The 50526-nt window shown below is 33.6% G+C and overlaps 3 protein-coding genes across 3 annotated transcripts; 2 read left to right on the forward strand and 1 right to left on the reverse strand.

Annotated features, from left to right (window-relative positions):
• Positions 1 to 472: 472 nt before the first annotated feature.
• LOC120260474 (syntaxin-71-like) lies at positions 473 to 4342 on the reverse strand. The gene is made up of 9 exons (XM_039267956.1): positions 4098 to 4342; positions 3899 to 4024; positions 2987 to 3152; positions 2088 to 2173; positions 1485 to 1553; positions 1367 to 1411; positions 1210 to 1272; positions 1024 to 1100; positions 473 to 681 (listed from the first exon to the last, which is right to left on the reverse strand). Exons 1-9 carry the CDS (start codon positions 4257 to 4259, stop codon positions 666 to 668), a joined length of 810 nt encoding a protein of 269 aa, XP_039123890.1. The 5' UTR covers positions 4260 to 4342; the 3' UTR covers positions 473 to 665.
• Positions 4343 to 8828: 4486 nt separating this feature from the next.
• LOC120262152 (transcription factor MYB87-like) lies at positions 8829 to 10667 on the forward strand. The gene is made up of 3 exons (XM_039270222.1): positions 8829 to 9190; positions 9821 to 9950; positions 10066 to 10667. The coding sequence occupies exons 1-3, from the start codon at positions 9055 to 9057 to the stop codon at positions 10505 to 10507; spliced, it is 708 nt and encodes a 235-aa protein (XP_039126156.1). The 5' UTR covers positions 8829 to 9054; the 3' UTR covers positions 10508 to 10667.
• A 20064-nt stretch (positions 10668 to 30731) lies between these two features.
• On the forward strand, positions 30732 to 31292 carry LOC120260097 (glucan endo-1,3-beta-glucosidase 8-like). Its single transcript, XM_039267539.1, has one exon. It carries the CDS (start codon positions 30732 to 30734, stop codon positions 31290 to 31292), a length of 561 nt encoding a protein of 186 aa, XP_039123473.1.
• The last annotated feature ends 19234 nt before the right edge of the window (positions 31293 to 50526 follow it).

Here is a 50526-nt window from a genome sequence, read left to right on the forward strand (position 1 = left end):
TCTTTTTGTACCTTATTGCAATTTACAATGTTCCTACATCTTGCCATCCTAACTTTCTCTAACTTATTAAAGTCTATATTTCCTTTTATCTTATCATGCCTCTCTTCCATATCACTATAGTTCAAGCTCATCTTTCTCCATACACTTCACTATCTATCCTCTATCAACCATCCCATCACAATATTTCTTTGCCTCAAACGTAATTGACCTTTTCATCTCCATTACCACAGAAGTTTTTCAAGCCATTTTTTTTTAATTAATTTCCACATTTAATTAAAATCAAATTTATCTAAGATAATTTTGTGTTAGTATTCATAAGAATCATAACATTACCTATCCTTCCCTTTCATTTGTGCTATGGTTTATTTTGTCCTTAACCTTAACCATCATCCAGAATGTAAACACTCATGTATCATCAATACAAATAGCAAGCAGTCCAGATCACATAATTATAAATTAGCAAAAGTCATCAGAAGCAGCAAACATGAATTTCAAAATATATTTCTAAAAGATCTTAGCAAAGTAAATTGGTGCACATCGGTTTAAAGGAAAATGAGTTACAAATCAAAACCATAAGGTAACAGGAATGTCGAGTGTTGATGTACAAGGAGGCAGAACAGCATCCAGATGCAAAGTTCACACAAATGAGCAAAAACTCAAGCTGCTTACTTCTTCAATACACTGTTCAAGGGGAAAGAATTCAGAATAATCCAGATGTAAAATAAAAACCAATTATATTTAAAAAACTGGTCAAGAAAAATAAAATTTGATGGCAGTGCTGCAAATTCAATCATATACATCAGCATTAGTAGACTGTATAAAAAGGTTGCGAAGAATAGTTTAGGTATCATCAGACAGAATACATAAGTGGTTACAGGATAAGAAAGTGCAAGAAAAGGCTTGAGGAGAAGACATAAAATTAGACATCCATCATTCATTACGAACAAAGAAAAAATTTGGTCAAAGACAGGCTCAACACATTAAGATTAAAGAAATATAAGAAAATCTAAGGCAAGAACTTACTTATACAGATAAGCGGCAATTCCCAGAATAATGCATAGCAAGATAATATCAATACAGAAGTTCCGACTGGATCTCAACTGAAATGTGAAAAAGAAGTATACATCATTACTCAACATGGTTGCAAGGATGGCTTATGTACAGTCAGTTTGATCTATTAAATTAAAAAGAAAATACAAAATCAAGTACCTGATTGACAGTTTCCTTGAGCCTCACATTAGTATTCTTCAGATCCGATGTGGCCTTGTCAACCTGCAATTAAAAAAATGGATTGATAACATTACATGACCTAGTTTCACATCTTTCATATATTTAAGATTCTAAGACAAAAGTAGTAGGACTTCACCTTGGTGTCAATTTCATCCATCAAAGGGACTTGCCTGTCCAACTCCTGCACAGTTATGGTGAAGGATATGTGTTCTTCAATTGCAATCTTGAAGAAGAAGTGAAAGTAAATGGCTAACCTCATTCATGTCATGAGCCATGTTCTTCAATGTATCCAGTCCTTCAGCAATAACATCCAAACCTTGATCCTGCAAATCCACCACGCAATTTTATGAAATTGAGACAATAGATTTTTATATTTTTTATTTCACAGAAATGGAGAAAAGTAGAATTACGCCATTATTTGATTTGTCACTAGAATATCTGACTGTTCACAAAATACAGTTCAAAGTTTGACATGTAAACATATAGTTATGTTTACAAAATTTATCAATTGGGAAACTTCCAATTCAAGCTAGAAAGATTTCCTGTTTGAAGGCTGAAAAATATGATTGGCTTGTAAATAAATTCCATAGTCAGTGCCAATTGATAAATATTTGTGACCACTCTAATGAACGCCAGCATGAAGCTCTAACTAAAATGATATAGTGGGTACTAGTAGCACTGTCATAGTTAATTGTTGCTAATCAGAATCCTGCAGGCTTTATTAATATGCGTGCTAAAAATTTATCTTTTACAAAGCAAACTTCAAGATGATGAGATATTTAATTGAAACAAACCAAACAAGATAGTTTCATATCACCACACAACAAATACTCGCAGGCCAGGTTATCAGAACTTGCCTGTTTCAATCTCCTCATCTCATATTCCTGCCTAAATTGACTGGATTCTTCAGTTTGATGAAAGTATTCACTCTCAAAATTTCCATCTGCAATTTGTTGAAGGAAGAAAAAGCTAAATATACCCAGGCATATTACATATACAAGTCTGAAGCAATGCTCAATGAAAATGTCGATTTACACAAGAGGAGTGGGTATGTAAGAAATGTAAGAAACTGTCTTAGCAGCAAAATAACATCAGAGCCAAAAGCAAAAGTCCCACAACCTAAAAAGTAAGTATTAAATCTGCAGATAGATAAAAATCAACTCTTTATGGGCCAAATATAGAACTGGAGTCAGGTCCAAACAGGGAATTCCTCAGAAATTTGAACCTTTGCTTTCTAAGTTTATAGAATGACTTGAACTCTCCACTATTTTACAAGATGTCTACATGGAATCCTCAGTAACTATTTGTCTCAAACTACAAATTTAAACAAGTGAAGAGCATTTGTCTACGAGTACTCTGTCAATAATTCCAAAAAGAAACTGAGCTATGAAAAGTATGCCTCCTTCTCTTTCACTTGATTTAGGACATTATAAATTTGGAGAAAGTAACTACAGATGATTGAATTATCAAGGATTTAGAAAGAAGAGGGCATTACAAATTTGGAGAGATCAACTACAGATGACTGAATTATCGAGCTGATTATCCAGCCAAAGGTGAAGAGATGTGAAGAACACATTATCCATGAGTGAGGACTGGAAAAATAGAACAGTAAATGAAGAGCAGAAGTTCTTCAGATGAGATGAGCAAATAAGCTATACTAGTAATGATAAATCTAGTTTCATAGCAAGCATACAGTTGATGAAAACATCACCCAGATTGCAAAAATGGAGCAAAACCAAGTTAAATAGGTCATCACCTGAAGTAGAATCAAATCTGATCTCCGTGCGAGATGCTGAAGCTGTCCAACCTCCTGCCTGTTTTGCTCCAGTAGCACTCCCATCAGGAATAGACTGAATTCTATCTGGTAAGGCAAGAACCAAGTCATTACGAGCTCCAAGTTCTTCCCCAGAAAGTCCTTTGACCTGCAACAATTTGCATCAACATTTAATAACATGAGAATGAAAAGCACAAGATGAATTACTCATTTCCCTTCACAGTTGCTCCAAAAACTACAACCAAAGAAATGATTGCATATACTAGTCATGAAGTCAAGCAAAACTTAGTCAAATAACTCACTATAAGAACCTAATGAAGTATTTTTAACTAATCTAGCAAATTTTGAAACAATGTGACCAAAAACTGAAGCAATTTTCAGTTGCATAATTTTCCGAGTACACATGCTGAAATTTGTCATTCCTTGAGGGGTGCATCTGTGTAAAATATGAAAGAAGAACTTCCACAATTGCATCCAATAAATGAAGTAACAAATGCAAGGTATAAGTCTACGATTTTTCACCCAATAATCAAATTTACAAAAGAAAAAAAAAACCTGCAATTCCAATTTATTTGCATCAAAGTTCAAAATAATCATCCAGAAAAACCCTTAGAGCACTGAATTAACAAGAACATTCTGCACATAAACCTATTGACACAGAAAAATTCCAAAAATTCACAATAAAAGCAGAGGAATCAGCAGGGATATTTCTCAAATAATTATAAACCCAAATCATAATGTCACATTATCTGAATCTAATTTCTTAAAAATCATCCAGAGAAACACTTAGATCTCTCAATAGCCACCTTAACATACATTGAAATCCAACCTCCTCGCAAGGGAAAAAATTCACAAAGTTCAAAACTTGATCGAGAAAAAGAAGACAAATCGAACCTTTTTAACAGCCAATCTCTGCAATTTGGGCACCTCCTCCATCAACCTAGCCTTAGTACGCCGGATCTCCGCATTCATCGCCACCGCCGCCGCCCGATTCTTCTCCAGCTTCGCCTTCTCCGATTTCTACACCAAAATCCCCCAAATCAAACCAATCGCCACATAATCAAGAGATCCAGATGAACATTCACAGTAATACCTCGAGGGCGGCTTCGATGTCAGCCTCGACGGAGGAATATAGCCGGGCAAAAGCATCGTCGCCGGCGACGTTGGCGGCATCCCCGCGTTGCTTATCGACGTCGTACTTGTCGTATTTCTTGCAGATCGCGTCAACGCGCGTGAGAATATCGATCACACTCATCTTCGATTCCTCTTCTTCTTCTTCTTCTTCTCGCTCTCTCTCTCGCCCTCTCTTCCTGTTAGCGAAGGATTCCGCAAAAGAGAAAAAAAAAAGAAGAGTTATTTATTTATTTATTTCATAATTGAGAATTTTATCTTAATAATTTAAAGCGGTGAAATTAGTGTAGAAATAGAATTTTATTTATTGATTTATTTATTTATTTATTTATTATGGTGGTTTGCAGGTATGTATTTTCTATTATTTTAACCCTTTACAGTGCAACGGTTGCTATAAAAAATCAAGGAACCTTTTTTTGTCTCAGTATATTGTTCCTGTATGCATTGATAAATTATGAAAAATATGTTTAAATTTATACACTTTATTTTATCAAAAGAAAATAAGATTTTTATATAAGTTATCATAATTATTTTTATAATATGGAGACAGGAGGGCACCACTTGCGCATCCATTAAATACTTAATTATATTTTTTATAAAGAAATTATGTATAATAAATATAAAGCTAAATAAAAATAATGAGAAATTGTTTTATTTTATGGGCTGTTTTATTTCTTGATCATTTTAGTCTTTAAAATAAAAAAACCCTTCCACAAAGTATGAGTAATGTTATATAGAGCGAAGAAATCCACACGAACCAGCTACATATATGATGTGGCTGGTGACGTGGATTTTTTTTTAATTAATAAAAAAATTGATAAAGTAAAACTAGGGCACAGGTCGGCCCTAGTTTGTGTCTCTCTCTCTTGTGGCCACCGCTTCCCTCCCCCGCGATCAGCCGCCGTCTCTCTCGTTTGGCTTTGAAGAGAAACTAGGGCATAGGTCGGTAGTGGACAAGAGAGAGAGTGGTGGTCGGATCGGTGGTGCACGAAAAGCTAGGGCACGAGATTGGTAGTGTACGAGAAGCGGGGGCCGGGAGCGGGGGCCGGGAAGCAAATGCCGGGAGCGAGGGCCGGGAGTGGGGAAGGGAAGTGACAAGAGAGAGAGAGCCACATAAGAGAGAGACAGACTCACGTGTTTACTTTATAAAAAAAAATTAATTAAATAAAAAAAAATTTCCACCAGCCACATCAGTTGTGTGGCTGTTCGTGTGGTTTCTTCGCTTTATATAGCATTACTCACAAATAATACCTTCAGAAAAGAAATAACACCTCTTTAATATTAGCTATTCATTAATTATGATTTTTAAAATTTTTCATGTGCATCTAAGGGCCTGTTTGGTAAGAGGGAAAGTAACAACTTTCCCTGGAAAGTTAAGGTTGTGAAACGTTTTCACCTGTTTGGTTGAAAAATAAACTATGTAAAGTAACGGTCAACTTGTAATTACTTTCCTTTGACCAGGGAAAAGGATTCACAGGGTGTGAAACGGATTACATCATGGCAAATTATGAGACATAAAATTCCAATGTTACCCCTTTATAAAATAAAAATTCTTCCCTTTGTCATGTCTTCCTTTTAAGAACCCTAGCTATAGTGGAGAACTCCTCTACCACTTTTTCTTTTTCAAAACCCTAGGACAAGATCTCTATCGTTAAGTCCTATAATTTTTTGTATTTTTTTTTAAGAATTCATATGGGAAGCTTATTTCGTGAATTATCAAGTTCCGGTAATAAAATTTCTCATAATAGAATAGTATAAGTTAAATACCTACTTTTTACCTGGTATATAAGCAACTTTCTTAATTTATTTATATATAAACCATTGATTAATGTGAAAATTAAACATGTATTTAAAGTATGGTTTTATTTTATTTTATTATTATTAAAGGGTAAAATTGAGAATAATCATAACTTTGCATGAAAAACTTATTCATACCATACAAATGAATTCATTTTGCATATATTTCAATTACAATATTTCAAGTGCATACCAAACACTATAATGTTACTTTACAGGGAAAGTAAATGCAGGGAAAAATTTTGCAAGGAAATACTTTACAAGGGAAGTGTTTCCCTGCAAAGTACCAAATGGGCTATAAGTCTAAAAACTTATGCAAGTTTTTAAATTAAGTATTTATTTTTTTATTTAATATATGCACTAGATAGAAAGTTTTTTTTTTATTTTTTTATTTTTTTTTTTTTGTATTTTTTTATGAATATGAACAAGCCATGTCAAGTGACATGCATAGTGCAACCTAGTGCAAGTAAATCAACGTAGAGTTACTATCTTTTAACATACTTGTGACATCTTCCTATCTGAACTGAGGTTCAAACTTATACTAAACCTAGTGCAAGTAAATCAAAAAATTATTTGGGTTTAAATGAAAGTTGAAGTATATGATTGGTAATGAATAAAATTATTATCTTATTTGTAAATATATACCTAAAATTAAAGATTTTATGGAGACAAAAACTAATCATAGAATATACTTGCTATTTTAATTTTTTTTTTTTCCAAAACATCCTCTAAATATATACCTTGTTGTCATAATGTATTTCAAGTCCAACCTTTTCACATTAAATAAAGGTTTAGTACACATTTTTCATGGATGTTTTTAATTCAAAAATTTCTCTCTTTAAATAATTTTTTTCTTTGTTTCTTTTGCTCTTGGAAAACCTCTTTACTTTTACTTTTTTTCAAATCATGAGTCTATTTTTTTTTAAAAATAGATAAACCACTAATTCATTGCAAAACGGAAAATAAAAGTACAAAAAAAAATTAAAAAAAAAAAAAAACAAAAGGACAACAGAAACCAATCACCAGAGATGAGCACGAAAAAAGATAACAACCAAAACAAAATAGTGGAAACGTAAGGAGATCACCAACAACCTGAAAAATAAAGCTGAAGGATTATAACAATTACGGAGGCACCAATAGAAGGAATACATTTGGCTTGCTTGATCAAAGGATCGACTCCTCAAAATGAGGTCTGGCCGAGTTTAGGACTGCATTGATCCAAGCAATGAGAAAAAGATCAATCTTACAGATAATGGCATACACATCTATAGCTACAGAAATAAAAATGCGATTATTGTGTTCAACCTAAATAGCCTAACAAATGGCCTTGATAAGAAGAGGTCACCTTGATCCTTAAACTTGCACTCTTGTGCCCACGCCACTAATCGGCATTTGGGTTTTGAAAGATCCGCACCACTCTAGAGGAAGTCACGCTAGACCCTATCTATGTTCCGACGCACCTAGAAAAGTAACTCAAATACTGACATCCAGGGCAAAGCAGAAAGCACAATGTTGATCAAAATGATACGGCCCCCAGGTGAGAGATAATGATTTTTCCAAGCCTCAAGGCGATTGCTAATAGAGATAGTAAACTTATGTCAATCTTGCTTGCAGGGTCGTTTCCCAGAGATTAATGGGATACCCAGATAGGTGACGGGGAGCCGATTCATGGAATAGTTCAGTGTAAGAGCATCACTCTCTGGAGGGAACATACCTGGAGTTGTCGAGTATAAGCAGGTTTTCTGGAAGTTGACCGCCAACCCCGAAATCCCTTCGAAGAAGGATTAATTTGAAGATTCTAAGATCTTCGGGTCCCCCAATCATGAGTAGCAAAAGAGTAAGGGAGAGAGTGGCACATATGGTCGTGCATGCCAAGTGGGACCCCTACAAGCACACCAAAGGACAAGGTGTGAAAGCACATACGCTAAGAGCATTGGTGACTAGGATAAAAGAGTAAGGGAGAGAGTGGGTCGCCTTGTCGGAATCCACATATCGGATGTAACTAGATGGCAAACCATTGATGAGGAAGTTAGCCTTGGAAGTTTCCAGAATAGATTAATGGATCAAGGAAATCCATTTGGAACCGAAAACGTCTGGCGACGAGAATATTAAAGAAAAAACCCCAGTCCACCATGTCAAAAGTTTTCGAAAAATCTACCTTAAGGATATGGCCATTCAATTTTCCCTTTTGGATGCTGAAGATCAACTCTTCCGTCGTGACAATGTTATATGCAATACTATGACCTTTAATGAAAGCGGACTGGACGTTGTCGACCAAAGGAGTTGATCACCAGACTTAGCTGCGGATAGCCAGAATCTCACTAATGATTTTCAGGGGGGACGACATTGATCTGATAGTGCAAAAGTCCCCGATTTCAGCAGCCCCACTTTTTTTGGGGATGAAAACGATGTTCGCCCAATTAACGTGTTTTAAATTCAATTCTTGTATGTCTAGTACTACACTGAGATATGAAAACAATTAATTATAAACACTATAAATTGAATATAAAAAAAATTGATGTGAAGTGCAAACTGATTACTTCATTAGAGGCACACAAGAAGTTATCTTCATTCTTTGTCGGCAAGAGAAAGTTAAAGCGAATTAAATCTACTAAATGTCTTCCCAAAATAGACGCTTCCATTAAAAAACATTCCAATGAATACAACTAATACAAATGGAGAACAGCTTGTCAATTATGTAACTCTTTGACTGGTAAATTGTACAAAGCCAGCCATTAACCAAATTTGTCTTCAAGGCAATGAGAGACCAAGTCATCAAACTGTGGAAATTGAAGACAACTATAAGGCATCCATGAAGCCAAGACCATTTCTTTTTTCCATATATTATTTTGGTTATGCGAAAGAGATAGGTATACAAAGATGGTGGGGAAAAGAGGCAAATAGAAAGAAAGGATTCAAAGGAATGAAAAAACTATCTCTTGGCTTCACTTTCATGGCTTTTATAAACTCTAGCCATCTTCTTCATGTCCTCTTTCTAATTAAGTATCAAACACCGGAAAGCTCCTTGACAGTACCTTCCCGTATGCTTTCTTATATATATATATATTGCATAATCTATATATATGCCTAGTTCTCTAGTTCTTTTTGTGCACTTGTGAAGGATGGGGAAAGCTCCATGCTGTGATAAAACAAAAGTTAGGAGAGGGCCTTGGTCTCCAGAGGAAGACATACTTCTTATAAACTTTGCTCAGAAGCATGGCACTGGTGGTAATTGGATGACTTTGCCACAGAAAGCAGGTGTGTTTGCTTTTTCTTTTGTTTTTCTTAGTTTAGAACTTGTTTACCCTGTGGCCATTGTTCAGAAGAATGGTTTAATTTCGATATATATATATATATATATTGATTCATTTTTCTCATTTTTAGTGTGTTTCATTTTGTTTGTGTATGCCTTGCTTTTTGTTCTACTTCTTTTAAGCATTAATTTCATGATATAATTAAATCTAGAAAGAAATTAAGGTAAAACAAAGCAACTTGCACATATATAGATTGAATGTCTAAGTTCTTCAGTATCAAAACTTTATTTTCCATGATGGTATATATCTTGTTCCATTCCCATATCATGCTTTAATTTTGTTTATGAACTTCTTCTTCTTCTTAAATCTTCTTCTTTTTCTTCTGATCTTCTTCATGATGGGAATCTAGCTAGCAAGCAATAGAAACAAGGCAATTCTCACATGGATTGGATATATATATGCCTAAGTTCTTCAGTATCAAAAACTTCAACTTCTTTATGATATCATGCTCCATTAGTGGCCTTATCTCTAGTTATTTTGCTTATGAATAACACCTTCTTCTTAATTCTTCCTTTCTTGAAAGCATTGTATGCTATAATTCTAACATCTTGACAAATATATCTTGCTTATTCAGGGCTTCGACGATGTGGCAAGAGCTGTCGATTACGGTGGATGAACTACCTCAGACCTGACATCAAGCACGGAGGTTACACTGAAGAGGAAGGCTACATCATTTCCACTCTCTACAAGACCATTGGAAGCAAGTAATACATCTACATACATGTTTTTCACTCTTATATATATATATATATATATACATACATATAATTAATTCCTCAATCTCTAAATCAAGTTTTTGTTTACATATATGTATCATAGGTGGTCTATCATTGCTTCTCATCTTCCAGGAAGAACAGACAATGATGTAAAGAACTACTGGAACACAAAACTAAAGAAGAAGGTGACAACAATTGCAGAAGATACAGAAGCCTCTCAAACTCCAACTCCAGCCATTGATCATAGTATTGATCAATCCAAGACCTTTATCTCAGAACTCCTCAATGATCTCAATGAAGTCTCCTCTAAATCCTCTCCTGGCCAAGAGAGTAGCAACATTAACATTCCTGACTGGTTTGCATATGAAAATGGAGAGATGAATACATTGTTGTGGGAGTTGGGGTTTGCAAGTTCTAGTGATACTTCCATGCAAGAGATTGGAGATCATATTGGTGGTGATTCAAGCATGGCAAGCATTGGTAGTTTGTGGTCTTTTTCTGAGACCATGCCACAAAGTAGTGCTACTAATGAGTTATATATATGACTTATAGCTAGCATGAGACGTTGATTATAATTATCAAGGAAAGAAATGAAGGAATGGAAACTTCTTTTATTACTTGATTTTGTGTTGGAGCTTGTCAATTAATGGGTAGAGATATAGATAGAATTTAAGGAAAGATAGTAATGAATTGTTCTAGCCTTTTAAGTATGTACGTTTATATATATAATAACCAGTATGGTAAAAATGTATAGATCAAATTAAAATATATATGTTTCCCTCATCTTTGGTGAGATTTCTGTATTCCAGTCTGTGACTGTTTATCTTCACTACTAGTTATCTCTATTTGTTATACCCTTTCTACTCTCTATTAATAAATCAGTGGTTACTTTATTTAAATATATATATATATGGTAGAATAAGGAGTGTTGAACAAAAATATTTTCATTTATTAATTTATTTAAAATTCGATGATTATCTCGTAAATATTATGCAGTTTACCAATGTTATATAGGAAAGTTTTTCATTATGTATTCTAAAAAACTCATATTATAATTCTTAAAACAAACTATATATTATAAGTAAACAGTAAAATCAATATCAATGATAAACAGAGACATTATATAAATTTAAAAAAATAGAAGAGAAACCATTATACAAGACAAGAGTACTAGAGATGCATGGGAGGGCACTTATCATTGACTCAAGGTTTTGACAGAATTTATTAATTGCTACTCTTACCCAACCTGTAAAAATTCACATTTGGTATGCCAACAAATGTTTGTTTGTTTATTCTCTAATTCAACTGACTTGATAGTACCCGTTTTTGGAACGTTTAGTGATTGATTATTTATAATTATTTTTTAATTATTAGTTTTTGATGAAGCACTAAACTAGCAAAGTTGATGCATTAAACTCATTGTGCATGAAAAAATCTATGCATATTTCATTTGAATATTTACTGTAATCACTTGATGTGCCTAAATGACTAATTAAGTTTGTCCTTTAAATAAATAACTCAGTATCTTCTAAGGATTGATGAACATCTAACATATTTCTTAGGAATTTTTTCTATGATTTGATTTTTTTAACAAGTTCAATTTTATTTTAGTGAATGATGATCTCATCTCATACTTGCTTTTCTTTTCCAATAATCATATTGTGATTTAATCATAGTCGTATTATTGATTAATTTCATTCTATATATCCATTATGCATATATATTGTAAATGATAATAATCACACATATAACCCTACATATACTAAAATTAATTGCTTCTTTACTATTATCATATTTGTCTTATAATTATTTTGCATACGTGCCAAATGGATAAATAACTTTATTTTGAGTGTCGTGCTTGCCTGTCAATATGAGAGACTTTGAGTGTAAGCTAATTATAAAGGAAATTAAAAAAAAGGAAATTAAAAAAGATATATATTTTTCAAAAAATATTATAGATCGGAGAAAATTTTCTATATATTAGTAATTATTAATTTTAACATATTTAAAATATATTTAAATAATTAATTTATATAAATAACATTAATCGGATAAATTGGTTTAATTGAAGGAAATTTTTAAATGAAAGGAGTATCCATCCATATTGACTTCTATTATAATTCAGCTCCTAATCAATTTGAAGATTGTTTATTTTTTCTAAGCTGAGCACAACCAAAACCAAACTTGGTGCAAATTCAACCCCTTCCTTAATAAAACAGAGAGAACTCAAGAGACCATCTACCATGGCCAGCTAGCCTATTAGTTGCAGTGTTTTAATATCTAGGGATCAACTCCAATTTAGGCAAACCATTAATAATAAAATGAAGAAGGATTTTGAATTTTTGACTTGTATCTCATTGATCATTTGCCATCAATATATATACAACAGATTTACATTGAAAGGCTGAAAGTTAGGAAGAAAAATTACAGGATGTAATCTAGGAAAGTTGATAACGTTGTCTAAAATAAAAGAAACAAAATAGGAAAATTAATTTATGTTACAAAACCCATATGAATCGTTTAACACCCCCCCTCAAGTTGGAGTGGGATTGGAAATGTCGATCACGCCCAACTTGGGAAGGAAACGACTGATGTTATCACCGCCGAGTGGTTTGGTGAAGATGTCTACAAGTTGATCGAAGGAGCGTATGTAAGAGGGAGAGATGAGGCCGGAGAGTATTTTTTCACGAACGAAGTGGCAATCTATTTCAATGTGTTTGGTACATTCATGAAAAACTGGATTATGAGCGATGTGAAGAGCTGCCTGATTGTCACAATATACTGGAATCGACGTGCGGGGTGGAAAACCGAGATCAAGTAGGAGTGCATGGAGCCACTGGAGTTCAGATGTAAGAGCGGCAAGCGAACGATATTCAGCTTCCGCAGAGGATCGAGAGACGGTTGGTTGCTTTTTTGTTTTCCATGAGATTGGACAAGAGCCAAGCATAGTTAGATAACCAGTGGTAGAACGTCGCGTAATAGGACATCCTGCCCAATCTGAGTTGGAGAAACCCACGAGTTGTAAGCAACTCGTGGCAGGGAGGAAAAGACCCTTCCCAACTGAACCTTTTAGATAACGTAGGACTTTGTGAGCCGCGTCCAGATGTGATGAGTGGGGATTTTGCATGAATTGACTAAGTGTGTTCACTGCAAATTGGATATCCGGACGAGTGACCGTTAAATACAGGAGACGACCAATTAAGCGGCGATAAATGGCCGGATTAGGTAAGGGAGTGCCACTATTATTATGGAGGTTGAGGTTTTGATCGATTGGGAAAGAGGAAGGACGACAACCTAGCATACCAGAGTCAGTAAGGATGTCGAGGATATATTTCCGTTGACAGAGGAATAGGCCAGTTTTAGAGCGAGAAACCTCAATGCCGAGAAAATAATGAAGGCTACCAAGGTCTTTGATTGAGAAAGAACGAGCGAGAAAAAGTTTAGTTTTGGTAATTAGAGAGTCGTCGTTTCCAGTAACGATGATATCATCAACATAAACGAGAACGAAAACAGAGGAATGGCCAGAGGTATAGATAAAGAGACTATGGTCTGAGGCAGATTGACGAAAACCGTGAGAAATGAGAGTAGAGGATAGTTTATAGAACCATTGACGTGAGGCTTGTTTAAGACCATAAAGTGATTTTTGTAATTTACAAACCCGATTATCATGGGAATGAGAAAGACCAGGTGGTAATTGCATGTAAATTTCTTTGGTGAGATCACCTTGTAGAAAAGCATTATTGACGTCGAGTTGATGAATTGACCAATGTTGAACAGAAGCGATGGATAGGAGAACACGAACGGTGACAAGTTTTGCGACAGGGGCAAATGTTTCGTGGTAATCAATACCATCCTGTTGTGTGTATCCTTTCGCACATAAGCATGCTTTGTAACGCTCAATGGAGCCATCTGGAAGAAATTTGATTTTATATACCCATTTACAATCGATAGCTGTTTTACCAGGCGGTAAAGGACACAATGTCCAAGTGTTATTGGAAGAAAGAGCATGTAGTTCAGCAGCCATGGCATCACGCCACTCAGTAATTTTGGCTGCCTGAGAATATGTCCGAGGCTCACTATGGTCAAAAACTTTAGATAGAAAAATATGATGATGAGGACTGAGTGTGCGGAAGGATAAATAATCATGTAAGGGAAAGGATGAAGAAGAAGCAACGCCACATACATAGTCGCTTAGATGAGATGGTGGGCGACGATTACGTTGGGGGCGTTCATGTGAAATTTGAGTGACGGAGTCGGTAGGTGATGATACGGTGTCACCAAAAGGAGAGGCTCTACCCGATTGGGTAGTGGTGATGTCAGAAGAAACGATCATAGGTTCTTCATCGATTGGCATGATTGAGAGATCAACCGGACTAGTGGACTTGTGTTTGTCACGATATGAAAAAATATTTTCGTGAAATACGACATCTCGTGAGACATGAGTTTGTTGAGTGGAAGGATCGTAAATGCGATATCCCTTTTGACCATAAGGATATCCCACAAAAATGTGAGGTTTGGAGCGGGCGTCAAACTTATGATGGATGTGCATGTTTTTGGCAAAGCATAAACAACCAAAAACACGGAGGGAAGAATAAGATGGAATTTTTTTGAAAAGGATCTCATGAGGGGATTTGAAATTGAGAATTGGTGTTGGCATCTTATTGATGAGATAGGCTGCGGTGAGGATGCACTCGCCCCAGAATGACAGCGGAAGATTTGCTTGGAAGCGAAGGGCTCGTGCAACGTCAAGTAAATGACGATGTTTACGTTCCACAACTCCATTTTGTTGTGGTGTGAATATACAAGAGCGTTGGTGGATAATTCCACTGTTGTGAAACCATTGTTTGAATTTATTTGAGAGGAATTCCGTTCCATTGTCAGAACGTACAAATTGTATTTGGGGAATGAAAATACCACCATTACCGGTGTGAATATTTGATATTGGATATTTGAATTGACATTGGATTTGATTAACGAAGTGCATTGTCATATCAAAGGTTTGTGATTTATTATTCATTAAATAAACCCAAGTACATCTAGAGTAATCATCGATAATGGTAAGGAAGAAACGTGATCCATTCATAGACGGGATTGAAAATGGTCCCCAAATATCGAGATGAATTAATTCAAAACATCTGGTAGACCAAGAATTACTTAGAGGAAATGAATTACGAGATTGTTTTGCTTGAGGACAAACATCACAGATGAAACTTTTATTTGCAACAATATCGGGAAATTTTGCAGCTAGAAAATTTAATCTAGAGTTACAAGGATGTCCAAGGCGTGAATGCCATAGGTTGAAATTATTCACGGGTTGACAATAAAATGCTGAAATTGACGCGGGAGCAGCGTCCAAGTAGAAAAGGCCATGTAGCAGTTTACCCCGACCAATCTCCTTCTTCGTTAAACGGTCCTGAAACATACACCGTGTAGGAGAGAATATGATTTCACAAGTTAGTTGTTGCGTAAGTTGTGAGATTGATAGAAGATTGAATTTGAATGAAGGAATAAAGTAACAATCTTTGAGAATGAGTGTGGGAGAGCACTCAACAGTACCAATATGAGTGACGGTTACGAGTGAACCATCAGAAAGTTGTACAGATAGAGTTTTTGTTAATGGAATATATGAGGAAAATAAAGACAATGAATTGCAAATATGATTTGATGCACCGGAATCTATTATCCAACAAGGTGAGGATGAGAAAGAGAGAATAGTACCTACGAGGTTGGCTGAGTCGTTGCTGGACCCATCCTTGGCAAGCAATGCCATGAGTTTGTTGTATTGTCCTGGCGTAAGTTGATTGAATGAAGGAGAAGCAGAGTTTGACTTACCCCTGTTATCGGGTTTTCGCTGTTGCTTGTCAGGAAAACCATGGATTTGATAACAAGTCGCTTGGGTGTGGCCATGACGATTACAATGTTCGCAAAAAGGTCCTGGTCGCTTCCCGGGGGGACGATTGAATGGTGCTTGTGCCTTGGAGGTTTGGAGAGCAGCAGCTTCAACGGATGGGACGTTCTGGAGATTAAGCTCCTGCTGTTTTTCTTCTTGTCGGACGAGATTGTAGATGCGTTGGATGGACGGGAACGGTTCCATGAGTAGAATCTGGCTGCGCACCACCGAGTAATTGTCGTGGAGTCCTTGAAGGAATTCCATGGCTCGATCTTGATGTTGTTGATCGAGAACAGACTTAGCATTACCACAAATGCATGGTGTCACAGGAAGGATACTGCTCAACTCATCCCAAAGTGATTTAAGTTGGGTAAAATAAAATGAAACCGTCATTCCCTCTTGTTTGAGGGCAGAGATAGAGTGCTTGAGTTGGTAAATTTTTGGTGCGTTTGACTGAGAAAAGCGCTCGTTGAGATCGTTCCATATTTGACTTGCGGTGTCAGCATACAAGATGCTAGGACGAATCTCGAGAGACGGAGTTAAGGATCCAACTCGCTAACAAGATCGCTAGAAGCGTCCCCCAATTGTCAATCAAGATCGCATCGGTCGGTTTTCGAGAGGGATCCATCGACTAATCCGAATTTACTCTTGGCTCGCACGCCAAAAGTCATAGCACGCACTCCGGGAGGCATGGTTATCTCTGGTGAGAAGGGGCTGGACAAGGATAGCTGTGGGATTGTCGGAGTGGTGGATCGATCACGGATCGAAAATGAAGCGAAAGAATGAGGAAGGCTCGAGTTGGAAATTCCGCGACCATGGTCGAAATCAATGATACCATAATAAAATGAAGAAGGATTTTGAATTTTTGACTTGTATCTCATTGATCATTTGCCATCAATATATATACAACAGATTTACATTGAAAGGCTGAAAGTTAGGAAGAAAGAAAGGCTGAAAGTTAGGAAGAAAAATTACAGGATGTAATCTAGGAAAGTTGATAACGTTGGCTAAAATAAAGGAAACAAAATAGGAAAATTAATTTATGTTACAAAACCCATATGAATCGTTTAACAATTAATGGTTATCTCTGGTGAGAAGGGGCTGGACAAGGATAGCTGTGGGATTGTCGGAGTGGTGGATCGCATACGGATCGAAATGAAGCAGCGATGAGGAAGGCTCGGAGTTGGAAATTCCGCCAGTCATGGCTGAAATCACTGATACCATAATAAAATGAAGAAGGATTTTGAATTTTTGACTTGTATCTCATTGATCATTTGCCATCAATATATATACAACAGATTTACATTGAAAGGCTGAAAGTTAGGAAGAAAGAAAGGCTGAAAGTTAGGAAGAAAAATTACAGGATGTAATCTAGGAAAGTTGATAACGTTGGCTAAAAATAAAAGGAAACAAAATAGGAAAAATTAATTTATGTTACAAAACCCATATGAATCGTTTAACAATTAATGGTTATCTCTGGTGAGAAGGGGCTGGACAAGGATAGCTGTGGGATTGTCGGAGTGGTGGATCGCATACGGATCGAAATGAAGCAGCAATGAGGAAGGCTCGGAGTTGGAAATTCCAGCCAATCATGGTCGAAAATCAATGATACCATAATAAAAATGAAGAAGGATTTTTGAATTTTTTGACTTGTATCTCATTTATCATTTGCCATCAATATATATACAAATGATTTACATTGAAAGGCTGAAAGTTAGGAAGAAAGAAAGGCTGAAAGTTAGGAAGAAAAATTACAGGATGTAATCTAGGAAAGTTGATAACGTTGGCTAAAATAAAGGAAACAAAATAGGAAAATTAATTTATGTTACAAAACCCATATGAATCGTTTAACAATTAATGGTTATCTCTCGTGAGAAGGGGCTGGACAAGGATAGTCGGGGATTGTCGGAGTGGTGGATCGCATACGGATCGAAATGAAGCAGCGATGAGGAAGGCTCGGAGTTGGAAATTCCGCCAGTCATGGCTGAAATCACTGATACCATAATAAAATGAAGAAGGATTTTGAATTTTTGACTTGTATCTCATTGATCATTTGCCATCAATATATATACAACAGATTTACATTGAAAGGCTGAAAGTTAGGAAGAAAGAAAGGCTGAAAGTTAGGAAGAAAAATTACAGGATGTAATCTAGGAAAGTTGATAACGTTGGCTAAAATAAAGGAAACAAAATAGGAAAATTAATTTATGTTACAAAACCCATATGAATCGTTTGACCTGGTCAGAGTTAACACTAACAAGCAGAATATGAAACAGTAATACAATACTACAAATAGAACAACGGTGACAAAGTTGATACGGATATGGGCTTTAGCAGCCCTATAAAAATTAGTACCATACATATAGTCTACAAACCAAAAATACAAACATGATATAAGTCTTACTCACATAGGAAATTTCTCTATAAGATAAACAACCCAAGACAGGAAAACGACTCCAAGATAAACCCCCAATCCTAGGCTAAATCTTCTCATTCGAAAGAAGAAAATCACAGAGTGCATGAGCCACAAGAGCCCACTAAGATCGCAGAGATAACATATAATACAGATATTGCAAAATAATCAAACCAGACAGAAATGCAGAAAATGCTTAGAGTACAGAAATAATCAGAAGCACAGAAAATACGAGAAAACAGACGTGTACATCTTCCTAACTAATAACAAAAATCAACAACATGAAGCTGGATCTTCGATTGTGAAGTCGGAACAGAACAGAACTAAATATCAATAGCCGAAGCAGGATTTTCAACCCCAGTCGGAGGGTAGCGCTACTACAGAAAATATGTGCACATGGCTAGGACTTCTCCTAGCTGGGCGAGCCAGGAATGGAGATGTACTAAAACCCGCAGAAATACAGAGTACAGACAGAGAAAATACCAAATATATAATGCAAAAACAAAATAAATAAATAAATAAAATTACAAAATAATTCAATAATTAATCACACACCAATAAATGCAGAATTAAACAGGTGCGATAGCCTACCTGGCTTCGAACTACAAGGTTGGGTTCCTTAGATACTTCCGAATCTAACCCTCAACTAAAAAAATTCAAGGTCTGAAGCTAGGATCACTCGGATGAAAAAATCCTATAGCAAGAATAAAAAATTAATTCTTAAGCCAAAGACTAAACCCTAACTAAGCGCAACTCAAAGCTTGAGGATTAGGGGTGGCAAAACGGGTTAGCGGGTCGTGTTCGTGTCGGGTTGACCTGTGAATCTGACACGTTTAACCCTGACACGAACACGACACGATTATTAAACGGGTAATTTTTTAGAACATGAACACGACACGTCTAAAATCCGTGGGGACACGACACGACACGTTTAACACGTTTAAGTCTTAAATAGGTCAATACGACCTGTTTATCTGTTTAAAACATGACACGTTTAACACGCCACACGACACGACACGCGACACGAATTTTTAATCAAAACATTTTTTAAAAAATCCAAACTAACATTAAACATAAAATACTTAAACATCATATTTGCCGTGAGAATAATTCAATTAATTTATCAAGTTTACTATCAGACACATTTACCTATTCATATTAATCGGGTTAACCGTGTCATATACGTGTCAACCCGTTTATGACACGAACCCGCTTAATTTAGGCGTGTCATAAACGGGTCGACCCGTTTATGACACTAACCCGTTTAACCCAAACCCAAACCCTCCTAAGACGGTGTCGTGTCGTGTCGTGTAAACGTGTCGTGTCAAAAATTGCCACCCCTATTGAGGATCGGGGTAGCTCAAACAACAGGCAAATCCTAGAACACAATTTTAAGTAAACCATACTTATAAGTACACCCAAACATTAAGTATAGTATAACAAAATATAATATAAATTAAATCAGTACGGGTTGCATATAAAAGAAATGTACTTTTGCATACATATATAAAATTTACAAAAGATAAACATGAAGATAATGCCACTCATCTAAATACAAATACAAATGTATTCAGGAAGCTTAGTGATATAACCCACTAACCAAAAGAGGAAACAAAATAGAAATAATAATAATAATAATAATAATAATAATAATAATAATAATAATAATAATAATAATAATAATAATAATACAAAAATACACGAATTTCACACCACTCAGAATTATAAAAATTCCACAAAAGCAACATGTTTAAAAGATTTCAACATGGGTTTAGTTACACTAAGCACGATTAAACAAGGATTAACTTTAATTAGTTAAAGTCAAATTACAGTGTAAGTCATTTTACTGTATTTTAACTTACATCATGGTTGTTTGGTTACCTGTAAATTAAAATGTTGCATTTTCTTTTCAAGTGTTTGGTTTGATGTTAGTTGTAGGTTAAAATCAACATGTAAAGTAAGTGGTGAGATTACCCATTTTGCCAAAATTTTTATATTTTTATATTTTTTTTAATATTTCAATTAAAATCTATTTTATTTATTTAAATCTAATGTATTTATTTATTTAAATAGATTTATGTTAATGGATTTTATCCATTTTATTTATTTAAATTAGTTATTCAATATACTTGAATTTAACTTACTAATACAACCATCATTTAGTGCTTATCACTTTAACATACTCACTTCAAATTATGTTCATAAAACAAGATATAAACTCAATAAAAAATATTCAAGAACTCAACATGTTCATCAAACAAATTGGAAACTCAACAAACTAATTTCAACAACCAACACCATTAAATTCACAACATGTTTATAAAATATGACATAGTTCAACAACACCATCAAATTCTCAACATGTTCCTAAAACAAGATATAAACTCAATAAATCATATTCTAGAAGTCAACATGTTCATCAAACAACAAACTAATTTCAACAACCAACACCATTAAATTCTCAACATGTTCATAAAACATGGCATAGTTTAACAACACCAAATAATAGCAAAATACAAAATAAGACATGTCCACAAAATCAAAAACACGCAAAATAAGAAAATCATAAGAGTAGACGATCTCAAACCCCACCATCAAGCCCCAACTGCCTAAGGAAACCATCCATCCAAAAGCATCGAAGGTCATGATCTTTGTTTATAAAAGCAGTTGCCAGATTATTTTGGGCATTCAAATGGTCATATGCTAAACCAAGGTCAGACTTATTGTAGTAGCCAATCAAAGTCATGATCTCATCGTACAATCTCTTACTCAATTGTACACCTTTGTCCGTCTCTGCAGCACTTGCAAGCCTATTCAATCTAGTGGAGATTTTTTGCATGACTTCCAATTCTTGTTGCCTTAGACGCTTTGTTCCCTTGTTAACTTCTTTGGTCTTCGAAGTGGATGTTGTTGGTGTTTCCACCAGAGGAGGTTATGATTGTGCGAAGTCCCAATCATTCAACCCTTGTGGAATATCATCGGAATCCAATGTCGGCGGTGTTGATGGCATTTCCATGCGGACACCCAGACTCCTAGAGCTTTGAGAGTCTGTTCTTGCAAATGACCCTGTTGCTTGATCGTTCCCACAAATGATAGTCATCTCTACATAATCTTCAATAGGCTTATTGATGTAAATAGCTTTAGTAGGATGGGACTACATGAAAACAAACAAAGACAAGTAAATAGAGATAATGCACACAAATATCGATTGCAAAAATAAAAAACAAACTTTAGTTTACATGTATGTACGTTTGGAATTCTTCAATACCCATAATGATTTTCTTCTCTGAATCATCCAACGAAACTCCACTTAAACTCTTACGTTTTTTTATTATTAACCATATTTCTCTTACATGTCAGAGACGATTGATAACATGTGAATCACTCACATGCATGTTAAACCTCGTACTAACAGCCCTCGCAACTGCATTGATAGCAATACTCTTGAAACCTTTGTCAGTTTTAAGACCAAGGTTTGCCTACTCAACTAAGCATCTGAGCAAAAATGAGGTCATGATCGTTGTCCACCTAAAATTAGTTGGGCATCTCCTTCCAACACCTTCGCTTTCTCGGGTCATCTCTACTGAGTCCATCTATTACATATAAAAAAAAACAGTAAGACAGTCTTGCAACAAATAAAAAAAATGATGCATGCAAGTAATGCACATAAATAATTACTACTAATAAATAACTATAATGATAATGTTGAGGATAATACCATTCAACAAAATAAAAAAATACGAAGTTTCTATATAACAAAAACAAATCAAATCTCCAAGTTAACATTTTAAATACAAAAACAATTCCCTTGTTGCGCATGGTCTACATGATTAAATACAAAAACAATTCTACAACATACAAAGGAAAACACTATCTATTATTCCACATGGGCTCCATGATTGCATCATGTATTGATAACCATTCTCTTGCTTCCTCACGTGCTTGGGATGGAGTTCTAACTTCTTGCACGTTAGGTTCCCATTCTTCAACATCGGGTATATAAATATCATTGACTCCTTGTAAAATATAATTGTGTAAAATACAACACGCAACCACAATATCCACTTGTGTTCGATATGGAAAGAATGGTCAAGATGTGAGAATTTTGAAGCGATTCTTCAAAGCTCCGAACGCTCGTTCCACGATAGTGCGCAATGAAGAATGTCTATAATTAAATAGTTCCTTGTTATTTGATAGTGTGCGAGCACTAAATTCCTTAAGATGATAGCGGACACCACGAAATGGTGATATGAAACCCGCTCTTGTGGAATATCCCGCATCTACAAGGTAATACTTGCCTACATGGATAATTGTATTAGTTATTCCGTCAATATAATAATTTTAATTTTTGTCAAATAATAATATACCTTCGGGCACTATAAGTCCATCCTTTCTTTCTAAAGCATCACGTAGGACAAGTGCATCATGTGATGAGCCCTCCCACCCAGCTAGAACATATGTAAACCTTAATTCAAAGTCAACTGCGGCCAACATATTTTGAGTGGGATATGGTTTTCTCCCACGAAAAAGAGCTACAATTTCTTTTTGAACGGATGCGTGGATATGTGTACCATCAAGCGCTCCTATGCAATCCTATTTATTAATTGACAAAAATATTACATATTGCATATAAGGTTGTTCCCACAAAGTAGAGTAATTCAATATTTTCTTACCTTAAAATATGGCATAAACCTTGGATCATGCGTAATGACTGAACTAGTAGTTGTGCGGGGTGGTTGGATAAATTCACCCCGAAGCTCTCCTATGGCATACAATACAAGTTTAAAATATCGGCTAATAGTTTCACTGGAACGTAAAAAATTTACTCCAATCACCCTATTCCTCACATTATGATCAAGAATATGAAGAAACATTGCCACTTGCTCTTTAATGCTTACATGTAGGGTATTGCACAACAATCCTTTTGGCTTCAATAAATCACATAACCCAAAAAATACAACACTTTTCATCCTTAGCATTGCTATACTAGCCTCCTCGGATCCATGTATTATTCTTGAAATATAGTTTGTACGTTGTTAATCTCTATTGTAATATGGCTCTTGTGGCAAATTCAATCCTCTTCTCCTACTGTACCACTGTAATGCTATAATTGCAACAACGGTAGCAGCGGTAAGTACAACACTTTCGTCATCAATTTGATTGTCCATTTACAATCTGAGTTTAGATACAAAAAAATCACTATAAACCAATGACCAATTTACATTGTGGATACATGCGTTATATATATGCTTTTAAGTTGATCCCAATTGTTATCATTAAAACAACATCGAGATTGAGAAAGAATTGAGTAATTAATTATTGAGTAATTACTATAAATAATTACTATACATTTATGTATTTATGAAATTACTATTCATTTCCGATTAGAGCACTCATTTATTTTTTATATTAATGATAATCAATGACAGATTTGGTGCCTCTTGTCCACATGTAGCTACCATGTGCCATGTTTTAGTACCAAGCTTGATTAGCATCAGTCCTAAAGGCTGATGATTAGTTGTGTATGCTTAGTTGTGTTAGCATCAGTCATTATAGAAATTATGGTCAGGTTATAACAAATATAACAAGCATAGTATGAGTATTACTAATGTTCTAGATTAATATGATATAAATCTCAAAGCAGAGACAATGTATAATACAAAAATAAAAAAAACATCAGGGCATTCAAATGGTCATTGGACAAACTAAGCAGTGAGAAAAGCATTACCAGGTAAAGCATGAACACTCCTTATATAACTTGAAGAAATCTCTTTCAGGTATGGATCCCTAAAATAAAATGATGCACAATTGAAGGATATGTTTCAGGGATCAAACAGTTATTATAGATGATACTATATAAAGAACAATCAACATTACAAATATCTGAATTACAATGATTCATCATTAGAGGATTGAGCATAAAAGCATTATCATTGAGAGTGCATGAATTAATTCATGTCACACAGTGGATTAACAACATTAAAAAAATTTAGGAAACTTTTTGAAGTGTCAAAAAGAAGATCTAATTAAAAAAAGCAAGAAATGCAATCCAATTCAGTAAACAATCAACGAAACCACACACATGCACACACACAAATATAAACAATTATGTCTTGATTTCTTAAAGCATTCCTCAACCCTTTGACTAAATTTTTAAAATTTCAAAAACCAATCCATCAAAATCATAAATCAAGCTAAAAACAAAAAAAAAAAAATGAGATTTTTGTTTAGACTATGAAGCAGTGAATCTGACAAAATCAAACAGAGAGTACAAAAATATTGAAAATATTCAGCAAAAAAAAGAAAAAAAGGAAAACCTTGAGCCTGTGATCACCGCCAACGATCTTGATACTGAGAATATGCTTGTCATCATCAAGAATCTCAAGCCTTCCAGTGCGCTATGAATCCCCGAGGCGTCGACCTTGTTCTGAAGAAGAGGTGCGCGATGAATCCCCGAGAGCCATTGACCTTGATCTGAAGAAGAGGTGCGCGATGAATCCCTGGGAGGCGTCGACCTTGATCTGAAGAAGAGGTGCGCGATGAAACCCTGAGAGGCGTCGACCTTGATCTGAAGAAGAGGTGTGCGATGAATCCCTAGATCTGGACTGCCGTTTGTGAAGGAGAAAGATCAACGCCCGAGTGGAGAGTGGTGTTAATAAAAAGTAATTGAAAACATTTTGCTGCATTTGGACTTACGGCCAATTTGGCCGTAAGTCCAAATGCAACAAAACAGCCCTTTTGCTGCACTTAGACTCACTGCATACATGTTTTCTTAGTAAACCAAACAACCCAACATAGCATTTTACCTGTAAAATAAATTACATCACATCTACTTACGGGTAACCAAACAACCCCTAAGGGAAAGGACCCACTAATTCTTACTTTTTTTGAAATAAATAATAGAGGAATTTTGTGAGGGAAAAAATAATAGATAAATAAAAGTAGTATAATAGAAAGACTACCCGGGTGATTATACTAACCCTTACATAAAATCCTACGGCAGAATACATTTCATCAAATAACAACCAAGTTAGTTTGCTATTCCTTTACCTGTTAAGTTAATTTGCTATCCCTTTTAACTGTTAGGTTATTATGTCTGTTGATTTGACATCCTTTACGATATTGAATAACTTGGTTTCAGTCCACTAAATAACCTTTATTAAATATATATATATATATAAAAAAAATAATATGTAGTAATTATTTTAAAAAAAATTCTTCAAGTTTAAAATTATGTTAGTAATTAACGAGCGTTACTTTCAATTTTCTTCAATATCTTATAGATTTTCATCATTTTTTGATTTTATTATCATGTTCAAATAAGCAAATACCTAGAACCCTCATATTATAGACATATATATGAAGTTTTATTGGTTAGATTAAGTGAGCTTTTTTGAGATTGTGTACATTATGAATGATTCAATGTATTTTTTCTTTTGACTACCTAGCTCAATTATGTTATGATCTAGTCTAAAAAGAAAAAAAAAAATGAAATTTAATAAACTAACATTATGAAGGCTACCTATCATTTTTTATACTTTTATATTTTTAAAAAAATTTAAGTTAATGTCAATCACCTTCAATATCTGTAGCTTTTAATTAATAATATTTTATTAAAATATTTTAACAAGTGATACACATTAGCAAGTTTATCATTATAAATGTTGAAATGATACCATGTTTGCAGGGAATATATTGGCAAACATGGGAAAAAATAGGATTCTATAAGTCATTTGGAATTTTTTTAGGGATTTTTTGGTCACTTTCAAACTTACTAGGGTCTGCATGGTCACTTTCTTTATATTTAATAGTTTATGTATGGAAATCATGTTTATTATTGTATAAATGATTATTAAATATAAATTATTTTTTATCTTACTCTTAATAATGAGGGAGTGTTAATGATTTTCAATACAATATAATTATAATTTAAGATCAATGGATGTTGGATTGGTTAGCTTAAGCGGTTTTGAATTCAAATTCGTATGTATGTATTAAAAAAAGGGTTGGAAAATGTTTACTCACTTATAAAGCTTTTAGTATCTTGTTCAGATTAATTTAGAACGTGTGACTCTTAAAAACTAATGATGAAAGATATATATATATATATATGGCAAAGAAGAAAAGCCTCACAGTTAACCTCTCACATGCCCTCACTTTGGATTATTGGGATGACAAAGAAAGTCCAAACTCCCACGAAGTTATTTCCTCTATATGAGTTTTAAACCCGCTACTTCCTTCTCCCTCTCCCATGGTACTTGGTGCTGCTAATCACTCGAGTAGGTTGGTGTTACTAAATCAATAGATCTTAGATATTTTTTCATGTAAAAATAAATAAATAAATAACGTTTGATGCTTATTTTTTGTATATATATATATATATATAACATGTCACACTTATTTCAATATCATAACAATAAGTAATTTATTTCATTTTTTTATTGGATGTAAGTAAAGTTCTTTTTTTTTTTTATTACATTGTCCCTTTTTTGTGAGAAAAAGACCAAATGGAAGGGAAGAATTTCTTCGAGCAACAAGAGCTGAGCCAAGTATTCAATCAAATGATATTGAGCATGTTTTCCATTTAGAAAGTTTCTTTTCTTTTCTTTTTTTCTTTTCTTTTATTTATTTTCTTTCTACTTTTTTTTTTGACAAATATGACAAGCGCTGCTCTACAAAGGAGTTGTTAAGGGATAAGCAGGCATGATGGTGCATCAGTTACGGTGGCTTATCAAATCCTATGGATTTATTAATTTGACTAGACATCAAATAAGGAGATTAGAGTCTTGCCAAATGTATGCCCAGAAGATTTCAAGAACTAAACCAAACTAATAAATTCCATTGCCATGCAACCCTAGAAGGGAAGAAACCAACATTCTGCCATAGGGGATCCAATGAATATATTCATTGGGTAAACAATAGTATTACATATTTTTACAATATTGTACAGCACTGCAACAGCATTTCTGATCCATGGATTTGATATTTGGTCTATTGATACATCCCTTGAGTATCCGCAAGTGTACGGGTCGTATGAAGTAGTAAAGTGTACCTAATGGGATCTGGTAATCGAATCCACAGGGATAGGAATAGCTCTCGATACTTGTTTATTTTCTAATATCTAACCAATTCAATGATTAGAGATGATGTAATTAACACTACTAAAGAATAAAAGAAGAAAAGAGAAGAGAAGAGGCAGGGTTTAGATTGAGAAGACAACGATGAAAAGGACAATGCCCAGATTAATCCCCTTGACAAATGTAATAACTAGGCAATAATTCAAGAGCTTCCTCTTGGACAACGGTAAATACCTAGGGAGGGTTTGCAAATGTACGTCCCCACTCAATGGCGTGAAGCAGACTCAACCCCTTCCTTAATGTGTGCTCTAGCCAGACCTATAAAGATTACTCTTTAGACAGTAAGCCAATCTAGTGTTGAATAGCAACTTAAAATGCAATGACAACCTAATGTGAAAACTAGCAATGAAAAATCAACACTTATGCGCCTATCGGCGATCCTCACATTAAGCTAGCATCATACAAGCATCAAAGCAATCAACACAAAGAAGGATAACAATAAAACAAAAGGGAGATCACAAGGAAATTCAAGAATCAATATCACTAAAATCAAAGCATTAAAGTCAAGATTCATAATCCGGGGCACCAAAAGATGTTAGCCCCTCATAGTTTTACAATCAAGCATAGCAAACAAATAGAGAAATAAAGATTGTCCATTAAACTCTCTTCTTGCTTCACAATCGCGTCGGAGAAAGCTTGACAATCATTGTTGTCGTCGATCATCCATTTTAACGCTTATCTTCCCTTCAGATCTCACCCTAGATGGTGCTCTCTGTTCCCTTAGCCTTGCCTCCAAAAAATAGAAGAAGAACTGCCTTGAAATCTAATTTTAGGGTTTAAATAACCCTTTCTCGATGCAAACACACCCATGCTGATGACCTTGCTCAACTCCAAATCCTCAGAAATAGTCTCAGAGTGATTCCAGTAAAATGCATAAGGGTAAGCACGCCCGTGTGTACCAACCGTGCTCCCCAGCTCGAGGATGCTAGGAGCGGTGAAAACCATGCTTCCAGTTCTATGCAGATGCTAGTAAATCATACGAAGCTAAGCATGTCCGTGCTTTTGACGGTGCTTCCCAACATGGGTGTGTTTCTGACCCTACTTGTCTTGAAACTTAGTCTCCAATGCAGTTTTGCATCGAAATTCATCTCTAATTGTTCCTTTTGGTCAAAAATCTAATTATCTATATAGATTAGCAAACATACCTCAAATAGCATTTATTTATGACAAAAACATGCTAACAGCACAAGTAAAACACACATTAGGGTAGAAGAAATAACTATATAAAATGCACTCATCATCTGTCATTCACCATTCAAATAACAATCCACCGCACTAGGCAATGATTTTCCATCTAGAAAGTCGTATGCTTTGGAAGAAGTTTCTACAATTTAGGAAGGGTTTTATTGATTAAAAAAAATTTACTTCGACTAACATTCACTTCGTACGTATGAATAAAATAAATGTATGGAAATGGCCAAAATTTTATCTGATTTGGTAAACAAAATATGAGTTCCATCATTTTAGATCGATTCATATGACTCGATGAAGACTGAGGAATTTTTCCATAAAGAGAAAACTTAAGCTTAAGATGATTTACGAGACAATACCTGGATTTAATCAGATCCAATTTGAGGAATGTTGTAAGTTCATTAATCAGGTCTTGATAAAAAGAACTTCATAAGTTTCCAAAAATTAGATACATATCAAGAAATTGAATTTCAATATTTTTGTGAAAACATATCAATCTGTAAAACTTTTGATAAAAGAAAAGATGAACAACTCCATTCCGTTTGCATGTCTGAGCACTCATAGCTTTTTGGCCGAGTGTAATATTTGGTTATTTAGGGTTTATTTGGTTCCTTGGTGGAATTTGGCATATCTCAACCAAAACCTTTGCATGGCCTCCACATAAGGAGTTATTTTATAACAATTAATAAATAAAACATTGATGTAAAAAAGGAAAAGTGTAAGAATTAAGATATAATCCTCTAATACCTATCAATTAATTATCCGGCTAGTTGCATCATCGAAATATATATTTATCTGGGCGTTGTATCTCACCTTATATTGGTAGTCATGATTTTGATTTTCATCTTACATTACATTGTTAATTTCTTAATAAATCTATATTAGTGATTTTGATTTTGAGCATCTTCATTTCTCAGTGAGTACAATATATACTGAAAAATTAGTGATTCATTTGCCTTATCCTTTAATGATCATTTGTCATTTTTTATGATATTTTATAACCTGAATTCAATAAACTAAATAGTATTTTTTAAATAAATATATATAATAATGTATATAACAATAATTTTTTAATTTTATCTTTAAGTTAAAATTATATTATGAGTTTTAAATAATCATCCGATATAGATTTCAATTCCCTCCAATATCTTAAACATTTAATTGTTCATAATGTTATTATCATGTTCAACGTAGAACTCTAATATATATATATATATATATATATATATATATATATATATATAATTGAAGCTTTATAACTTAAATTAAATATGAGGAATTGGTTTTATAATAAGTGAGTTTCTTAAGGTTTTGAGGTTTCATACATTATGAATGATTCGATATATTTTTCTTGTGACCATCTCAATTATGTTATGATATAATAAAAAATTTGATTGTAAAGTTAAGTATATATTACAATCATTGTTATTATATTTATAAAATTAAGTAATCTCTACACATTGCTGTAAAAAAAGAAAAAGAAAATAATATAAAGTTCTAAAATAAAAAAATACTCTAATATTGAAAAACTAGTAAATATATAAATATTTTTAATTAATGATATTTTTTTATTAAAAATGTTTCAACAAATAATGATTTACCTAAAAAATTAATTTATTATCATTATTATTTTTAATAATTAAGAAAAAAAATGATTCAAACATTTTCAAATTGTTGCCTGTTTTGAATTACAACCAGACACTGCTCAAAAATCAATTCAGTTTGTCAAACAATCTCAAACTCTTTTCATTTCAGTCAATACAAAAAGAGTTCTTAATCCTGTAATGGTTTGTTAATCTATAATTTCTGCAAACAAAGAAGCCAATTTCAGATTCACATATATTTTTGTTGATGTTAATGCATTTATCATGCAAAAAATTGCAGTTATGTAACTGTCGGCAATGAACCTCACCTCAAGTCCTACGATGGCTCCTTCCTTGACTATGCATTGATCAGCCATGTTCAATGAATGACCCTAATTTCCCTATTGACTATGTCTTCTTCAATGGTGGTAATCCTCCAGTGATCGACGGAAATATTCAGTACACCAATGTGTTTGATGCCAACCCTGATATCAACCTTGAATAACATCGGCTTCGGTGACTTACCAAACATTATAGGCGACATTGGCTGGCCAAATGACGGCCATTTCAATGCCAAACTTGGCTCAGAGCTTTTACAATGGCCTTCTGAAGCGACTCGCTGCCAACCAAAAGACTCCTCTCCGGCCCAACACATACATTGAAACTTACCTCTTCGGTCTCATTGATGAGGATGCCAAGAGCATTGCTCCAGGTGCATTCGAGGGACATTGGGGGATCTTCGCCTTTGATGGCCAACCAAAGTACCCTCTCAACCTCTCCGGCAGCCCTACACTCACTACGACGAAGGACGTCACATATTTACCACAGCAGTGGTGTGTGTACAATCCAAACACGAACTTTGCGTGCACCTACGCAGACTGCACGGCACTCAGCTATGGGTCTAGTTGCAATGGCCTTGATGAGAAGGGCAATGCTTCGTATGCCTTCAATTCTTTCTTCCAGACACAAGGGCAGACGGATGGGAGCTGCGACTTCCAGGGGCTGGCAATGGTGACCACACAAAACTATTCCCACCACTTTCCTGTCCAGATTGTCGGTTTTCATTATTCTAGTGCTTCATTCGCATCCTTGTCGTTGTTGAAAATGTATCAATGATGTTTCTCTTCTCATTTAGCTCTAATCAGATAGTTTTGGCCACACTTGTTAATGATTATCAGCATTTAATCTTTCCATCTTTTGTGTGAAAGTAGAAAACCTCCAACCAAATTCTTCCATGTAATCAGAATCTCCCACAAGTACAGAATTTTCTCCACTATTTGCAAGCAAAATAATGCATGCAATTTTTCATTTCCGAGATGGAATTTCTTCAATTTTTTTTAGAAGCAACTCAGCAAGATCAAATTTTGACAACAAAAATATGTCTACATCTAGAATCAAAGAAATGAATTCAATCACATTCATTCATTTTCTTTTATGGAAGGAGGTGAAATAGTTCAACTATTTTCTATCATTTGCAAACAGAACAGATACAAAATTCTTCATTTTTTCCCCAAAAGAATGAGAAAGCATAGGTAATACATACCTATATCATCAAAGCTTAAACTTTAATCTTCACCACTTGCAAGAGAAACAAATGGAATGCCTCTGTTTTTTTCCTTCATGTTTCAGCAGAAATTAAAAAAATAAAAAGAATCAAAATTTGGCAAAAATCTAAACCAGCTAGAAACAAAACTTCAGATTCATCAACAGTCCTTCATTATTATTTTTATTTATTTATTTTTTGTTATAAAGTGGATAAACCACAATTGTATTAAAAAGAAAGGGAAACAGTATAAAGAAAACAAAACAGACAAACAACTCCACTAGAGGTGGAAACAAAAGCACACAACAGGGGAAACAAAAACTAAGAGACGAGACAGCGCACTGAAACATAGGGAGGAGGAGAGAGGGACTCCTCCAACACACAGCAGCAAATCAGGAGGACAACTAGCCGGGAAACTCGTCGTGCCTGTCGGGATCCGGCTCCTCGCGAGGGAGGCTTGAAAACTGGATACATCGCCAAACCGCAGCTATAGACTCCTCAAGCTTGTGCATTTCCCTAGCAGGAACCACTGGAATCCAAGAGAGATACATGTAAAAAATTTTCAAAAATAAAACAGGCACAGAAATAAACACTGAATTGAAAACACAGTTATTTCTAGCAAGCCAAATTTGCCACAAAACCACTCTAGCAACCAAAGAGAAGGGCAGTTTGAGACGAGGGCTAAGCTCTCGATACCACAGTCCCCATAAGTTCGAGCAGGACAAGGGGGCACGTGGGAAGGAAAAAAGGGAGAGCGAGGCGGTCCCAGATGTCTCGAGCCAAAGGGCACCTGAAAAACAGGTGATCAATCGACTCAATAGTAGAGCAACATAGGAGGCAGGTTGCCGTAGGGAGTTTGTTACAACTACGGGCAAACAGAGTGCCAAGCGTGAGGATCTTCCTGTCCCAGACCAACCACATGAAAGCAGCTATTTTCTGTGGCACAAACCGCTTGAAGATCACCGGAGTGATACTACATCTCAGCCCCTGTCGATAAGGAATTTATAAAAAGACTTCACCGAGAAAGATCCATCAGAAGTTAGCTTCCAAGATTTATGATCCGGGATATCCCCAAACCCAGAGGTGATTCTGGAGCTGAGCTCAATCAAGAGAGGATCTCTCCTCATAACAGCAGAGGGGAGTTCCAATAGCATATCCCTAACCGTCGTGAAAGGGGAAGTAGTCAACAAGAACTCCTCCCACCAGCGGTACTTAGGAGCTTGCCCGTTATCCAATTATCTAACCAAAACAGCATGGAGTTACCATTCCCAACCGAGGAGTGAATACATGCTTTAAAAGCCTCCAGTGACGGGAAAAGGCCTTGCCAGAAGAAGGAGCAACGGTGGTTGCGGGGTAACCAAAGGTTCCACCTAGAGTGCTGGTGGAAGCAGTTAAAAAGGATAGGGGCCGAACCACACCAAGCTTCATTCTTCAAGACTTTCCACCACCATTTCCCCAGAAGAGCGCAATTGAATTCCTCAAGGTTAATGATAACCCAGCCACCTTGGTCACGGGGAAGGCACAGCCTATGCCAATTGACCAAGCGACATTTGGGTCGGTCAATGTCAGGGTCTTTCCAAAGAAAATCTCTTCTCAGCCTATCAATACGGTTAACAACCCATTTAGGCAGACTGAAGATGGACATCTAGTATGTGGGCAAAGCAGTAAGGACAAAGTTGATGAGGGTGAGCCTGCCCCCAAGAGACAGGTAATTCGCCTTCCAAGATGTATGCCTAACTTTAACTTTAAGAATAAGAACTTCCCAATCTTGTCTCCGCGACCTTCTCCCAGTAATCAGGACACCCAAGTAAGTGATCGGGAGAGCGCTAGCAGCACAGTTCAGAGTGCCCAAAGCAGAATTGCTGGGTAGAGAATTAAAACCGATAGAAAGCAAATAGGTTTTGTTGAGGTTAATAGCCAAGCCAGAAATACCTTCGAAGATAAAAAGGATCAACTTAATAATCCTAAGGTCCTCAACCCCACCAGCCAAGAGAATAATCAGGTCATCAGCATATTGGAGGTGAAAAACGTTGCCAAACCTACCAAGTGGGACCCCATGCAGGATATGAGAGTCAAGAGCATGATTAAACATTACACTAAGCACGTCTGCCACAAGTACAAAGAGTAGGGGCAAAAGGGGGTCCCCTTGACGCAAACCACGTTGGTATTTGACATTACCCTCAGGAGATCCATTGATAAGGATGGAGGCTTTGGAAGTGAAGAGCAAATTAGCGATCCAACGCCTCCAACGTGGGCCAAAACCCCTTGCCTCCAAGAGTTCAAGAAGAAAATCCCAGTCCACCATATCGAAAGCTCTAACAAAATCCACTTTCGCAATATTACCATCAAGTCTCCTTTTTTGAAGGCTAAAGATGATTTCCTCAGTCGCCACCACATTATCCATGATAGATCTACCCTTAATGAAGGCAGATTGAGAGTTATCCACTAGACGGTCGATAACCTTGGAGAGTCTAGTAGCTAAGATTTTGGAGATAATCTTGAGAGGCGCGTTGATCAAGCTAATAGGGCGGTAGTTAGAGACTGACACCGGGGCTTCATTATTTCAGAAAAATATCAAACATGGAATATTTTCATCTTTTCAGACAAATTACTAAAAATTTGGCAACATATATATGACAGTGTTTAAGCAAAGAAGATAGCAAACACGTCACAGGATATCATTTGCTAATAAAATAGACATGCAATTTCTCCATCTTTTCAAAACAAACATCAAATTTCAACACATTTTTTTTTTTCTGTTTTTAGGAGTTTCATTGCCCAAACTTTTTAATCAAGATGAAATTTTACTCTCGACCTCTCTCTAAATCAAAATTTATGATTAATTGGGTTGATCTAAATGGTAAAATGTCTAGCTTTTATTTCATTATTTTGTTTACCCTAATTTAGAGTATACAACAAGAGAAAAATGATTAAAAAAATAATAAATTAAAAAATTAATTTTTAATTAATCCCTTGTTCACGCAAAATAAATTATAAAAAACCCTTTGCTGTTTTTTTCTTGAAACATGGAGTACTTATTTCACAATTATAACCAAACTAACTGATCTCAACTTTGGATGAAATTACTTCTCATATTTTGTCAGATATAATCTGAAAAACATACTACAAACCTGTGGTTTTATAAAAATAAATAAATAAATAAATAAAACCTATTGCCTATCAATTGTCCAACGAGTTGCATCATCAATATATGTGACATTTGGACCTAGAGATGGTATCCCACCTTTGTTTTGGCTCTTATTCTAATCTTGGACTGATCCTAAAAGGTCAGGCATCTAGTGAATTTAGGGGTTCATTTGTCATTTTCTTACCTATTGTTCTTTTTTAGCTCAGCAAAAGTTTGCCATAGACTCAATCACAGATTTTAATTGTGACACTCTCAAAGCTTTCCAGAGTCATGATATTGATCCTGTTCATGAAGTTTCCCTTACTGTTTATTGATATTTATTGGGAAACTAAACAACTTGACACATACAAAGTTACACACACCATTTGTTGTACAATACTTGAGCCAATTTATAGCCTCACCAATGCAAACTATGTTGCATTTAACATTTTTTATAATATTTTATAACCCGGATTCAATCCAGCAAATAGCATTTTCTAAGAAGTATATATGATAATATGTAGTAATTATTTTTTTAAAAAAATTATCTTTAAGTTTAAAATTATGTTATTAATTAACGAACATTACTCTCAATTTCCTTCAATATCTTATTGTTTTTTTATTATTTTTAATTAATTTTATTATCATGTTCAAATAAGTAATAAATATCTATGACTCTCATAATATATATATATGTATATATATATTATGAAGTTTTATTGTATAGATTGAAGGGGAAGATTGGCCTTTATATTAAGTTAACTAGTTTTTTGAGGTTATGTTCATTACGAATGATATAATGTATTTTCTTGTGACTACCTCAATTATGTTATGATCTAATATTAAAAGAAAATAAAATATAAAATTTAATAATCTAACAGCATGAAGGGTACCTATCATTTTTTATAATTTAATATTTTTAAAAATTTAAGTTACGTCAATATACTTCAATATCTAAAGCTTATTAACTAATAATATTTTTGTTAAAATGTTTGAAAGAGCTATACACATTGGCAATTTTATCATTATAAATATTGAAAAAGATGATATGATGTTGCAATGCAAATAGGAAAAAAGTACAATTTTGTAAGTCATGGAGAATTTCTAGAGACCCAGGGGCGGATCTAGAGGATGGAGCACCCCTTTGCCAATGAATATAATATATATATATATTGTCACTCTTTATTTTTATTTTTCAAGATTTTACCCATAATATTTAAAATAAATTAAATAAAAATAATAAAATTATTATATTAAATTAAATTGATGTTAGGATAATAATAAATAATATTGCTAGCCAAAATAGATTTTCAAATATTTTTGTTTAAATTTTATATTTAGATATATTTTTTATATTGAACTTATTAATACATAATTATAAGTTTTTAGGATATTAATATAAATAAATAGTAGTAATAAATAATAATAATAGTAATAATAATAATAAAATTCTTTAAAAAATTGTAATTACTATCTCAAAATCTTTAAAAACAAATATATTCATTATAGATTGATGAGTTTTTTTTTTCTTTTTACTCAATCTATTCCATATATATTTATCTTTCATTATAGAGACTTTTTTTAATTTGTTTCATATCTAATTTAATTTGCTTAATTTTTTGTGTGATTATGTGTTATATAAATTTATTTGATATTCATTAAATCTTTGTTGATATCTGTTGTGATTAATTGATTATTCGTAAGTGTTAGTGCAACCGCACTATTTATTGACATGATTTGACACCTAGACCAAGTGACGTGGCAACTAAGGTGACAAAGCATAATTGATGATGTGGCAAGCATTGCGACATGGCAAGGAGACTTGGAGTGCAAGGCAAACATCTTGAAGATCTTGGTGAAGCTATCTTAAAGATCTTGGTGGAGTTATTTTTGGCAATGCATTACATTTTGAAGACAAGATCATATCAAGACCATACTTAGAGAGATATGATTGAATACTAAATATGGTGGAGCTTATTTGAAGAAATATCTATTCATGGTATGAATAAAGGAGATATGATTTGAAGAATCCTTGATGATTGAATTGATTGATTGAAGATTTATTATTGGGAAGATTTGAGGACCAAACTTGGGTGAATTGAAGATCAAGTTTGGAGAATCTTTGAAGACTAAATTTAGGTGGATTGAAGACTAAGTTTGGCAAGTTTCGTGAAGACGCACAAGGACGTGCGCCCCCTTGCTAGGGGACTGCGTGATGAGGAACTGAGGAGGTAGGCTAGTTGCCGGCAGTCGGGATCGGGAGATTTGGCTGTATCGACTCGGACTAAGCATGACCGGGAGGTTGATGGGTTTTGAGGTCATCCGCAACGTAACCAGAACTCAATCAAGTCAGCAGTCAGGGCCATGTTGCAACTTATGTTACAACAGGAGTTGCAACAACTAATTTTAGAAGGTTTTTAAATTAGTAGCCGCGGAGATTCTAAAAGAGGTATGTGCTATATTTGGGATGTTGAGGCGTCTATATAAGCTACTTTACTTATAGATTGTAAGTGTGACTCTTGGGTGACTCTTGAAGGAGAGTGTGTGAGCACCAAACAATCTAGAGAGGGTAGTGATCTTTATTGTTGAGAGTGAGTGACAAGTGTTTGTACTCATCTATTTTTACCTCTTTTAGTGGATTGTTTATCTCCGGGCTTGGCCCTCAGACGTAGGCGAGTGGACGCCGAACTGGGTTACCAATGTCGTGTGTGTCTCTTTCTTTGTTGGTTTGTGTGAGATTTTTATGAGTGCTTGAGTGTTCCCTAAAACCCACAAACCACACCGGCAGAACTAACAGTAAGATTATTTTTTAAATAATTTTTGTATTTAATAATTGAATTTGTGTTAAGTTTTTTTTTTTCTAATTGAATTATTTGTTAATTAGTGTTTAACAGTTAGTTGACTTATTTACTAATGATGTAAATATGATACGTTTTTTTACATCTGAACCAAAATTATTAGATGAATGTATATATTATATTTTTGAAATATTGATTATTATTCTCTCAAATTTTATAATCAAATTATCTAATATTTATAATTTTTTTTAAATTTGAATTCATCACCCTAAATTTTGTCTCTAGTTACGCCACTGTAGAGACCTCTTGGTCACTTTGAAACTTACTAAGATTTGTACTGTCATATTAATTATTTTTCATAGCTTGTTAATGGAAATCATAGTTATTATTGCATGAGTTATTATTAAATGTAGAATTATTTTTATTGTATTCTTAAGCATAAAGTGAGTATCAATGATTTTTAATGCAATATAATATAATTTTAGACCAAGGATGTTGGTCAAGTGATAGAGGATCAGGTCACTTAATTTATTTCAAATTCAAATTTTTATACATGTAAAATTATTAAAAAAAAATACTAGTTGGAAGAGGTCTATCCATATATAAAACTTTCATTATCTTCTGAGAACTAGTTTAGAACTTGTAACTCTCAGAAATGAGTGCATCAAAGATTAAAAAAGATTCAATTAATCTCACATACTTTATCATGCAAAACTAAATGAAAAACTTTTGTTGCTTTATTTCTTTTATATATTTTTAAGCATGTGACAATTATTTCAAAATCGCAACAATAAGTAACTGATCTCATTTTTTTTATTTGATGAAATTTAGCTTCATATATTTTTTTTATTATATTTTTAAGAGATAAAAATTTAATGTAAAAATCAAATAGTAAGAATTAAGATAGAAGAGAAAAAAAAATATGTTACCGATTAATTGAGTAAATTTTTTGGGAGGCTACCAAACTTTGCTTTTTATTCAATTAGGTATCCGAACTTTAATTTGAATCAAAAAGGTTACCTAGCTTTAATTCTCTTTCACCGGCAGGTCACTCTAACAAAACCCTAACAAATCTGATCATTCGATGCTGATGTGGCGGCTCAACTTACATAGTCGACTATTTTTAATCCTCATCGTTCCACATCATCATTAACATTCCACATAATCTACTGAGCAGCAGTTGATCGGATAATCGAGAACTTCACCATACTCCGTCTACTCTATTGCATAGTCGGCCGATGGAATTGATGGTCGTCTCTCTTCCCGGGCGTAGAGTCGGGTGCAAGCGCTCATCAAAAGAATGATCTTGAAAATCAATTACAAAGCATAACAATGAGAACTAGATGTTCAGACTGGTAAAAATCATCAAAGAATGATCTTGAAAATCAAGAACAAGAATGTTGAAATTACTTTGAAAACAGAAAAAAAAATCCCAAAGTTCAGAGAATAAATTCAATCAGATAAAAAGAAAATAATGCCAAACATCATAATTTATAGGTTTAGAATTTCAACTTTTCATTCATTCATTCAACAATCCATCCCTACAAACTATTGAAGAAAACCTAGCAAACTCTATAAACTACATATTAGAAAATCAAAAAAGAAACCCTAGATCTAAGAACCGATAAACTTGGTGACAGCCTTGGTGCCATCAGACATGGTATTCTTGGCGAGCTCTCAGGGAAGAACAAGACGAACGGAGGTCTTTGTAGCGAGCCAAGCGAGATGCCTCCTGTGCGAGCTTCTCGAAGATATCATTGATGGAGTTCATGATGCCCATACCTTTGCTAGTGAAGATCAGAGGGAGTCGTCAGGGCGGGGATGTGAGAGAAGCGGCGAGGAAGCTTGGGCCGGAGCCGAGCGGTGAGGTCAAAAGAAGTCGAAGAGGAGGCAGAGTGGCTTTGGTTGGATCGCGGCAGTGAAGCTCGATCGTCCCAATCACCGAGATTTAGGGGTTTCAAATAGAAGGATCTTAGCCGTTGATCCGGAACTCTTTTTATGTGTAATGTTGATGATGATGATGTGGAGCAGATGAGGATTAAAAATAGTCGATCGTGTAAGTTGAGCGACCACATCGACGATCGAACGATCGATTTGTTAGGGTTTTTGTTAGGGTGGCCTCGCCGGTGAAAAGAGAATTAAAGCTAGGTAACATTTTTTATTCAAATTAAAGTTCGGATACCGAATTGAATAAAAAGCAAAGTTTGGTAGCCTCCTGAAAAATTTACTCCCGATTAATTATCTATAAGAACAGTTGGGATTTACCAACAGGGGCGGAAGGAGGGGGGTCAAGGGGGTGCTCAAGCACCCCCTTGGCCCCAACCAATTTTATATCTATATGTATATATATATTTCAGAGGAATAGTTGGATCCGCAGCACCCTCTCTCTCTCTCTCTCTCTCTCTTCTCACTCTCTCACTGTCTCTAACCCTCTCTCTCTCTCTCTCTCTCTCTCTCTCATATATATATATATATATATATATATATATATATATATATATTCATAACTCATTAGATATTTATTTTCATTTTTCTAAAAATATTATTGTTTTTATAAATTAATACTGATAGTTTTAAAAAATAATATTTAGAACAAAAATAAAATTTATTATTTAGATATTTTATAAATTAGTTTATATAATATAAAAGATTCGTTTCTCAAAAAATTATTGTTTCGTCATCCATTTATTACAAATTAATTTATATATAAGAAAAAAAATTATATTTTTTAGAAAATTGCAAATATTTATTGGTTGAAACCGTGGTTTTTATTAGTTTAGGATATAACATATAAAATATATATTTTAAACAAAATATTTATAAATATATATATACAAAAAATAATTATAAAAATTTATTATTTTGCCCCTTAATTTTTTTTATTTTGTTTTGGATAAAAAAAAATTGTAAGTGTATATTTTTTAAATTTTAAAAAAAATCTAAAATATTTATAATTTTTAAATGAGCACCCCCTTCTTTGTTCTTCTAGTTCCGCCACTGTTTACCAACCTAACCCGTGACCCACCGGGTTATAATAAATTTTTTTTATTAAAAACTTAACTCGCATCTCATGGGGATTAAACCCATTACCTCTCCTACATCAAAGCAAAGGTTGTTACCAAGTACCTAACCCTAGTTGATGGCTGGTTATTAGGAAATAATATATATACATACATAGTTTTTGGTTAGTGACAAAGTTAAAGTCCGGGTAGATCTTAACGGTGATAAATAAGTGAGTGGATAGTAACTCTAATCCAAAGTATACACTACCATTCTCTAATCGTGGGATTTGATGATTAGCTCACAGGAATGGATAACATCTCCTTGTTAGTCTTCAAAGGCCATCAACTTATTCTTTTTGGGGTTTTTATTTGATATATATATATATATATATATATATATATATATATATATATATATATATATATATATATATATATACTTCATTTGGAAAGTTTTTTTTTTAAAGTAAATATTAACAAAAAAAAAATACAAGAATTTGTTTGACTTAGAACAACACAACCTTAACATCCTCACTGAACCCTCCCGAAGAATAATATTCAAATCAAAACCCAACTCTTCCTAGTTGAAATCATATAACAATTCATAAAAAAAAATTGAAAATTCAAGAAAATAAAACGATCATCAATGCTCATCTAAGATCGATATTAGCAGTTCCTCAATTTTGAAAATTGACTTTCTTAGATAGGCGGAGATGGTGGCTAGCACGGTAGTGATCCCACGGACTCGAGTTCGTGGGATCTAAACTGCACCCGAGACGTGGCTGCACAGTAACCACGCCTTTTCATTTTTTAAAAACAATTTTCCCCGGGTTTATTTAAGTTTAAATTTTAATAAAAATAAACAAAGGGTAGATGGTCATTTACTTTGACCATATTGTCTTATCATCTATCTCTTTCCTGTGTCTTCTTCTTCTTTTCGTCCTTCTTTCCTTCTCTGAATATCAGGCTTCTCCATTCTTCCACAACAATTGTGTCTAATTAAACAAGTAAGCTCTCTCTCTCTCTCTCTCTCTCTCTCTATATATATATATATATATGCAAACTCACTCTCAAATTTCAGGAGATATTAATAGGATTTAGTATTTTATTTGCCTAGAAAAAACAAGGATGCTGAGTTTGATTGAATCTAAAGCTGGTTTTGTGCCTATTCTTGTTATTTGGTACGTTCTTATACTTTTCTTTGGTTGAAGTTTATTTTACTAAAATAATTTTCAATGTTCTCCTTGTTCTTATTGGGAATTATGTTTCTAGTTTTGTCCAATATGGCAAGTACTAGTGAGGCACAAAGTTCATATCTGGATGTATGGGAAATGGAAGACCATATTTATAATGCAAGTGAATTTGAATCAGAGAAAGAAAATGAAAATCAACCTATAAATGAAGATGAACTCCATGAATCAAATGAAGCACAAGGAGAAAAAGATAACATTGAAAAAACTACTGAAGATATTCATCAAGAAGTTTTTCTTGCGCCACATGTTGGTATACTTTTTGATTCAATGGATGAAGCATATGACTATTATAATCAATATGCATACAAAAAAGGGTTTAGTGTGAGAAAAGGAGCAATAAGAAAATCAAAAAAAGATGGTAATGTCATTGGATGACGCTTACACTGCTCTAAAGAAGGTTATAGAGAAGAAAGATTCAAGAAGACTGAAGATGACAAGAAGAGGCATCGGGGTGAAACACGTTGTGGTTGTAAAGCTAAACTTTTAGTAAACAAAAACTCGGATGGAACTTGGGTGGTTTTGATGTTTGTGGAGGAGCACAATCATATCTTAGCAGCTCCAAGAAAAATCGGTGAAAGTCAAAAAGGTATGATTGATAAAATGAGACAGTCGGGCATTAGAACCAACCTCATGATGAATTATCTTTCACAAAAATCTCAAGGGAGTCGAAATGTTGGATTTATCAAGCTAGATGCAAGGAATTATATGCGCACAAGAAGAAAAATAGAATTCTCAGTGGGAGATTCACAAAGATTGTTGAATTATTTGAATGAAATGCAAATAAAGAACCCCCATTTTTTTTTTTTATGCAATCCAACTTGATGATGATGGAAAATTAACAAGCATATTTTGGAGTGATGCAAGATATAGAATGGATTATAGCTACTTTGGAGATGTTGTTTGCCTTGATCCAACTTATGGGACAAATAAATATGCAATGCCGTTTGTTCCAATTGTAGGTGTCAATCATTTTCTTCAAACTGCATTATTTGGTTGTGCACTGATTTTTGATGAAACAGAATACTCTTTTGTTTGGGTACTTGAGAAATTGCTACAAGCAATGAAAGGAAGTCATCCCAAAGTGATTCTGACTGATCAAGAATCTGCCATTAGTGGTGCAATTGCCAAAGTCTTGCCATGTACCATTCATCGATATTGTCTATGGCATATTTTTCAAAATGCTAAGCGACACTTAGGGAGATTATTCACAAGGGGGTCCAAGTTTGTACCAGATTTGTCTTATTGTGTAAGGAGTCCTGAAACTATTGAAGACTTTGAAAAAAAATGGAGTGAATTGCTCACTAAATATGATTTGAATGAAAATGATTAATGTATAGGCATGTGTATTCGCATTAATTCTTTCATGCAGATATGTGTACAACTCAACGAAGTGAAAGTATAAACAAATTTTTCAAAGGGTTTTTGAGTAGAAAAATGTTGTTGTTGGAGTTTGTTCAAGGTGTTGATAAGGCACTAATTAGACGTCGAGAGAAAGAAATTGAAGCCGATTTTAAAATGAACAATATGCAACCATCCTTAATACTTCATATGCCTATTGAAGAAGAAGCAAGAAAATTGTACACACCGGCTATCTTTGCTAAATTTCAAGAAGAACTACTTGGAAGTCTTTGATTCAAGTGTGAAAAAATTGAAGAGAATGGGAATATAGCTTCATATAAATGTTGGATACCGGAAAAAGAAGTTAGACTTGTTAAAATGTGCTTTGAATCTGGTTTTTTTGTGAGATGTAGCTGGCACAAGTTTGAATTTGCGGGTTTCTTATGCCGTCACATATTGAAGGTATTCATTGTGGCTAATGTGGATAAGATTCCAAGAGAATACATGTTAACCCGTTGGACAAAAGATGCAAAATGTGGAAAAAATTTTGATGAAGAAGGTCAAGAAGTTCAAGAAGATTGCTATACTCATTTAACACTTAGATATAGCACCCTTTCTCATGAAGCACAAGAAGTTGCAACCAAGGGTTCTTGCTCTACAGAAATTTACAAAGTGGCTTTGCATTGGTTGAGGAAGACAAGAGAAGATGTTTTAAAGGCTATTAAAATGCAAAGGTTTGAAGTTCCAAATAAAAACATTGACAACTGTTTATCACAACAAAGGATTATGTCAACCGAAGTAACAATCCATGACCCTCCACTAGCAAAATGCAAAGGAAGTGGTGGAAGAAAAAAAGCATTTTGGGAGAAAAATCTCAAGAAAAGAAAGGCCAAAGTTGCTATGGGAAAGAATTCAAGTGTATCAATCAAGGTTAGTTTTATTGTGATTTATTAACATGTACATGCTTTATTTTTGGTCATGTATATAATAATCCTTGTATATTTACTTCGAACAGGAAAATGCTACACTTCAGCCTACCTTTACTAAGAGCCAAAATGGCTAGAATTGATCTACTATACGCAATATTTTCCAAGATAATGATGCTAAAGCCATTAAGTTCATTCAAACCTAATTATTGTAGTTAACTGTTTTATAATATTGTCATTGATAAACTTTTCATTCTTTTTTTTCCTTTGAACAGATTCAATGGTGAGAGCTACTGAATTGGTTATCTTCAATTGGTGTTCTTCTTGTTCTGTTATTTTGTTTGATTTGCTTGATGTTTAGTGGAATTGATGAACTGTCGTGATTGATGTTTGATTGGATTCCAGTTTCTTAATTGATCTAGATGTGTTGATTGATAGTCGGCTGCAAGTGAACTAGTCATTGTAAGTGAATTGATGAACTGTCGTGATTGATGTTTGATGGAGTTTGTTGCTACAGAGCTTGTTCTTGTTGATGAAATTATAAGATTCTCAGTAAACTAGGAATGAAATTTTTTTTTTCAGGCAGGTTGCAGGTTGCAGGTATCTCACATTGAATCTCTGACAAACAGTAGTTTAGATTTTGATTCAATAATGCTCACTGGATTTGGTATGCAGCTAAAAGTATCATACTTTCAGGTATTATGTATCGGAAATAGACACATGTTGATGCTTTTGAAAGTAGAATCATAACAAATTAAAGCAAAATGTTTAATCATGAAAGAAATTTCTATTGGTTTTTTATTTTGTTGTTAATTGTAAGTGCACTTGCAATCATGTTAACCAGCATGATGTTATGTTTATAGATTGAATAGAAGAAAAATACATGTTATGCCGACATTGGTTTCACATTCAAAGAGAGAAAATATCTGAAACTTGTCATGTATCAAAAGATTTGCAATTAATGGATTCATCGACGGTACTAATTAATGCAATTCAAGAGTAGGAGCAAGGACCAGGGCATAAGCTTCCTATCGGTAACTTGGAGATGTAAACAAGCATAGGAAGGATAAAAGCTGCAGTTTTTCTGGACCTGGGTAAAATTTTAGGCAATCTGTAGCCTGAAATGGAGATCTGGGCAGAATTTCAGAGTGGAAGAGCTTAGAGAAAGGTAGGAAGGAGGAAGGAGGTTGGGATGAGAAGGAATAGAGGAGGAGAAGAGAGAATTTGCAGGCCAAAGATACCTTCTCTATTCATCATTGTTCTATTTATATGAAATCAATACAATCCTAACAACCTTGCCACACTGGCATTTCATCAAGCATCTGTTGTGCCAGGACAGCTAGCATTATAACCAGAACCTTCTCAAATACTGTTCTCCTAATTACATCCATATTCTTCTAATTACATCCATAAGCAAACTCAAACAACCAATTAACCAACATTTCACTGTATTTCATTATACTATATACTCTTGAAATTTGGAAGGTGGTTTGCCTTGAGTCTGGCGCGCACTCATCCGCAATCCTATTCCCGCCTTTAGGGTAGCTAATTTCTGTACCACATAATCCCAATCACATCATGCTGCTCCAGCCCCAACGGGATGACAGCCATCTGGATCAGTGAAGGAGTGTTGAAACCAAGCCTTTCCACAGCCTTGAGGAGCTCGGTGCTCAACCGGCTCTCGCCCCAGCCACACATCCATAGTTCAGGCAGATCGGTGGATCTTGAAGGAAGACTCGACCAATCCGTTGATCTTGATGGAGGGTTGGGGAGATCGGTCGATCTTGGATGGGAGCCGGAGTCAAAGAGATCCGTCGGGTGACAGGGAGGGATGTTCTCGCATAGACCATAAGCTATAAGATCGGGGCCGTGGAATACTGCAGGGAGATCAACATCAACATCGTTGGCGGTGATGAAGCGGCCTAGATGAAAAGAAGAAGAAGACGTAGGAAATGGATAGAAGATAAGGCAGTATGGTCAAAGTAAATGACCATACTGCCCTTTGTTTATTTTTATTAAAATTTAAACTTAAATAACCCCGGGGATATTGTTTTTTTTTAAATGAAAAGGCGTGGCTGCTGTGCAGCCACATCTCGAGTGCAGTTTAGATCCCACGGACTCGAGTCCGTGGGATCACTACTCTGGCTGGCGAGCCTAGCATAGAATATGGGAAACCAAATAAAAAAAATATTATTTTACTTATTTGTATTTTTATAGATTTAAAAAATTTAGAAAATTTTCTCCATTTTTTCTCGTTATTTTTTAAACCAAAAATTTAGATTATATCCAAGTTATCAATTTTTTTTATTTTTTAAAAACACTTTTTTGTTTTTTTAAACGATTTAGCGGCATTATATATCTACCAACTTTTTTTTTCCGGAAAACAAAATACTCTTTTTAAAAGCAACAATCAACCCTTTGTTTTCTCTTAATTAGACTTCATATTTAATAGATGATCTAACTTTTTTCTTGAATAAAGCAATGGTTTATCCACTTTTGTTTAAAAAAAATTAATTGGACTGGTCGCAAGTCATAAGATGTCTACCTTTACCTTTTATCAGGCCTAATTTAAAGTCACCTAGAAAATAATAAATAAAGGAAAATAAAAAATAAAAAGCTACAACTTATTTTCAATTAATTATCAACTTTTTGGTCTATTAGAATCATGGTGTGGCTTGTCACTTTATATAAAAAAAAAAAATCATTTAATCCCACATAAGTTTTTCAGGCAAAATAAATTAAAAAAACCTTTGTTTTTGATATATATTCTTAAAGCATGGAATACTTATTTAAAGATAATAACAACTAATTGTTGATCTCCACTTTTTTTTTATTTGATGAAATTAATTTTTATATTTTTTTTATTATATTGTTAGATATAAGGGAAAAAAAACATATTACAAATTGTGGTTTTTTCCACTTCAATATATATATATATATATATCTATATATGAGAAAAAGGTAGCCTCCACAGGTGATAACAGTAATATTAGCTTTGTTATAGTGTGAGCTAATAATGGGTTAGCTGAGTTGATTAGTTTAATTTTGGTTTTTAGTATGGTTGTTGTAGGTCGAGTAGAAATAGGGTTGGACAATCTATTCGTGAAATAGTGATCAACCGTTGGATTTCGATCCAACGGTTGATAGCAACATTCATAGATTTCGATTCTATGAACGTGCATAGATTACTTGATCTATATATATATAACCTATTTCCTATCAATTGGCCATAAAGTTGAATCAATAATATATGTAATATATGGAAACGAAGATTTTATCCACTTCAGAAGAATTAGTGACTTAGTGGTTCATATGCCATTCTTTTGCCTGTTTTAAATTGACATCAATCATGAATTTTTAAAACTTAATTTCAATCCACCAGATAGAATTTTTTTTAAAAAATATATATTATATATATAATATATATAATATGTGTTGATTATTTTTTAAAAAAGAATTTCTTCAAGTTTAAAATTATGTTAATAGTCAACTAACATTACTTTCAATTTTCTTCAATATCTAAATTTTCATCATTTTTTATTTTACTATCATGTTCAAATAAATAATACCTAGAACTCTCATATTATATATATATATATATATATATATATATATATATATATATATATATATATATATATATATATATATATATATATATATATATGAAGTTTCATTAGTTTGATTAAAGAAGAAAATTAGCCTTTATTATAAGCTAACATTTTGGGGTTATGTACAATATGTATGATTTAATGTATTTTTCTTGTGGCTACCTCAATTATGATATAATCTAATTTAAAAGAAAAGTAAAATTGTGAATTTTAATGAACTAACAACAACAAGGCTATATACCATTTTGTATAATTTTATTTTTAAAAAATTTTAAGTTAGGTCAAATTCCTTCAATATCTAATTAAAGCTTTTTAACTAACATTTTTATTAAAATGTTTGAACAAATAATACAGATTAGTAAATTTATAAAAAGAAGAATTATAAGATAGAAAGGCAATTTTATCATTATAAAAATGTTGAAAAGTATGGTATAATGTCTACAAGGACTGAATTGGTAAATAGTGAAACAAAATATGATCCTTTGGGTCACTTGAAAATTTCTGGGGATCTCTTCGTCACTTTGAAACTTATTAGTGTATGTATGGTCATTTTCCCTATGTTTAACAATTTATGTATGGAAATCATATTTATTATTAAATATAAAATTATTTTTATCTTATTCTTTAAAGTGAGTATTAATGATTGTTAACCCAATTTAATTAAAATTAGGCAAATTCCCGCACTTTACATTAGGGATTTTATAATTTTAAGGGTTTAAAGCAATATTGTACATTAAACATAAAATGAAAACTCTACTATTGTGATTAAATAACTTTGTACAATGAAACTATTGACACATCTTGGTTTTCAAATGTGTTATGAACACTTATTATCCAACAAATAAGTGTAATCAAAATTATTAATTATTAATATCATATTTGATATAAACCAAAAATTTATTAACAATTTGCTTTTTCCGTCAAATTATTTATTTTATTACTAGAAAACAATAATAAATATTATATAATATATTATATGTCATATAATTAAAAAATAGTTTATAATTCTAAAATAATATTTTAAAATATTTTTATTAACCATGATTGAATCATTAACTCGAGACCTAGAGCCTAGAAGGGTTTCATATTTGAGTTGGTTCTAATAGCTATATTTCAAATAATCCACAAACTTTTGGTATTTTTTTCATACAAAATAAAAATATACTTTTTAATTATTATAATTATATTGATTTGAAATATCTAATGGATTATTTAATGCAAAAATAAAAATAAAAATAACATTTTCCATCACTAATATCACATCTAATGCAAACAAAGACTTACATATGACAGGGAGAATTTTTTTAAAAAATAAAGTTAAAAAATCTTTCTTAAAACTCTTTCTTACAACTATATTTATTCTTTCTTACAACTATTTTAAATATATGTAAAGATTTAATACTAATGTACAGTGGTAGTGGATTGGGTAATTGTTTTGAATTTAAATTTTTCATGTATGTAAATAAATAAATAACTATACATGCTTTTACCCACTTATAGGACTTTCAGTATTTTATCCCGATTAGTTTAGCATGTGACTTCTAGAATTTTAAGAATAAAAAAATCAATTAATCTCAATACTTTTCAATAAAAAATAAACAGAAATTTTTGTTGTTTATTTATTTATTACAATTTTTTTTAACACATAACCCTTATTTTAAGATCATAACAATAAGTAACTGATCTATTCTGATTTTTTTAATAGATAAAAGTAAGTTTCAAGACAAAAAATTTTTTTATAACAATAAAGAAATAAAAACTTAATGTAAAAAGAAAATAATAAGAATCAAGCTATAATCATTAAGAAAAAAAAAACATATTCCTACTAATTAATTATGTGGACAGTTGCATCATCAATATATATCTTTACCTTGAGATTGCTTCTCGCCTTACGTTGACTGTAATGATTTTGATTTTCATTTTGCATTATATCATTTCTTAGTGAGTCCATAATCATTATTTTGATTTCCATAGTCTTTTTGTACAATATTATTATTCAGTGAGTGCATTACGCTTTCAAAAATTAGTTATTCATTGGTTATTCCCTTACTTGATTGTTTGGCATTTGGTGTCTTTTATAATAAATTTCATATACTAAATGATATCTTTTAAAAAAAAATATATATACAATAAAATGACAATTATTTTTTAATTTATCTTCACTTTTAAATTTATATTACGGATTTTCAATAATCACTTAGCACTACTTATTGCCTTCAATGTCTTAAACATTTTTTTTTTTATAAACATGAATAAACCACAATTTTATTGAAAGAAAGACAATACAACCAAGCAAAAAGCGAAAAAACTAGACCACACTGAAGCTCTCACCAGAGATGAGGCACAAAACAGTTAAAAACAAAACAAGGTAATTAAAAAACCAAAAAATAACTATGTAGATGGGAACCACTAAAAGAAGATGTAGGTCTACAAGGCTGAGAGTAGAAAACTCTACTCTAATACTGGAGTAAGATCTGGATCGCCGGTAGCATTGGAAACTCTAGCGCTGATGAAATTGGTTGAGCGTTTGATCTTCTGGGTAACCTCAGCTTGAGTATGGTGATGATTATCTGTAGCCGCGAGAAAGTTCCACATTTTCATCATTAATGACTTTATTATGGTGTTCAAATAAATAGTGGGCAGAATTCTCATATATACATATATATATATATATATATATATATATATATATATATATATATATATATATATATATATATATATATATAAAGTTTTTATTGGTTTGATTAGA

The sequence above is a fragment of the Dioscorea cayenensis genome, chromosome 5 (genome assembly GCF_009730915.1).
Source record: "Dioscorea cayenensis subsp. rotundata cultivar TDr96_F1 chromosome 5, TDr96_F1_v2_PseudoChromosome.rev07_lg8_w22 25.fasta, whole genome shotgun sequence".
In the NCBI taxonomy this organism is placed as follows: domain Eukaryota; kingdom Viridiplantae; phylum Streptophyta; class Magnoliopsida; order Dioscoreales; family Dioscoreaceae; genus Dioscorea; species Dioscorea cayenensis.

Bases quoted from the DNA above. Each gene is read 5' to 3' on its own strand.
- LOC120262152 (XM_039270222.1), top strand. From the start codon at position 9,055: ATGGGGAAAGCTCCATGCTGTGATAAAACAAAAGTTAGGAGAGGGCCT. The intron at 9,191-9,820 runs GTGTGTTTGCTT...TTGCTTATTCAG, and splicing joins GACTTTGCCACAGAAAGCAG to GGCTTCGACGATGTGGCAAG. The intron at 9,951-10,065 runs GTAATACATCTA...TATGTATCATAG, and splicing joins TACAAGACCATTGGAAGCAA to GTGGTCTATCATTGCTTCTC.
- LOC120260474 (XM_039267956.1), bottom strand. From the start codon at position 4,259: ATGAGTGTGATCGATATTCTCACGCGCGTTGACGCGATCTGCAAGAAA. The intron at 4,025-4,097 runs GTATTACTGTGA...ATTTTGGTGTAG, and splicing joins ACATCGAAGCCGCCCTCGAG to AAATCGGAGAAGGCGAAGCT. The intron at 1,273-1,366 runs GTGAAGTCCTAC...TTTTAATTGCAG, and splicing joins TGGATGAAATTGACACCAAG to GTTGACAAGGCCACATCGGA.
- LOC120260097 (XM_039267539.1), top strand. From the start codon at position 30,732: ATGACGGCCATTTCAATGCCAAACTTGGCTCAGAGCTTTTACAATGGC.